Raw genomic sequence first — 60,948 nt, forward strand, 5'->3', positions numbered from 1 at the left:
CTTCATTATTTGGATTCAATCATCATCAAGTAACATTGGAGGCCATAAATTCCAGCTAGAAAACAACCTTTTTTTCACATAATGTTTTTTTTTAATGGAGCAAAGAAATCAAATATCTGGGAGGGGGAAAGAAAGTGAAAGAATCAAGTGATAAATTCAGAACAGAAAAAGCAACTTTATTATGACTTGCACAGAATTTATGCACGTCCTACAGAAGATTCAAGTACAGCAAGGTGCCATAGCCTAGTTGGAGCACACATTTCCTCAGTCATAATACATGTTCAGAGAAGTTGCAATGGAAAGCTGTAATTGAATAGCTTGAAACACCAACATTAATTACATCTTGAATACTACAGTTGTATAAATCTCAAGCACATTATTGAAAGTACAATTGCATTTTACCTGCTGTGGAGAGATGCTTTGGAATTTCATAGCTGCTTTTTCCTGATATTAATGAGCTCTGGGTGGTGCCTTAAGCCAGCGCAGTGCGCACATGTTTAGATACACAGCCACAAGCACACCTTCACACTAAGTAATGTTCACAGCACTGCTGACATACAGTTTTCACCATAAGAAAACTCTCAACATTGCCAGAAGGAACAGACAAACTGAGGCGCTGTCGGACTCACAGAGTAGAATCCTGATAAAAGCATGAAGCACAAGCAGAAAAAGTAACTTTGCTGAGAAGGTGCTGCAACTGCTAAACACCCCACAGTAGCAAGTCTAACTGGAAACACAGTCATAACATGTGTGTAAAGACAGAGAAGAGTTAGAGAAGTATATACTTGACAGTAAGTACAAATATGTTTTTCTTGGGACACATTTTTTTAAAATCAGCAATGAAGGAGTATTGAAAGTGATTAAAACCACCTTAATTCTACATTAGCACATGGTGTTAGTATGTGTGTAATGTATGTGCACTGCTACTGTGTTGTTTGGGGTTTTTTGATGAAGGGAGATTATTCTGCCATTCCATAATAAAAAACATTAAACAATAGAGATGAACATGCATTGGAGAATGCATCTCCATACTTTGGAGAACTGTAAAGAAATTTATTCTGAGTTGTCCAATAATACAGAGTACCTGAGCCAAATATTTTTTATAGACAGAAATGCAATGGTTCTGAACAAGAACTAAAACCTATATATTTATAGTGTCTCATAAGCCTAACAAACACATCTCCCAAAAAAGATATCTGGTGACTCTTCATTCAGAATAACCATTAGATAGTCAGTAAATGATCTTGCATTATTTGTATATGATGTTGCCACTTTCATGTAAAGAAAACTGAACAACTTTTATGGATATAACCTTATATCCTTCTGTCCACTCCTCCCCCTGAAATGTATAGAATTAAGATCTGGTGTTCTAGTTCCACAAATAAGCACAGCACATTCAATATGTCCACAGTTATACTGACATTTGTTTCTAAATCATTTAATTAAAAGTCATTATTGAGAACAAAGGATTCATTAACAAGCTGTACATCTGAACAACTGATGGAGTTGTTGTGTTATGAATATCATTTTAATCCAAATTAGAAAACTGCACAGATGTGCTGCTGCAAAATATTGACATACTGCAGCTCCCCTGGAATGTGATTAACATTTATATTAAACCAAAAAGTACATTAAAATCTGGATTCACTAATAAATTTAGGATTGGAATAATTCTTTTTAATGCTGAAATACAGCATATTATTATTTAACCTCCACTTGGGATTATTTGCCCTATTAATATGCCTTAATACAACATGGTAAACTTTGCATTGACAGATTTTTTATTCCAAAATTTTGTTACGATGTCTTTGATCATCAGAACTGCCATTAAGCATAACAAAATGTGCAGTATTTACAATAGATCAGAAGTTTTTCATTGTCTCTGGTTTGTTCTTAATAAAACCTGTGATTTCAATACTTTTTCCCCAAGAATTTGAAAAGACAGTTTTTCATTATCTCTGCTGCAGAGGCATGTAAATTTGTGCACAAAAATAGGATTTTGATATTGGGAAGAAAAGATTTTTCTTTAGAATATGTTCTTTCCCCCTATATAATTGCATGAAAATGATCTACAAACCAGAGACATCAGCTCAGACTTAGGCACAGATTTAACAAAATAGCTTTCAAGAGATGTGTTAGATGTAAGTATTTGGAATCTTTTCCCACAAGAAAAACCCAACAGCCTATTAACAATGCCATAAAGTTATGTAAATAGTTACTTAGATTTTAATTTGTGACCTGTAAAGTGATGAACTATTAAATTTGTGAATTCAATCACAAAACCTGATTATGACTATAATCCCAAACTAGCCATTTGTCATTAGTGAAGGGACAATGAAAAAATATCTACTTTTCCCATGGATATCACTCTCTCAATCACCCACATTATCATTGTTCCTCACTTTTTAAGTGGAGATTTTGCAGCAAAAAAAGTTTCTAGATTATTTCCCAACTATACTGAACAGCACTTTATAGAGACAGGTTCTGTCTCTTCATGTCCTTTGCCTCATCACAAATTTTAATGTAAAAATATGATGCACAACCAAGATGTTCATATTTACACAATTACAAAAGAAAGATATAATCAGTTAACAGATTTCCATATATTCAGCTATTTAGTATATTAAAAGTTTACTTTTGTTTGCATTTGGTTGTTTATTGCATTCTCAGTAAAACTTTTGCCCTCTTGTGTTTTAGTAAATATGTCTGTGTTCAGGAGAACACAGATGGAGAGCGTGTCATTTATGTTTGTTTGGTTGTTCCCTGACAAACCACGTTTTTATTGTAGCCAAATAAAAGAATATGAAGGAAACAAACAGGAAGGTAGGAAACAAAACGCACCCTGAAAACTTAACAGTCATTCCATTTAGTTTAAAGAACAAGATAGAATGTTGTATTTCTTGATGACACTAGTTCAATGTAATTACTTTAAAGTTATCAAAAGCCAATATTCTAGGTTTATTCAAATGGAATTTTATCTTAATATTTACATGCTGCAAAATAGTTATAGACAGCTTATGCATAATAAAATCCCATTAAGTTTATAATGATGCCTGCCATAAAAACATTTGCGAATAAACTTTTTTATAACTATGAATAACTATCTTATACAATATTTCCTGTTCTCCATAAGGCATTTACAATTCTGTGTTTATAATCATTCAAGAAAAGCAGAAGCAGAAAGATAAAGTTTATCTTGCTTGTTTTTTCACTCAGAAGTCTTAATATTTTACTTACACTACATATTTTGGATAGGAACATACTGTAAATAATTACACAATCAATTCTGTGATAATATTTTGCACACAAAGGCATTGCAGCGAGAGGTTTTTCTTTTCTGAGAGAAAACAATTCGTATTAGCAGTGCACACACGGGTTTACCTTAGATCTTAGGTGCGAATTTGTATGTTAGAAATATGATGCAAAATCAAATGCAGAGCTAAAATATCATTGGATTTTTACCAATACAGAACAATTCTTAAACTCTCTTTCCAAAGTGTGCATGAAATACACACTCAAGAGAGTGAACATTTATATTACATGTATTTTACAGATCACCATTCAGGATAAAATACTGCAGTGAAAGTATTGATTTTCTTTTCTCTTTGGAAGCTATGTCATCTCACTGAAAGGTATCCTCAGTGAACACTACATTAAACTTAAGATGTGCTCCTTAATAAAAGCAAACCTTCATGCACACAATATTAAGGAAATACACTATGCAAATATTTCATAATATCTATGTCTAAACAACTGTCAGTCACTTTAACAGCTCTACTCAATGTACAAAATTACAAGAAGAAAATCTGATTAAAGATCTAAACATGAATCAAAAGATGATACTAAACAGAGTAACACCCAGCAAAATAGCAGTTTAACAAAACAGCTTTTTATCACCTACATTCTACTGTTCTTTTAAAGTTACGCCAGCAGTTCAATAAGTAACAAACAAAGAATAATTCTTCTTCCCTGTACTCAGAAACTACAGAAACAATCACAAGTAATAAGCATAATTTAAATTAAATACTCCCTTCAGGTTTGATACCCTCACTGAAAGCACGTATCAACATCCACCTTTGGAAAGATAACGAAGTCCTCGCAAAGCAGTGTAGGAAGGCAGTTATAATCAGAAACCTCCCTTCTGTCCAGGCACTGGGATGTGCTCTCCACTGGCGCTCCCCAGACCCACTGCCCAAGAATAAAGTGCCTATTGTCCCAGCACTGTACTAATTGTAAAAACGCAGCGCATGCAGTAAGCATTATAATTATCCCGAAAAACAAGCAAAGGCAATCAATGAAGGAATGAAAGGATAAAAATACGCCACCAGACAAAGCAACCCAAGAATGAAATTAATATTCATAATGGAATGCAAGCTGGCCGAATGTCCCTTTCATGGCATGGTTATTGCATACAAGAGACTATTGTCCACAAGTGAAAAAATCCATATGTGGAGAAAATTTCATGTAGTTCTGCTGAGGAGAAAAGCTTTTCATTCCCAAAATAGTTTCTCCTAGTCCCACTGTTTTGATTAAGTAAAGTTTTGGGCTCCTTTGCCTGGTAATATTAAAAAAAGTTGTCTCTCAGGATCCACCCTTCTCTGAGCTCAGTAAGGTTTGCTTTTTTTCCAGCTCTCCGCTTTCATTTGCAGCTGTATAAATATGAACAAAAAAGCCAGGCTCATCCAAACAAAGAAAAAATGGACTGAATATGCATATCCTCATTAACTAAATTTAATTATGACAAGCAGCATATTAATCAGTAGTTGCTCCAGTTACTGCATTCATTGGAAGGGAGGAGGACTCCAAATTAAAGAGAAGCGTGGGGGACAATCGCATAGTGATTAGGAGGCTGCTCACAACATGATACAATGCACTTTCTAAATAATTATTCAGAGGAAACAGAATAAAGAGGCAGATTGCTCTATTTTTAAGACCAACTCAAGAACAATTAGCCAAGAGCATGATGACAAGGCTGCTTTCTTTTTACCGTGACTGCTTCCAGCTCCACGTTCTCATACCAAGTAGCTTGACAAACTGAAAAATTTGCATTTCACAGGGTGCAAGGGTGGCAAGGAATAAAAACAAAAGGAAAAAGGAAAAAAGAAGAAAAGGAGGAGAGAGAGCTGAGCAGGAGGAGAAATAAAACGGAGAAAGTAAAAGAAAAATCCCGTGCTGTACTTGCTGCTGTTTTAATGAGAAGGCCCATGCCCTTACAGCAGCAGAGAAATCCTATCTGTCTCATTGTGATGTTAGGAGCTCTGAAGAGTCACTGAGCTGGAGCCGCAAACTGTGCGCTCTGAACTTTGCAGCACGTGCATTGCAACAGTGAAGGAGGAGTTCAGAAAAGGAAAAAAAAAATGCTTCCAGGGAGAGGAAAAAAAGTTATCACACCAACTTACCATCCACCAGGTCCTGGCTGACATGTCATAGCAAAGCTGCCATTTTATGGAGCTGTCCGATGCTTTTCCTGCCATTACGCTGTCAGCAACCTTCATCAGATGCAGCTCAATGGAAGATAAGACACCTAATCAAGAAAACATCAGCAGTGGCTTGCTGGGCTACATGTAGGCCAATCCTTATCACACTGCATCATGGGAAAAGCTCCTTTATTAGCAAGAACTCCAACCTCACTGATATGAAGACAAGGATCAGGTCTTTTCTTTTTCTTTTTTTTTTTTTTTTTTTTTGTCAGAAGGGATTGGTGAAACCAGCCAGCGTTCTTTGTGTATCATGTGTACACCAGTTTAGTATCTTACAAGTGGGCGGCTAGCTGCATTGCTGGGCTGCACAGACCGAAGTTTATTTGCATTCTTCTCAGTTGTATATTGTTTGACATGATCCATGGTCGGCTCCGAGTGCAAGAGAGGCGGGGGAAGAAATTATTCTGAATTAGTATCTTCCCCAAGAAGGACAGACAGGTTCAGCATCGCGGTGGGGCCCTGGCCCAGAGGTCAGAGCACACGTGTGTGCACACGTGGATCTGGGCGCTCGCACACGCGTGCACGGGCGCGCGCCCCGGGAACACACAGGTAGCAGCTGCAGCTGGGGCAGCCGGGCTGCCAAAGGCTACAAACTCTGCAACTGGACATATGGAAACAGTTTAACTCTTTGCAATCAGCTTTAGCGAGAAATAGGAAGACTGTAAGTCCTCAGCAGTTAGAATTTAAGTGATGCAGACTTTTCCTCCTCCCTTTCCCATGGAGGTTCTTGATTTCCTCTGCTCTGGATGATCTAGCTGGGAAGGGGGGAACAAGTGGGAAGGGAACTATTTTAATCACGGCTCCCTTCTGCCCCACAGCTTCAGGTCATTTACCTCTTCTAAGTACTCTCACCCTCCAGGGTGAGAAGGCGTTCTTCCTTCAAAGTTTTCCTTGCAGGGCTTTTTCCCTAATGGAAAATCTGTCATTCCCTGAAGGAAGGACTAGCCTAGAAGAACAAATTTTTCTGACTTTGTTTTAAGGTGCAGAAAAGAAAAAGTACTTACATAAGCACACAGAGGAAATCCATAAACCCTGGCTTACATTTAAAAGCTATATAAAGAAGAACCAGGATTTGCCAGTCCTGGATGAAGTGATCAGCATAGGTTTTACTGGAGTATTGCAGATTCTGTACGTACCTTAGCAATAAATCCCTCTTTAGCAAAAACCATATCAAAGCAATCACCTTCTCCACATCTCCAAAATTTTATCCTTAAAATTAACACTTCAGCATAGCAACAATAACTACAGCAATAACAACAAAGCAACAGCAACAATTATTATTATTATTATTATTATTATTATTATTATTATTATTATTATTATTATTATTATTATTATTTTCTCTATTTTATTATTATTTCCACAAGATCAACTCCTGAGTTAAGGGCCCATTTGCTGAGGTCCTGAAACACTGACAGCATCTAATGAAATGACCCCCTGAGCCAGTCCAGAATGCTGAAAACAGAACAGCTCTGTAGAAGCACCCAGTACATCAAAAGATAAGAGCCATTTTCCCTTCTCCCTGTGTGCTATTGAGGTTGGCTTGCAGCCTCAGTTTCTCAGTTGTTTTAAATACACTGATGAGGCCAGCATCAAAGAAGTCAGACCAAAATTAATGGGGATTTTGGCCATCCCTATCCCCCAAATCAGCACAGTTCTCTTTCTAGAAGAGTTTCTGTATAATAGATGAGGATGTTTCCTTTTTAATTTCATTTAGGTCACAGTGATCAATTTGGACATGAGAAAATTTTTGAATACTGTAAAGTCTGCCTATGATCATATGCTATGGGATGGCTCAGCGCACTTAGAGGGCACAGGAGGATTAACTCCAGCTCTGTACCCTACATCCTGTTCAAACAGCCTGGCTTTGTGATAAACATTATAAGGTATGGAGAGCACCAGCAACAGAGTTTTATCCAGTTTTTGGCAAGCAGTGCACAGGCAGATGTCCTGAGGCTGAATCTTTCATGTGGCCTTCACTAACACGCTCATCATGTTGGGCCTACAGCAGTCAACTGTGGGTGTGAGATAAACCCTGGACATCACCCCTAATTTCCTAACAAGCATATTTGCCAGCTCAAGGGAAAAACGGGACTGATGTTGAAGAGGGAGATTCTCTGCAGTTTCCCATCCACCAAAGTCTGGCCACAGGTGAAGAGACCAATTGCTTCAGCCACTAATCTGCCTTACTAGGGCAATTCACAAATCCCCAGCAGCCCTGTGACGGCTGGGAGTGTGAGCCCACACTTTAGGTAATCATGAGCCAGTTCACTGTGCTTAAAAGAGGATAAAAGTTTTATCACACTGTAGCTAGCTGAGAGGTCTCAAGCTGCTCTCAGATGTCCAGCCTACAGCAGATCCAATCTTGCAGCAACATCTTTTACTAAGTCAGTCAACAGTGGAGATGCTCCATCCTAGAAAGCTCCTGAAGTTGCAGGAAGACTATGCATCTCCTATAGCCACAAGCAGCACATGAATATTTGCTTTTGTACATCCAGGAAAGACAGAGTTAATGATAAGCCTCCCTTCTGCTGCGGCATGTTGCCTTCTGGCATTAGCTGCAGGCAGAATGGGGATTTCTGGCACCCAGGAAAACAATGCCTGCAGTGCTTCCCCCACACACGCTGCTCCCATGCCTCCTCCTGCCTGCTGGGAGGTCTGCCTTTCTCCCAGCCATGTCTGTTTTGCAGGTGGAACTTTTTAAGATCTGTAATATGTGGAGAGACCACATCTCCTATGCAGCTTGAAGATACAGTCATAACCAACATAGGTGTATGCTATTGGACAAAATTTTTCAGATGACCTCTTTTTCCTTTCAGAAAAAGACAGATTTCTGAAGAAAGTATACAGTGCAATATGCTTGTTACATAATAGCAATGAATTTCAAGGTAATTCAGGCTTACATATTGATATAAGTCTGGAGTTTTTTAAAGTGGAATAATTTGAATTTTCTAGTGAGCTGGATTATTCAAATTAATTTTTCAAGTGAATTTAACATTAATTTCTTTTGGCTAAGCTTTTTTAAAATCTTTTCAAAAGAAAGAAGACATATATGAAAATATAAAATTTGGCAGAACTAAAATCTGTTTCTAATTTAAAATAAATTAAATGCAAGCAAGTTCACCCACTTCTAATATCTGCCTTCCATTAGGAAATAATTGCCAATCTAGCTTTTCCCCAAAGGTTTAGGTTTTTGTAAGGTTTGTTTTCTCTAGGCTTACTCAGCTTTTGATTCTATTCCAGGGAACAGTTCCATTTCATACCCAGAAGGAACCTTTAGGAATGTTTAATTTATTTCCATAAGGTTCCAACACCTACTAATAGGCTCAGAGTAAGAATTCACACTCTGGAGGATAGGCAGTGCTGGGACAGAGACACAAATTTGTATTGTAGATTTAAGTAATTGTAGAAAACAAACTCATCCACCCTTACACATACTCGTTGGTGATGGGCTGAAGCTGGGAGATCAGTCCCAGCTATTTACAATGACAGATTTTACAAGTTTTAGATAGGTGTTGGAAAGCCTCTTTGGCATTCCCTTCTTTGGTCAGGGGTACATACAGCCCTGCCTCAGAGCTTCTTGGGAATCCAAAAGGACTGCTGATCTCTAGAACCCAGGGAGACTTCCCCACCATCCTCCTCAGCATGTACCTTTCCTGTTTCTCCTGCTGTTTTCTGGTAAATATTTTAATTCATCATTATTGGCAGCTGCGAAACCCGTTGAAATAAACTCACACAGAAACATTCTTAATGGCATTAGGTCTTTTCATTTCTACTAAGGGAGCAGGACGTGGCTGCAAAAGCCTGACAATCTGCTGCCTTTGACTGAGTTACGTACCCTGGAAAATATAAATTGGATTATTCCTGTATAATGTGGCAGTAATGGGGGTGGGGAGGTGGGGAATACCTGCTATTAACTTTGCTCAGCCTTTCCATTTTTCCTCATTTGACATTAGTGAAGAGACAAATAAAGCTTTTAAAAAATTAATTAAACCATGGCAGTATTTGCCCAAGAAATATCTTTGCTGACTTCCAGAGTGATGAAAAGCCGTCATTCCTATTGAGCTGTTTTCTGGGCATCTTAAAATCAGACACTTCCCTCTAAGCATTCTCTTTCTTGTGCGTAGAAATACCTCTTCTTTTGTGAAGCTCCAGAGTGCCCAAGACATGGCAGGATACTTCCAGGAACATGAAGAGCTCCACAGTTGAGTTATAAAGGTTCCTGGCAGAGGATCCAGGGGAGGCCGCAGCAGTTCCACTGAGAGTAAAAGTGAAGGCTGACAGGGAGGCCGTCTGAGAGCGTTCTTCCAACGCTCCTACTCTTTCTCCTGTCCCAAGTGCCCGCTAGTCTTCCAGGCTTAGCACAGCACCTTTTGGGACAGGCAGAAAACAGAGGATGGCAGGTACCCTCTGGGTGGACAAGCTGGCTTCCAAAAGGCTGGAGACTCAGTCCTGGTCCGATGACACTCAGGAACAAAAGCAATGCTGAAGTATTTTTTTCAAATAGCTTTTTGAAGTAATGTATCTGCAGTGCTGACTAGCAAGGCAAAGTGAAAGCCCTTGTTATATTCAAAAGCACACATCAGTCCAACTGAAAGGCAAATACGATTGTTTAACTTTAAAAAGGAATAATGATACAATTTCATTATGTCAAAAGAACTGATGCACCTTGTGTATATATGTATATATCCTTGTGGGTTATGGTACATTGCAAATTGGGCAGAAGACAGTCGGGTAGTCAATGATGGAGACAGGCCCAGAACTGGAATGTTAAATTGTACAAGAAAAATGTAACAAAATTATTCATTTGCATGATTTTCATCGAAATAATCAATGTGCAATAATGAATCCAATGAACAATAAATCAACATGCTAAACTTCTAGCATTCTTTTACATTTATTTCTTTTAAAAAGTTTTTAAAATACAGTATGTAATTTTTTTCATGTCTAAAAATACTTTTCCCAAAGGAAAACCATTATTCAAATGTGAAGGTGGAGTTACACCTGCCATAAAAAAAAACCCAAACGTTTGACATTTAAGAATTATGTGCCTCACACGAGCATTCTTTCTTCAGTAAGTACCTGTTTCATGAGGAGGGTAGCCTTTAATGTTCAGTACAGGATAATACTCCATCCATTGCATTTGTGGATTGGATTTCATCCCTATGAGCAATGTGAGAATCATACAAATCTGAATTGTATCCCCTGAGATGTAGTGCTAAGAAGCCCAGAAATAAATGGAGGTCATTATGCTGCCTGCTCACAATCTGCTTAGAAGAAAGGATGGATTCTTTTCCCATTCTCTTTGAAGAGAGGGGCATACTGATAGGCTTTATCAAATACAGTGCACTTTTGTAACTGGATATGAAGCAAGCACTTTGCTTACAGCCCATCTCCAGTTCAGAGGCTGCCAAAACAGCTCTATCAGCCAAGACCAAAACACTTACACGGTGTTCACTGTGAGCCAGTAAAAGCAGAGGGCTCTAGGGAAAGCAGTGCCCTTACCCCAGACTGCATTGCAAATCTGAGGGGGTGGCATAGGTATGAAAAAACCAAAGCGGATTGCTCCCCTTTCCTAGGACAGTGCAAGCAGTAAAGGTTTGGAGGGCAAACCCACCCCTTAAAGTGACTCCTTGCCATTTCACTGCCATGAAATGCTGGTCCTTCTGCACGACAGTGCCCAAAGACTGCAGTGCCACACTGTGCCCTCACAGCCCTGCTGAGTGCACTCAAGGTGGGCAGGAGTGGTGGGGATGCTGCTGGTGCTCAAAGCCAGCACCTGCCTCTGGAGCAAACATAGCACTCACACTATTGAGAAACCACATTTGCCATGTAGATACCAGTTCACAACTGCTGCTCTTCTGTCAGCTAGCTCTATCCCATTCTTCTCACATCTCACAATTTCTGATCAGTACTTCACATCTCCAGGCTAACTCAGTTATTACTGGAGATATTAAATGCATAAAAAAGTGTAGATGGATTTCCTTTATTTAATATGCCATGGAAATAAATTATTTCCAAACAAAAAGTAGATTGGCATATTTTCTGGGTGCAACACGTTCCTCCTCTATTTTAGTTCCATTTCACATTCATTTTCACAACTTTAGTTGCTCCCAATATATCTTTCTATATATTGGGAGCAAATATATAGAAAACTACAAAGGTATGCTTTAGCATTGATGTTAGTTTGGTGTGAGATGAGGCTAGCTCCAAATCATTTTCTGCCTTGTCTTCCCTTTTAACTCAGGTATTTCCTTTGCTTGTAACCCCTCAGAAGTGGCAACTTCTAATTTGATAGACTTGAAATCTTTGCTAGTGATTCTGCAGATCTGTATGGTTTGTATTGGGTTTGTGCAGCAGGGTTTTGGTAGCAGGAGGCTACAGGGGTGGGTTCTGTGAGAAGCTTCTGGAAGCTTCCCCCACGTCCAGCAGAGCCAATGTCAGCCAGCTCTGAGATGGACCCGCTGCTGAGCAAGGCTGAGCCCACCAGCAATGGCAGTAACACTTCTGTAATAGAGGTGAAAAAGAAGAAAAAAAGAAGGTACAGAAGGAAAAAATAGTTCTTGCACAGAAGTGATTGCAGCCACGCAAGAGAGAAACAGCCCTGCAGACTCCAAGGTCAGCACAGAAGGAGGCGAAGGAGGTGCTCCAAGCATGGGATGTGAGATTCCCCTGCAGCCATGGAGCAACTCTGTCCCTGCAGTTCATGGAGGCTCCATGTTGGAGCAGAGATCCACCTTCAGCCAACTGAGGATGCAGGAGCAGGCAGATGCCCAAAAGATGGCTGTGATTCCATGGAAAGCCCACTTTATCTATGGCTCTGTGGAGAGAGAAGCCCATACTAGAACAGGTTTGCTGACAGGACCTCTGGGACACATGCTGGAGAAACCTGTTCCTGAAAGACCGCACTCTGTGGAAAGTGACTAATGCTGGAGCAGTTTATGAAGAACTGCAGCTGAAAGGATGGACTGAGAGTGCAAAAGTTCATGGAGGACTGGACTGTCTCCTGTGGGAGGGATTCCACTCTGGGGAAGGACTCCTCTCCTTGAGCAGCAGCATAAGCAACATGTGATGAACTGACCACAACACACATTCCCTGCCTCCCTGCACTACTGATGGAGAGGAAGCAGAGAATCTGTAGTAAAATTGAGCCTGGGAAGGCTCAATTAAGGGAGGAGTGAGAGGAAGGTGTTTTTAGGATTTGTTTTACTTTTTACAAACCTGTTCTGATTTTGATTTGTAATGAGTTCAATTAATTTCTCAAAGCTGGATGTGTTTGCCCACGACAGTAATCAGTCAGTGATCTCTCCCTGTCCTTATTTCAACTAGCTTTTAATTATATTTTCTCTCCAGCTGAGGAGGGGAGAGACAGAGCAGCTTTGGTAGACATCTGGCATCCAGCCAGTGTCATCGCACAGCAGGGCTTCTGGAGCTACTTTGCCTAAAGCAAGCAGGTCTGACACTGAGTCCATAGTCACCACATATATTGAGTATTCTGCCTGCCTTCTATCAGCAGGTTAGGCATGAGGACTACTTACCTCAGTGAGGGTAAGGAGATGTGGGAGTTGATTTGTGACTGGCAATCATTGCTCCTTAGCTAGAGATTGTGCAGGTAACCTCTTGGTATTGCAAACCATACTTGGGATGGGAAGAATGTGATGGATAACTGGCTGAGGGACAGGGGTTTTCCCGTGTAGCTAAATACCAGCTCCAGGCCCTCACAGCAAACTCCCCCAGGGCAGAAGGACTTGGGCATGGCAGGTGTCTTGGTTTGAGTGCTGGTCAAACCAGAGATGACACAGCTGGGGCAGAAAATATGGTCTCCACCAGTTTTCTTTGATGAAACAAAACTGAGAAGGTGAAGTGCAAAGAAAGGTGAAGGCCCTGTTCCAGATAGTTTCTTCCAAGGATATTTATATTTAGATCCTTTATTTCATGTTGATGTTTTTGGCAAAATGATGTAAAAGGGGTTTGTTATTAGACACGAGGCACAGATAGTGAAGACTCCTTTGTTTGGGGGGCATCATGTGTATCTGCTGAGAATAATCCAATGGTATCTGTGTAGCTAACTGGCTTATCTCTGAGTAAAGCTTATGGTTATCTTCATTGACCTGGCTGCCCAGGTAGTGATGGTTAATGATTTCCCCATGATGAGCATTTTCATGATCTTTCACATCCTCATGCAGGTCACAGTCTGAAAGCCCATTCTGCTTGTAAAGAGAAAACTACAAAAGTATGGTTAAGCTTTATGCAGGGTGAGGCATTGTAGCGTAGCTGCAATTGATTCCACCTGAATGATTTTCAGCTGAAGTGAGAAAAGGGGGAGAACTGGTCAGGACTAAAAGAAAAGTTCTTACTTAAAATACCTAGGAACTCTACTTCCTATTAACTCCACTGGACCAGTCAATGTTTTTGACAGCATTTGTCAGCAAAATAAGACTTCCTTATATAATGTTGATAGTAATCATAATCCTCTCCTGAGGCTAAGCAAGAATTCTGACTTCACTCAGCACCAGACTGGGTCAGGCCCAGCACCAGACTGGGTCAGGCCCAGCACCATTCTGTGAAGAATGCTAATGCACTACCTGCATGAGTTCATATATGCAGGAAGGCAGGAAGCACAGGAGGTTTTTAAACAGTGTTCAGCTGCACACTCAACACTGTGAGAGTCTTTAGTGCCACAGTCAGTCACAGAGGCTGTGCTGTCCCACAGCTGAGCTTATGCCTCCCTTGCCATAAGGTCAATTTCTATTTGGTCCCCCAAGAGATCACCACTACGAGTCCCACACAGGCAATCCCTGCAGATGTAAGATGTTAATGTAAGACCTCTGATTTCTCTGCAAATCTTTTTTCTGCTGGAGCGTCTGTCCTGCTGTTAAAAGGCTTGCATCTGCCATGATCTTCTCTTCTACATTCTGCCCTGCTCAGTTGTGGAAGGTTGGTGCTGTTCCAGCAAACAGCACTTCAGGCTATTCCTCAGTTTGCAGCCCATGGAGGGCAAGCCAGATGTGTGAAGGGTCTATGCAGATATATTTTGCCTCAAGTTTTGGTGCCAGATCATTGGAGCTCACACAGGTATCTGTCTGATGCCAGAGGGGAGGATCAAGTTTTCCCAACAAAAGCACTAGCTTTTTAACTGAGTAGTTATCAGTATCCCTGTGACTACAGGTATGTGATTTAGCTACCTATCCATATATGTGGATAGTTATCAATGCCTGCTACTGTGACTATTGCTATTGTGCACAATGCTATTGTGACTTCATACAAGTTTTGACGTGCCCTGTTATTTAGGTGTTTTCTTTCATATTCATGTGCTTCTGAATCTTCCTTTTGTCCAGTTTTACCATATAAAGGTTAGCACACTGTGGGCAGAGTATGAAGTAACTCAACAAACTGACAAATCCTCTGCTGCCCCATTAGACACCACAAACCTGCAGGGAAGAGCAAACATGAGTAATTAGAAGTGCACAGGGAGCTCAGTGGTGCAGCACTATAAGAGGCCAGCCCCATTTCTTTCAGTGCATCATCCTTCTTTACCCCAATGAAGCACAGAAGAGCAAGCTACAACAGAGAAGAACAAACTGTATATAAATAGAAAGAAGTATAACATTTAACTCAGTTCACATCTGGGAAAATTACTACCTGTCTGAAAACTGCTCCAGGGTCTCAGCAGGGTCTGTTTTTTAAAGCTTGCTTCTGAAAGGACTTTATATAATAATGTAGTTCAATTCATCTGAGCAGCTTAAAATTCTAAGGACATATTAAACAAATTGAATTAATCATTCTAACCACCTAGCCAGCTCCTCTGGGTGATAATAACTGAAACATATTTAGTTAATGATAAAGATTTCTACCTGCAAATGTCCCTGGGGCTTTGTAAAATAACTGCACAAAACATATGGATTGAGATAACATTCTGCAAAGAGCTCACTAAACCTGGAGTTGCTGTCCTACTCACAAACTAATTACACATTGCATATCTGCTGTTCATTTTACACGATAAATAAATACAGCTCAACATCCATGGCATTGGTTTTGTACACAACCACAGACGTAATACAATACAGACCTTCACATTCAAAGAATTTAGGCATTATAACTAAAAGTGCATTTAAGGTACGTTTGCCAAAACCCTTACTAGACCTAGTAATCCTCATCAGTATTCTCCTAGATGGAGACATAGCACCTTTCTCTCGAACCCCTTTTAAGCAAAACATTAATGTTATTTACTGCCTGTCTTTCATGAGAAAACAAACTGCTCTTTCACTCATTCATGTGTCCTTTCTCCCAAAATTTGATAAACAGAAACAATGTGCTTAAAAAAGTTTAATCTTTTATCAGAATCAGCTGCAAATAACTGTCAGAAAATTTGCCATTGTTGACTTTCTCAAACAAAAGAGATGTAATTGAGATAATCGTTTCAACTAAATGCTGCTCTGTATCATCTGTGTTTATTAATTCAACATCTATTTGTAAGAATAATGGTTTCATTCAGACTTCTCCAAAACTGGAAAATTGTTCCTATGAATCATACATGCTCACTGATTTTAACTGTGACAGATAAATTTTTTCTTTTTTCTAAGCAGATAAAGTAAGATATGTAGGGAGTGGCACATCTTAAGTATAACATTAACCTCTGGCTTTTCAACTGCTTTTGAATTAATTTTTCAGAAAACAGCACTTGTATTTTAATGAGAATACTCTCCGAGGTACATAGCTATCAATTTGGCTGGCTAGTACGTTCAGAATCATTTTGTTGCTTGAAAAAGACATGCAGGTTAGAAATCTGATCAATTGCACGTGACTATAGCTAAACTTCAACAGTTCCATCAGTGCTCCATCTTCCAAGTATCTGCAGTTTTGACACAGTTGAAATGTCTAGTTTTTGAAAAGTAAGATCTCTAGGCAATTTTCAGGAAGGGTGCACTGTATGTCCCAGCCAGATGCACCCATTCATACCTCAGCTATTCCACAGGAAAACTCCAAGGAATTGTGCTTAACAGAACAAGAGCAGCTGAACTGATGGCAGCAGAAAGGATGAAAAGATCAAGTCAGACTTTTTTTTTCACTGCCATTACTTGAAAATTAATATAAACTTAGCAACAAAAATTTTATCACCTACCCACAGGGAGATGCTACTCTGAGATATGGAGGATTGTGCTACATCTCTCTGTTCATCTGCAAAAACAAGCAAGAAGATAAAGGGTCACAGACCCACATTGCTACTCACAGACTCCTTTGCAGCCTCCTCTGCGCCTGGTGTGCTGGGGCTGCAGTGCTGTTACTTCTGCTATCTTAAAACAACATTAGGTTAAAAATACATGCTTTATTCACCAAACAAGGCTCCCAACTCTCCAGTATGCAGCAAAAAAGAATTAAATAGAAGAACACACTTGGACCAGCAGAAAAGCCATTGCAGCTCCTTTCCTAGTTCATCCCTGTTGCTGTGGCTTTTCACTAACCAGGGATATGAAAGTAGTACCTGTTGCATTTGACTCTGTAGCAATATTTTTTCAGATTTAAGAGGCATCATTTAACTAGTCTAAAGAAAACACTTCTTAGCTTTTTTGTTCTGGGAGTATTGAGGTAGAACACGGAAAATAAATTCTGATTTTTAAGTCCCAGATTAAAAAACCTTGACATAAAGCTGAACAGTTCATGATGCTGAAGATGTACTACTGGTGAATGAAGAGACTTACAATAAAAATTTTCAGTCCTGGCTCTTAGTGAAAAATAACCAGAATTAGTCTTCACCCATACACATTCTGCATTTATGCTTTTGTAGGAATATGCCCTGAATATGTAACTATGTAGAAAATAGCCAAATTAAATTCAGAAAGGTATTTTCTGAAGTACAAGTACTTACTATAAAAAGGCATACATATAAAGCTTTAATATTTGAAAGCAAAATAAATTTATCTCAGGTGATTTCCCATGACATGCACACCTGTTATTTTTAAATTTAATCCAAATTTGAAGTAGAAAACTAAACACAGTTTCTTATGTGATCTCTCTTCTTGGTGTATCCAAGAAGTTCATGGGAATGAGCTGAAAAACACATATGCTTCAAATTCCAGTCACCTATGCACTGCTAGGATGTTAGGGGGCCAAATCCCTTCCTTGTGTGACGTGTGGGATATGGCTGTTTCTTCTGAAGTGCACTATTCAGATTTCTCTGACATGGGCAGTACACCTTCAGCACTGCAGCTCTGCACAACTCCCTAGCTGGAAACCTAGGTGTCTTTGCTAGGAGAACCACAGGTCATGCCGATGACTGAAGGCAGATATTCTGAGCCCCAGACTTGCAGTCTAACCCAGTGAGTTAGCATCCATCAGCTATCAAAACAAATTATCACATTCCACCTCTAAAGGGCTCAAATTTCTGCACTGTCCACACTCACATATCTTATACATACCAAAAAAGAGGAGCCCATTATGGCAGCCAACAGACTGGATTTTTGGGGGTTTGGGCCTCAGCTACAGGAAAGTCCAAGCTTCATGGAATAAAAATGAGGTCAGGAAGCATATCCTAAACAGCAAAATCATGCTGTATTTGGAAATAAATTATTACTTGGGCTTGAAAGAGTTGCTACATTTCAGCAGCACCCATCCAGTTTATTTTATGTTTATCTCTGTGCAACTGAAATACAGCTTTTTGGCTTACTCCACACAAAGCCTTTGCTCCACACGTCTGTTGTCACACTAATCTTTCAGCAAAGTGAAGGTTTTTGAGATGGGAAGTGTAATGAGAGAATTATTGTGAAACTAGAAGACACACAAAAAATGTGCTATAACTGATACAATTATGGCCAGGTTTTTTTCAGCTTAGCTTAGCTTCTTTTTATTCAGACTAACACATCTTCCATCCTTCCTCAAGCCTATTTATTCAGCTTGAAGTACACAAGGTCAAATTTTCCCTCCTACTGCACTTCCACATCAGTATTATTTTGGCTCATATGAGTAATAAATCAGACTACAGGACTGTTTGCATGTATTTGTTCATCTGTACTACCTGGTCGCCTCTTAAATTTATAGACTCGAAAATACTGTTTCATTCAGTTTATAAATTCACAAAACACATCAAGAAATACCTTCAGGAGCAACACATCAAGAAGTACTTTCAGGAGCCTTAGGCACTAAAAATACTGGAGTGTACATTTTAAAATTACTTTTATGGGCAACTTGGAATAGATCTCAGCTTCCACACATTGAAAAGCTGGCATGCACTCATACAAGCCAGGAAAGATTGCTATGGAAGTGATTTTTATTTCTGTTATTAGCTGAATCCGGTTCTTGGTTTGAAACAGAAGATGCAAGGCCTGTACCACAAACCATCACCAAGTAGTTTGTGCCTCCTGATTCATGAAGTGACACAGTCCAGCTATGCTAATCATTTCCTTGCAGACATAACCACTGGGTTTTTCCCTTGGGTTTACTAGTGTTGCAGAGATCTTCCCAGGTGTCTAAAATCTTCCCTGTACTTCTAAAGCTGAGACCACTGCACCACACACAGCAGCTTTTGTTTGATTGCTCTCTAAATTTGTTTCCTGGGGCAACTGCTGCATTTCTTTTTACTTCTTTAATGCCAGTATCTCATTTGAAATAGACCAAAGTGTGTGAAAATTTTCTGCATCAAAATCTGACATAAATTCCCATGTACACAAAACAGAAGAGCTGCTGATTCAGATTCATTTGACTCTACCAAAAACTGCTCCAAGGATGAACAAGCTAATGCATTGTAAAAAAAAAAAAAATAATGCAAGCCGAAGATTATAAACCCCAAACTCTATTTCTGTAATTTGAAAAATGGCAATTTATATAAATTTTAATTGATACCGACATCAGAGGTTCCTACTCTGGCTGTAACTATAGGCAAGAAAATTAACCAGTGCTGTAACTAGTATTGTGTACCAACATTAGTTGATAGACTATTCCTAACAGAGAAAGATTTTAATGTTTCCACCAACATTCAGCTCTTCTCTTTAAAGCAAACAACAAAGCTCAGATAGTAAGTACCTCACTAACTATTCAGTGATTTTTCACAGTTCAGTTTTTCAGAAGAGTCATTTGGGATTGTAGCTTTTTCACTTGTTACAATAAAAAATATACAGCAGTGGGAGTAATTTATAACCTAATTAGAAAAATCTACAAACATCTGAAAAATATTACTAAACAATTTACACAATTTTAAATCAATGTAAATGAAATTCAGTGAAGAGAGAAAAAAATTATTTTTTTATTTAAAAATAAGATTTCATAAAAATACAGGACAAAAAAATTCTCAGTAGGAATGAAAAAAATAAATCATAATTTTAATCCATCTTAAGAAATCTCACAGAAACATTACATGAATCAAATTAACAAAGATAAATTTAAAAAATACAATGCTTATAGCTGAACATACTCATGCATTTTCAGATTTGATTAAAAGAATACCACAGTAAGCTTTCCTGTTCTGATATTATCCAGTCATTCACTTCGTATATTACCATTCAGGCATAATCAGTGTTAGACCTCATAATTTTCAACTCCAGGAGAAACTTCATTCAGCTTTATTTGAAAACAGTCAAGATCAAACTAAGAACAAATGAATAAAACTCAATCACATGCCCATGTTTCAGCTACAAAATTCAGAATGCTAGTTTACAAAAATCAGTACTCTTTTTCCTGTTAAAGAGACAGAGTGATAATTTTCTGTCTGCAAACCACTGTGATATACAGATATGAGTCCAGGGAATGTGCATGGAAATCCCCAGAAGTGCACAGAAATTAGAAGTTAAATTTCGTATTTTCTAACTTGAAAACCTCTGTACACCATTGACACTTAGATGGCCCTTGTTGCTACAAGAGGTTTTAAACACTCTGCCATAGCCTGGCCAAGACAAAAGATGTCACTGGATAATTTCAGCAGAACTGAAATCCTAGGCCTTATGTAGTCCACAGATACAAGTATTTCAATGCCTCCTAAGGGCAAATACTCAGCCAGTGAGAAAGTAGTACAAAAATCTTTTGAGGAACGTTTTCTGAAGTATCCAGTCATGTAGTAAATTACCTAAGTATGGATGGTGTATTTAGAAGTACCTGTTCTTCCCAAAGGCAGTGCCGACCAGCATTCAGCACCACACTGTTGCTTTTGAGATCCTAATACTTCAACTAATTTAGAATTAGATTCAACTTCTTAGTGGGAGAAAATCACCTCCCTCAGCCTCTTGGCTGCACTTCTTATGATGCAGCTCAGGGAACAGGTGGTTTGCTGTGCTGAAAGCACACATTACCAAGTCATGTTGAGCTTCTCATCAACCAAACATGGTAACGTGAACAATTAAATATCCTGGATTCTGAATGCAAACAACAATGTGATCTGTCAAGATCTGCTGGTTTGGGATGAGGTAATTTTCTTCAGGGACCTAATGCAGGGCTGTGTTTTGGATTTGCGCTGGGAAGAGTGTTGATAGCACAGGAATGCTTTCCTTACAGCTGAGCGAGAAGGAAACACGGTGGCATGGCCTTTTTGCTCCTTACAAGGAGGCCGGGGGTGCACAGGGAGGTGGGAGGGGACGCAGGTGCGACAGCTGACCCCAGCTGACTCCAGGGACATCCCACAGCACATGGTGTGACACCCAGCAAACAAGCTCGGGGAAGGAGGAACACATGAATGTTTGGAGTGATGGTGCTTGTCTTCCCCAGTCACTGTCACGTGTGGTGCAGCCCTGCCTGATTTCCTACAGCTGGCTGAACACCTGCCTGACCATGGGAAACAACAAATTAATTCTTTATTTTGCTTTACTTGCCTGTACAGCTTTTGGTTTAGCTATGAAACCTAGAGATTGTCTTTATCTTGACCCAAGAGTTTCACATTTTTACTCTTTCAATTCTGCCCCTCATCCTGCTGGGGGGAAATGACTGAGTGGCTCGGTGGTGCTTAACTGCTGACTGGTGTTAAACCAGGACACATGACATTCCACTTGGTGTTTTATTAACCCTGCATTTATAAACCAATTAGTCAAAATAATTCTCACGAATATCTGAAGGACAGCTCAGAACATATTTTAAAAGTTAAATATATTAATAAAGACAGATGCATAGAAAATCTATTCTTAAAACTCCATGTATGTGAAAATTCAAGACTCACAACTCCTGCTCAAGAGTGAAAATTATTGTGTACCTGAACTACTAGACCAGCTGTGTGATGGAATCTCTCCTTCAAAGCAACAGATCAGAGGACAGATTCACAGATATTATTTAATAAAATATCTTTTATTTTAGACATCAGCATTTTTCAAATGAAATCTCAAATCTCTGATTATGAGAAGACAGCAAGTTAACAATTTTCAGTCCTACCAGAAGTTATCCCACACTGTAAATAAACCAGCTACTTGCAAATTTTTTCAGGGAGGAGTTCATTGGTTCTTTAAGTTCTCTTTGTGCCTTTCAGGAAATCAAATATTGCCAAGTCAGAAGATAAGATTCACTTTTCTTAATAAAGTACATGTTGTTCGGATATTATACTAGGATGAAATTTAGTAAGACCGTCTTTAAGATTTTTTTTAATGCATAAAAATGACAAACACTAATCAACCTTGAAATTGCAGTTTTTACTAAAAGAAAGAATTCTAAGGAAGACTTTCTTTCCCTATGGAGAGAAAGAAAGCGATGGTTCAAAGGATTCAAGAATTTCAAGGTCTGAAGGATTTTAAATTGGTTGATAAAGTCTGATTTTTCCTGACAGAACAACTCATTCTGAGAATTAGTTTCAGAAACATTATTAGGAGAAACTAATAACATGATAGGGTCCTTCAGCTGAACTAAGAAAAAAATTATTACTTTTACCATTTTAGATGCCTCTCATTCAAAGAATAAAATTTAGTACCTCCTAAAATGTCAAGACTCTCCAAATTCTCCCCTTTGTCCCCCAAACACTTAGAAAAAGAAAAGGGCCAAAAATGAGCAGTCTTAATCATGTTGCAAATTGATGCCTATCAATTATGATATTATCAATTATTACGAATATTATCAGTTATGATGAGTAGGAGACTGAGAAAAAGTAGATTTCAAAGGAAATCAAACAACATGGGAACATTTGAGAACATGAAATTGTGAAATTAGCATTTTCATTTGAGAAACAGGCAAGATTTTTACAGACATCACTTGCTGGAAAGTATAACTGATACTCCATCCTGAAACAGTAATACTGGGAAGCAGAACACACAATTATATGCCCCATGATAAATATACCAAAAAATAGTTAAATTCCTGGTTCTCTTTCTGAATAAGGTTCAGAACTGTGCAAACTGCTCTGATAACTGAACAGCATTAAAAATTTCAAACTATGCTTTGCTCATGAAACATTTAAATATTGGCACAGAAAATGAAATATTATTTCCCTGTATATTCCAGAGACTAAAATAGTGGGGGGAAGGAAAAGAAAATAATAGAGCCATTACTTCATTATGTATATCCAGATTCCTTTCAATTTCAAGCACTGCTTCAGTCTTTTAATCCATTTCCTCAAGCTTCTTTTTGTTTAAATATTGCTGCCAATATGTCAATACCACTTGAAAGAAAGCCTAACCTCACTACAACTGGCATGAGGAAAATAGAAAGGAAAATAGCTGAACATTAGGCTTAAATTTCAATTAAGGAAACATTGCATCTATTTTTAATAGGACAGGAAAAGTAAAGTTGGATCAAATGTTAGACATTTACAAAAGTTTTAAGTTCAAGTGATTTTTAAGATGCACTTCTTGGAACTTTCAGTGGATTATCAAAATCTGTTAATTCAATAAAGTGACACCTAAGATTGGCACTAATTGTACTAAGACTTTAAGAGAGTTGATCTAAAATTTTTTTGCGAACACCAGTCATGAAAATTCTTACTCTTCTTTTTTGAAATAACTGTTCACAAATAAACTATTACTTTCTGCACAATCTACACGTATAAAATCCTGATTTTGTGTCTTTTACTGTGTCCTGCTGCATGGCTGTTATTTAAGGGGGATCCTAGTCCTGTTAGACTACTCAAAAAACATAGTAAGCAGCATAGCTGGAAACACCGAGTTGTGAATTTCTCCTAGAAATCCATAGTAGTTTTCACAATCATGAAGTTAATATTTGTATAGATACAGAGAGCTAAAGCAGGTACATAACTTTTTCAGAGACAGGAAGACCGAGCTGGTACTTTGGAAATAATTATCATTTTACCAGATCTGAAAGACGCTTTCTTTGGTTAACTACTTCCACACTTATACACTATCAACATTAACACAGTATTCTATTAAATGTGTTTATATACTTCAATGTTCGTGTTAATAGCAAATCTATAAATATGTATAAATATTAATTAATTTTATTTTAAAAATACAAACACTTAGACCAATTCCAGCTAATCAAGACTAAAGAAAAGTAAATATAAAATTTTAAACTTTTATTGACAATATACTCTTCTTTATGACACATTATGCTAACTAACTACATCTATATTTTTTAAAAGTAATCATTATAATATTTGCACCATGCAACTTCTTTGTTCATTATTGCTGATTCAAATCCTTGGGATTTAGGGAAAACATGCATAGTATCTGCATAGTTTACCCTGAAATATTTAATCCCTCTCATTGACATAAAGACATGAACACTTTTCACTAACATCATATCTAGGCCAGAAGGTAACTGTAAGCTGTTCTCTATGTAAACACACACATTTGTGTGCCTCTACAAAACCTCTCTGAGAAAGGCTTAGGAAGTACTCTGCTTCAGCTTTCAATGTTACCTTTTATAGTGCAGTGCTGCAGGATTACTTTTGCATATCATAACTAACTCATGGAATCATGGAATTTTAAACATATGCAGCAGAAAAAAAGACATTATTATTATCCAGACTGACCTACTGATAAAAACTCTAAAAAAATTTCAAGGCAGAATAAGACACTTAGTGAGAAAGCTAACCACCAATGTAAACTTCAGTGCTTTCGACACAAAAATTAAAACAGAAGGAGAAAGAAAAGGAAAAAAAAAGGAAGAAAAAGAAAGAGCCAGTATCAAACTGGATGAAGACTACATTCCCATTGTTTGCTTTTGGTATTAACCTCAAAGACAAAAGGAATCTCTTCGGAAAGCTAGTTTGAAAGAAAATAAGCCTGAAGTTGATTGTTTAACTTGCCTTAATTTCAGAATAAAATCAAGACCATAACTAAAATAATGCCCGGGCCACACGGTGATGCCTATGACTGGATTTTAATTGACTTGAAGACTGTCACAGTCCTATTATCATAAAACCTGTAATGCACTTCCAGCATGGAGGACCCATCTGTGCCCACCATCCATCTGTTTAGTCATGATTGGCAAAGTGGTAGGGAACTCGCAGTGGTTGCCGCTGCCTGAAAGGAATAAACCACAGGATCTTCCAGTGAGTGCCAAAAACTTCTGAGAAGGTCTGCTGCCATGGCTTCTGGGGCCTCGATCTACAGAAGACAGCATTATTAGTGAAAGACAGCATGCCCACAGCGCACTTCAGTCAGCTACAACAATGCAGGCTGGCTGGGAATCCAATACTGGACTCTGATGAAATGTGTCCAAGCATCACAAACACAACTTTTATTTCATTACGACGCGCAGCTGAGACTTAACTTTGGAGAATAGAAATTATCTGTGTCATCAATCAAACAAAGGCAACTTTTGAAGCACAGGAGACCTCAATATGAATGAAATGTATGTCAAAACACTGCATGCAGAAAGTATCTTTTGATCTGTACTTCTGAAAAGAAAATATAGTTCCACTGGCTTTGAGTAGGGAAAGAAAGGGAACAACATGCAGCTATTTTGTGTACAACCACTATTAAAAAGATTAGTGAGGTGCTGCTACAGATAGGAAGTACAGCGCACAGTACCATGCAAAATCATCTTAACAAAGAGCTACTCCCTTAGAATTTCAGCAATGTAGGAATTTTACAGAACTTACATGTCTTCACAACAGTTAGACATTTTTTCTATACTTGTAGTGTCCTGTTAAAGAGAAAAAATAACACAATGAAAAAGTATTTATTTACATTCCAAACTTTTAAAATGTCATTATGATAGCAAGTAACCATACTAGGGAATTAATTATTAATGTACGCTGTTTTGACTTTAGTTCATTAGGATGCATATTACGCATATGCCATATTAGTTTTAAATAAATGTGAGATTATACATATAAATTTTAACTCAGTCTGTCTGTTAAATTATTTTTATAGGCATGATATGAAACTATACTGTGTAGTTTGACTACAATACCAAAGAAGGCCAACTAAAACTTTCAGCATTATTACAGCAAAAATTAATTCAGATATTAGAATTAATGCACAGGACATTTATGAGCAATGTGTATAAGGCCCACTCTTGCCATACTTTCCACAAGCACTCATTCCAGGCTTGGAGTATCCCACTGAGATAACCACAAAGCTAGTAAAATGCAGCCATTAACAGATGTAGTATTTTGAAAAGCAGGAGCTAGTCAGAAGTTTTAAAATCATTAGCTTCGTGAGTATTATAACACAAACAGCACAACTGAAAATATATCATGAGTTTCTACAGTTCCTATCATTAAATACAAATATAAAAATTGTTCTCTTAAAATATAAAAGCTAATAATGTGCAGAGTGAAGGCAATCCTGCAGATAAGAGCAACTTAAATTCATACTTTAATTATAGAATGTCATGGTAAGTAACAGATCAGTTTTAGCTTAGATCACCCTGAAACAAAACTTTTTAAATTACCAATGGTGGTTTTTTTCACTTTTCACTACAGATTTCACCAAAAGGCTTCCTTTGTGAGTATCATGTAGGGAGTTTCAATATAAATTCATAGTTCATTACACCCTGAAATCACTTGCGAAGTTCAAAACACAATCAACTGAAATATTCTTCATTCTTTCAACTCCTTTTCATTGGTAGTTTGGTATTTCCCTTTACTTTTCACTGATTCAGGCATGCACATAATGTACCTGTCAAATTACAGTAGAATTTGAATAAGACCAAGAGCTAATCTCAATTGCCTCAACCACATACAGACAGAAAAGGACTGTGGTTTAATTAGGCTGCTACTTCATTGTCATCTGAAACACTCCCTAGCACTAAAAACCACACTGTGCTCCTTGATTGTTCCTGCATGCAATTCAGTGCAGGCATTGCTGGGACTCCACCCCTACCTTTCAGTTAGGGGAAGTTTTAAGGGGGAAGGGCGGAATGTGAGTGGGAAATAACATAGAGGAAGCTGATTTCCTGCTCCACCAGACACGGCTGGCCCCAACTCCCTTGCCAACTTTTTGTATTCTGCTTCCCAGCTCTGAAGTGTTTTGGAACAGGATCCCTTACCACACACTAAACAGCAAAAAATCTTAATTCTGTCCACAACCTATCCAGCTGATACAGCAAAGGAGAGAAGTTCATTTTTCTCATGTCAATTCACCAGGATGCACAAGTCCTTGCCCAGAAGTTTGTGTTGAGAAGCCATGCCCAGTCAAGGTTACATAAACCACAATGGCCCCATTTTTACGTGGGTTTTAACATCCACTCAGCAGTGAGGGAGGAAAGGACTGGAGGAGAAAACTGTAAACACTGTTTGTTGTTTTGATTCCCACAGATAAACAGCTGCTCCTCTCACATTATAGGCCTGTCTTCCCTCTCCTGCCAGTAGCGTGGCATTACACAAGTCCTTCTCCTTGTTAGGGCAGGACCCAACTTCACAGCCAAGGAATACTCTACTTTCTTGGACTGGCTTTTTACTCAGCCTTTGTCAGAGAAAACATCATCTTTCCCTACCACAAAAATTCAGACATGGCTTTTTGAATAAAAAGGACTAAGTAAACAAGAGATTACTTCCATGGCATTTCAGCAAAGTGGTAATACCATTTTCATGAGATGCTATAGTTCCTTTTGTAACTGCAAAAATATCTCAGTTCTAGGAATTATTCTCTGGTCCACTCAAAGCTGTTTATCAAATAGTACAAAATAATATTAGCATATTTGAAAGCAATAATGGCAAATGGTCTTTTGTAAAACATTAACATGCTATTCCAGACTCTAAATGGACATGTAGCTATGGAATATTTATTCTACCATTTCAAAAGAGGGGCCTTTAAACCAGCTCTGGGTGCAGAAGTAACATCAGCAAATATCTTAAACATGGCTTTCTGCTGTGTTTCTGCAGATTGCTCATTCATTAATACACTTGTACCACTCCCTAAAATACAGGTTTTGAGATTTTTTGGGGGAAAATCACAGATTGAAACCTGGAGATTGTATTTCGTTTTACATGTTGTTATGGCATGTTGTCATGACCCTGAGAACCTCTCAAGACGTGAGAGGTTCTCAGGGTCTGCTCCCCTCCAAACTGTAAATTAACTAAGTTAAAGAACCAAAGCAGGAACTAACTTCCTTCCTTTCCTCCCTTCCCTTTGCTCCCTTTCCTCCTTCCCTTCCCTTCTTTCATTGCCTGCCTGTTTCCTTCCTCCCTCCCCTTACCTTAAAATGGCAACATACACTTCAGATTACTTTTGCTTTACAGCAAAGAAACTGGGGTTGAGCAGCGAGTCCTTTGCTTCTTGGATAATTTTTCAACATGAAAAAATATTTAGAGCCACATTTTAAAAGGTTCAAACTAGCAAAGAAACATTGCTTTGAAGCTTATCTGCTTAACAAGTACTAGTGACTGAACTTAAGAAACAAAATACCTTCCCTGCACCCTCATACTTTCCCTCTCCCCACACTGCTGCCAAACAGGCTCATCTGAAATCTGCTTTCATTTGAGAGTGAACCAGTTTACCTTTTCACATGAAAGTGAAACTTCACAGCACCCCAGGAAAGTCAGTAGCCCCTCTGAAGACAGGAGATGACGGAAAAGGAGAGTACCACAGTTGAGTTTTGACCTGTTATTTAAGGCTTCTTTCTCAGACATGAATTTTTTTCTTTTGCAGACAAAGGACCAGAATAATCACCATTCTTCTGAATGAAAAGGTGGTCTGCTCATTAAAACATCTCATAAATGTCTTCCAATCAGAGTATCATCTCTCTTATGCATTTGATGTGTACCAAGGTTTTGCAGCAACATCAGAATTACTGTGTTCAGCCTAAGAGGCTTTGGCTGTCTGCATCTACTATCAGCTTGGATTACTATTAATACAAATAGAACTGTGCTAAGATTTTTTTTCTAGACTCAAAGCTAATGCTAATGTTAAAACCTTTTTTGAGTGCTGGCACTCAGCCAAAAGTTTAAAATAACTTGGTATGAGCAAACATCACATATCTATGCAGTCCTAGTAATCTCTAAAAATTTCTGGAAATTTGAAATTGAATACAAGATGAAATTGACAAATACAACTGATTAATTTGACAGGATGGATCACCTAGATTCCCAAAGGCATCATCCAGAATGGAAATAAAAACTGCTCCTGCACCTGTTTATTCAGAGACACATACCCAATGACAAGCATCTTAAAGCAGCTACAGGAAAAAAAATCACACCTTAGTGAGACAGGAAAAAGAACTTAAGAGGAAATAAACACAGGAATAGGAAAAGGGCAAAGTTTTCAGATTCTTCTGAAGAGAGAAAAAAATAGTTTTTTTCACTCTGAGGATATACTACAGATCCATAAGAGCAGTTTTCTTACTCTAAATTAAGTAAGCTACTGCCACAACTAAAACTGATGTAAAAGGAAGGAGAAGAATGGAGAGAAAGGGATGTACGTAAAAGCACTGACAGAGTTCTGCAAACCAACCTCAGATTCACTCACAAATGAATGCATCCAAATTAGCTCCAAAGAGAACTGCACCTTTCACATCTATGCTTCTATTTAGCATAACCAACTGCCAAAAAAAAATATAAATTAGAAAGATCACATGCACCAGTTAACCAACTGTCCTATAGGATGGGTTTTATCATGAACTAACACATCATGAAAAAAGCACACGCAAAGGATATTTTTCCCTTATTGATTCACATTTTCCAAAGTATAAACTGTAATTTGTAACTTACAGGACTAACTCCAAAGCATGTAGCTACAATCCCTGGTTCAGTTTTTCTTTTGTGTTTGCTTAAAGAGACATGCAATCATTACAGCTCTATTAAACACTTGCAGTAGTAGAATATAAGCATTATGCCATACTTTTATTATTTTCAAATGTTCACTGTAGGTGAATCAGCAGAAAAGTATGATGAAGCATAAAGAAAACAAAACTTGCAAGCCTTCCTGGATTTGCAGCCTTTGCTTTTATCTAAAAGTTCAAGACAACACATCCTTTATATAAAGGGGTTTTTTTATCTTCTGTCTAACATCCTTTCATGGTGTGCATGTAATTGATAGATGAGCAACTCAAGAATAGAAAATACTAAACATAGAAAGAATACATCGAATTTGATAAATTTTTCTTTTGGCATTAAATACATATTGGGTTTACTTCTGGCCAGTATTCTTTCCTTAATCTAGACTTTTCATATAAGATAGTTAATTTTATCAATTAAAACTATGTTCAGTCTGAAAACTATTAGTTCTATTTAAAGGTTAAACCCTTATATCAGACTCATGTACTAAATGAAAAAAAGGCTACACTCTATTACTTCTAAGGGAATAGTTCTAGACTCTTCTATGTTCTGATTAATTTAGTTAAATAGATTTATAATTTTTTTATTGGCTATTAGATACTGACTCAATGACAAGAAACCATCTAAAATGGAGGCACCATAAAATCTCTTAACTTCAGGCTGTTGCAAATCCACAGCATGTTTGGTGCAGATAGCTGCATAACAAGAGACAGGACAAAACATATTCTATTTATTGATCCCTACAAATACCATATGATAAAAATAGAAGGGAAAAATATTTTAGAAATAGCTGTTGATCATCTTCACACAGAAGTAATTTTAATAGTCTGATGTCTAAATCTGACAAGCAACATGTAAACAAAATGTACTCAGCCCCTGGAACACTCAAATATTTTTATAGTTACTTATCTTCAAGTAGTTAAAGGTACTACCTTTACTATTAGGAAAATATATTAGTTAAAGGACTTCTTCTTTAAGTGATAAACTAGGGATAATTCTGACATATCTGATGATATTCTGTACTCCTTGCACAATTTAAAATCCGATTACATTTTCTAACTTGCACTTTTTCCTTAAAGTAATGTAAATTATTAATTTAAAAAAAGTTCATGTTTACATAAGACCATACAGTGAGCTAATTTAAAGTGATGTGATCTTTTTCTCCCTAGAATGTCTTACACTTCTATTTATTCCTACATTTTAAATAGCTCATAAAAAACAGGTTTTTAAAAAATAAACTAGTAAATAGATAAATACCACATTTTATTTTTATGTAAATATGTCTTTAAAGATGTCAGAGTACATTTAATAAAAATGCTAAACAAAGTGCAAACCCATTTGAGAGAAATAAGGTAAAGGTGCAAAAGAATTTACACAGTTAACAAACTCATATTCGAAGACCAGGACATTACTAATTCCTGACAATTTAATTTATAGAACTTCATGCAGTCTTCTAATAGGAGATCTAGCTATAGGTGGATTAAAGGTAAAGACAGGAAAAGGGGAAGAGATAAGAATAACAAGGAAGACAGATAATGTTAATATTAGTTTATTTTCTGTTAGTAATTTCCAGTTACTCTTTCGGGGTTATAATTTATGTATGCTTTGCTTTCCCTTGTAATTATTTTGCTCTATATTGTAGCCACATAAAGAATGCAATTGCCTGGAAACCCTAATTTCCCCTACCAATCCTAATTTTTAATATGCTAAACTTAATTATGAGGATTAATAGTTCCTTGATTACACTTCTGCCATGTTTGAAAAAACAGGAAAGCCTTTAGTATTCACTAATCAAAATAGTATTTAATAGATTATCTGATTAAAGATATGACTGCAAATATTTTTAATTACAAGATACTTATTATTAAAGACAAAAAGCATTTCAGCAGAACTAGATCATTTGTCACTCTGCATATTAAATGAGCATTGGATCAATACTATACAATACACAAATACAGAAAGAATTAAAAAGCTTTGATTTTATTAACAGAATAACTGCAGCAACATTTTCATTATTTTGAAACACAATCTTTGTAAAAAAGATTGGAAAACTACCTGGTAAAATACACTTCCTAATTTAAGGTGAAAACGAGAATCACTGCAACAATAAAAAGCAAGTATCAACATTTTTAAAAGCTTCTAAGGGGAAAAATGTATGTGATAGGTACCATACTGCACACCAGGCAGGCTGTTAAACACTATTTTCCCTTCTATCCTTCCTACAGAAAATAAAGGGAAATTTCTCTTTTCCACATCCAGAAAGTACTGATGGAACAGGATACTGGCATATCACTGGACACCATTCAAACAGTTAATTAACAGGAAACCCTGGTAGCATTAATTAAATTAATAAAGACACTGTCCACTTAGTTTATGATAATGCATCCACTACCTTGCACAAAGGCCACATGGTATCTATTAAATTTATAAAGGCCTATCCATTAAATAGTTCTGCCCCAGAGAAACAAGTTAATTACCAAATAATTTCAATGAAAAGTTTTCCTCTGCAATACTAGCATAAATCACATTAAAACATATTTAATGGAAGAATTAAGAAAATTTCTTTTCTTCCATAGAAATAGTTTGTTACAACATATGGAAAAATGAAAACACTGTTTAGTGTTTGAGATAAAAACAATCAAAGGTAATCCTTTAAAATTAGGGTTCAGATTAGTCTCTGCAAGGGATGCTGTTTAACTGAAACATCTGGTAGTGTTATGTTGAGAGACAGGCCTTTTTTAACTTTGGAAATGAGATTAGTAGATCAGTTATTTGTAAGTGTCCAAGTAATTTCTAATTATTTTATCTGGGTCACAGATAATCCGCTTTTACAGGGCTCCCACAATGACATCAGAGGATCACTGTTGAACTGATTATCCTGTTACCTTCCACCATCCATGGGAAGACCGGATTTTCCTTTTGTACAGAGAAAGAGAAAGAAGTGGCTGATTGCTTCAGACAGGTGGCAGCCAACAAAATAAAGAATACCACAGTTCTTGAGAGGAAGAAAATCTCATCTATGCAAAAGGTACCAGCTTTTAAAAAGCAGTCAACAAATGGAATACTTCTTAGCAGCGTCTGGTGCAATTTAAAATCTCACTAGATAGGAACAAATATCAAAATAATCAGAAAAGCCATTGTTTAAAAAACAGTATGCCATGTCATTTTTTACATATTTTGTAGTAATGCCTTGTAGATCATACATAATCAATAGAAGAATCCTGCAGTATAAACAGAAAAACTGGGCTTATCATCATTTAACTCTTAACATGAAAGACACAGAGAAAAAATTTCTTAAAACCATAACGGAATATGAGTGAGAGAAATGCAAAAGCCAGGGCTAATCTTCTATTAATATACACACGAGCATCCCGGGCATTCCACCTTTTTTAAAAAGACTGAATCAAAGCACTCTTTTTAAAAGAGCTCTATACCTTCAACAACCATACATCAGAAACAATCTGGAGTAGATAAAACACACTTTTTTCCCTTGGCGAATTAATGCCTTTTCCTATGAATAAATAGGCATGTTATGGGGGCTTTCGAGATAAAAAAACATTGGTTACATATAAAAATAAGAGAAAAATCCTTGAAAACACATGTCAAGAAAATATGTTTTGAGAAAGCAAGCAAGTTTCTGGGTACTATTTGATTTAGCTTCCCAATAAATTGCATTATTTCATGTAACAACATAAAAAAAGCAAATGGAAATAAAAATTAGTAACACAAATACATCCTTCTAACACTTTCTTCTAGCTTAAGTGCAAAATACTTAGATAAAATTTTAGTGCAAAATTTAGATAAACTTTGGTTTTGCCACTTTAATACAATGTCATTAATACGTGCAAGCAACTGTTGCACAAGACAGATTGTCTTGTATTTTTTTTTCCCCAGAAGATTTTAAAACTTTATTATTATATTAGTAAAACTTTATTATATATTAGTAAAAATTATCACTTTAAAACAAATTGACAATTTACCTATAAATCATACTTCTATGATTTACGACAAAGCACCAATAAAAACCCATACCTCTACCTTCATGGAGCTTTAAGTGTCTATACTGCAGCTATTTTGTTACCTGTACTGATTCAGGCCAAAGACTAATCCGAAGTACAAGCAGCTAAAGGAGGCCCTGAAGTAAAGAGTAACAATAATCTTTAAAATTGTTACTTTCTATAGGAGAGTAAAAGAGTTGCACCCTTGTAAGGCGCAACTCACACTTTCTGGTATGTTTTTCTGTTTTACTTAAAAAGTTTGCTTCTACTTTTCAAACAATGCCATTTAAAAATCAGGATGTCTGAGAATGTAAGAACACAGGCTCCAGTTAAGGAATATAACATTCTAAATTGCTCTACAAGAAATGAGAGGAAACAGAGGAGTGGTAAAGGAAGTAACAAGCACTAGAGACAGGCAGGCCTTCAACATAAATGCATAATCATTTTGGAAATTACCTTTGACGGTGTTTTAATTCATGGGTGAAACCAATTTTTTCCATCCAGTTCTGTAAAAACTTGAATAATTTTAAGTAAAAATACTAATTGTTGATGAGATTTTAAGAGGAGTATCTTCTTAAGAATCCTAGAGTTTCTAAACTAGGATTTTAAATTTCTCCCTATTTCAGAGGCTTATGAATTAGAGAGAACCTAGATACCTCTATTTCAAAATTATCCAAATAAAACTTCCCCAACAGTAATGTAAAGTACATGCTAGACGAAGTATCAAAGTTCAGGATGATAACAAAATTAGAGGCAAATAAAGCTCAGAGAAAGCAACTGGGGAAGGAAGACGAAAAGAGCCATGTGCCCCTTCTGACAGAAGTGTGTTTCACATATGCTAGTTTCCAGGGAGAAAGCACTAATCCTGTATGCAGAGGCCACCTCAGCTGCTCTCCTCTTCATCAGAACAATTCATGTCAAAAGTTCCTCTAAGGACAGTTTTTGCCAACCAGCTGTTCTCTTCTCATTGTAGGAAGTCACCTCCTTTGCTCTTTGGCTTCTTGGACCTCCAAATGAGTTATGAATAGCCTTGTGCTAATGATACCCTAACAGTGATACCACAATCACAGTGGTGGCAAATGTACTCAGAGAAATTACTGCATGGTAGGTTTCTTAGTCTATTAATCACCTTATCAAGCACTACAGCCTCAGGAACATTCTCCCTGTAAGAGACAAATTTTAGTACACAGCTTACAAAGTTTTCATTCTTACCAGAGAGCACATTTTTTCCAAGCATCTTGAAATAGATATTACCAATATCAACAGATATTGACTTCATTTCTGGAAATTTATGTAATGATGGTCAAGCAAGTTTACCTTCTGGAAAAGCAGGCAGTCTTGTTACAAAAGAGTTAAAGTTTGATTAATCTTAGATTTGTATTTTTTTCCAAAAATTTTTGCAGCACTTGTAATGTTAAACACCAATGAACCTGCTGGACTCGTTCATCCGCAGTTTGCACCCACCAAAGTTTAGATCACAGAGCTACAACACTTACTGTCTCTACTATTTAAAACCAGTTTTTTTTTCCAGGAGTTGCGGAATTAATCTTGGTACATGTTAAACTGCAAAAAGGAGGCACAAGAGCATGAACTACAAAAATGTGTATTACCTGCTCTCCCATACAAGCACAAGAATTGCTTTGCCTGTATCAGAAGGTCCATGTTCTTGTCCCTTGCACACATCTCTAGGCAGCTTTAGCAATCACTAAAATTAATGCTTTCAAGAATAGCCATGGAGCAATTCATATGACGTGAACGCTTTAACTGCATATCCATGCCTTCAAGCACCTTAAGTTTGTTTCAAGGTGCTTTTCTTCATATTACACTTTCATGATTGGGTTCTGCTATCAAGTTTTAATCTATACCTTATAGTAAGTTAATTTCATCACAAATTCCACATTTAATATACAGCTCATTTCAGTTCTTACACTACTTGTAGACTAATCACAACTGCACCAAACGGACTTGCTTTGTTTGTTTGAAGTCTGACTAATTGTTGCCAAGCAGAGTTCCTCAAAACAACTGTATTACTTATTCTTCCTAATTCTGTATTTGCAAAGAAAGGAATGAAAAGGGAGAAGACAATTGTGCTGCTGGTATGAAATGCTCTGAGTGGGGGATGGACTACATTACCTACATTCTTCAATGAGTCAATGCAACAGCATCCACATAGTGTGAATGAATTAATATTGGAGACACATTAGTAATGGATTTCTACTTCCCCAGCAATCCCACCAAGCCTAAAAACTTGTCCATGTGACAATAGCCCTTCTGCTTTTGGGGCAACAGGTAGGGTGCAATAAGAGGCCCTAATGAAGATCTGTACTTTTTACCATCTGCCTCTCATAGACCATCCACATCCACAATTACTGTAGCATGGTTATTTCACAAAGCTCAGCAAAGACAACAGAAAAAACTATCCAGACATACTGCACCTCAACAGTTATGATTTCAGCAGAAAAACTGGAGGTAAAAATGCTATACCCCACACCTGGTCCAGTGTAGCTGCCAACTCTGTAAGTGAATAGGATGTACTTCATGGTATGTACAACAGACAGAGAAAAAAAGACTTTACAGCAGTTTATAGAGTGCAGCGGCGACAGAGGCCTGAAAGTGTTAAGGCTCAGGACAGCAAAGTTACAACTGGGCATTCATGCCTGTTACAGTGGCAGTGCACTTAATATCCTGTGTCAGAACAGAAACAGCCCAGGTTTCAGGTATATCTGACAGAAACACGTTCAGTCTGAGAGGTCATATTTCCCATCCAGTAATAGTACCTGAATGGGTGCTGATGGTCACTGCTAAAATTTAGTCCAGCTTCTGGCAGCACACAGAACAAAATTATGAACTTAGGGTCTGGTTTTCTTGTTTTCCTCTGTATCCTATCTGTGGTTTAGTGCAGTCTGATCAGATGAGTTTTTTGATCCTTTTCATATATATATCCACTTAACAGAAACTAAAACAATATCCATATTTCAGTACCTAACAATTAGGCTCACTAAGTATTTGTCTCTGTCTCACCTGTTACTGGTGAGCAGAATTAACCACATCAGCTAGACAGCCACCTTAGAGGTGGTATAGGAAAACATCCCAGCCCTAAATAATGCAGACATAAAGGCAACATTTAAACAGGGAAGAGAAAACCTGTCAGCAAGACCCCGGAACAGAAATCAGGCACACAGTAAAGGTGCACAAAGGTGAATCTGTTGAGCTGGGGGTTGAGAGCATGTGTAAAACACATTATGGTAGAGTAGCTGGGGAACAGTAATAATAATAGACAGTAATAATGGTAATAATAATAGACAGTGTAACTACCATGACAGAAAAAGCAAAAGGCAGTAAATATGTAAAAGTAATACAGTAAAACCAAAAAGCAGTATTATTGCTTTATCTAACATAATTTAAAACTACACTGTAGGCTTTTTTCCTTTATTCAATACAAAAGAATTACACCATACAGTTGGGAAGTTTTCCATTATGGATCTACAAAAGTTAATGCTATGCAAACCTTCATAAGTAACATTCCAAAGTAAAATCTCAGGCAGATCTCCAACAGTTGTAGCCGAAAATATGCTGCCATCTTGTACATTACTGCCTTTAAAAAAAGTTCAGCAGGCCATATCAGACTCTTTCAATATGTATATGTAACTAATGTAACTAAGGTACTCTCTCTGTTGTGTTGAACAATATTTTAAATATTTGTATGGATTCTCAAGACAACTTCAAAAATTTGCTGACAGCTATTAACTTCTAATGTACAGAACAGGATGTTATGCCAAAAAAGGCTGTTTTTTGCAAGTATTTATTACATTATCAAATTCACTTAACTGAAAAATTTTTCCATGCAGAGGGTATTTTTTTCTGTATATCTAAATGCAGAATACCCACCTGGACTGTAAACAGCACAATTACATTACACAGTTTAGCAAATAAAGAGATGAACATAAGCATATTTATCAAAATACTTAACAAAGATGCTGTCTGTTCTCAAAATTTGATTTATCAGTTAGCCTCACTGTCACATAAATTTTGACCAGGCTACACAAGAGTTTAAAATAAAAACAAGAATCAACTACATATCTTGTACACTGTGCAATTCCAGGACAAGGTATAAGTCCATTTTACTAATACAAATCACGAAACTGACTGAAGTGATATTATTAGACACTTCTACTTTGACTAATTGTACTGAAAATAAAACTAACATATACTTCTCAAATTAGATACTTACAGTGAAAATACCCATTAGCTGAGTGTAAAAGAGTCGACTTATTCCACCTAATATTATTAGACCCATGAAGGCAGATATTCTTAGGAGAGCAAGTTCATGTCTAAATACAAACACATCCTAGAACAAGACAAAAAGAAGAGAGAGACTTTAATTTAGTTACAAATTAATTAAAGTCTTTGAACCAAGCGGAAATAAGCTGTAAGAGGTGCTCTCAAAGCCTTAAAGCTGAAGGCAAATATTGGATTCTGAGCTACATCGCACATCATTGGTCTATTTATGTTTTAAAAGCAGAAACCAGTCATATTTTCTTTATACATGTTAACAGTTGGGGGTTTATGTTGCCAGACTGTTAAAAAAACTCTTTCAAGTAGTAAAGGTTTTGGAAATAGATCAAGCTCAAACGGATTATTTCTGAATCTTCCATCTCAAACTGTGCCAAACTACTACAAACAAGCCATATAATACAGGAAAACTACTCCTGTTAAATGGTCTGGTTTATTATAACTCGGCTACCAGGCACAGCTCATTTCATTTTTACATCACCTCTTCTGAAAGAAAACAAACATTCCAAGATTGACATTTGAAGATTGTACCCATAAAGTCCAAGTACCCCCTACCAGATGGTTCTTACTGTGGTGCTATCTATTATCCAATATAAACTTATCTCCAATTTTTAAATTTTGGCCTGAGTTGGATTGCTGCGACTTTGGATAAGGATGAACAGTACAGATGCTTCAGGGCACACAGAAATATGGATGTATCCAATCAGCTGCATTGGAAAGTCTATTCTCAACCAGCAGAAAATATAAAAAGTATTACAGAATGTTATGTAATATCTTCAAAGGATAGAGCATCTTATTTTTATCACAGAAGAACATTTTTACGTGGCATTAGGTGTACTGTGATTTCAGACCCCATTCTCTTACTTTTAAGTTATATTTATGTTCTCAGAGCTGTTGTTCGAATACACACATCGGTTTTTTACAGAAGTTAGATCATGGCAGGAAAGTATTAAACCTTTTCAAGTGAACTTTATATTACAACCAGAATATAGAAGAGAACTGAACGAAAAAATGAAACAAAACAAAAAAAACCCCTAACCAACCAAAAACCCCCCCCCCCCCCCCCCGTTTATGTTCAACCACTAGAACTTGAGGAAGAGGGATACTGGGTTTTCATTATACAGAGAATAGTTAATGTTTAGCAAAAAGAAAAAATAGAAAAAAATCTATGTTTAGCAAAAAGAAAAAAATCTATTTTTTCATTTAAGTAATTTCCATGAAGATTCAAAATATAGACCCAGGAAAAAAGTTTAAACTGCCTACTAAAGCTGTGAAGAAAGTCAGTATTTAATGAACAGGCAGAAAGCACTAGTTAAGCAGCAAAAACAAAAAACAATCCCCAACAGTAATTTCTGAACTATGGTAATGGTTCATGCCCTCTCCCCTCACTTGTTTATACTGGCCTTTCTTGCTGCTGTAGAAAATAGACTAATTTCCATTTCTTTTAATGCTTCTTACTCATTGAATGAGTTAATTCAAAGATAAATCAACTCAAAATAAAAGCAGTCACACTGTTCTTTATTTCTCTTTCCATTAGCTAATGAAAGCTTTAAAGAAAAGCAAGGTAAGACACAACTTCTACTAGTTGTACTTCTTCATTATTTTTCAAAGAAGATGCAGAGTGGGCTTAGCAACAACATCTGCCAGCTCCCTCAGCACTGTGTGTGCAACCCATCTGGCCCATGGATTTGTGGTTTTGTCTGCCTAGCCAATCTCTAAACAAACCTGCAGTGGCCAAGGGCAAGTATTCTTTTCTCCAACCTTCCTCTCTTGCCTCCAGGGTCTGGGATTCCTGAAGGATGGCCACAGCAGTGAAGTCTGAGGCAAAGCAGTAATCCACTTTGCCCTCTTTGTGTCTTCTGTCACCAGGTTACCCATCTAAATTCAGCAGCATCTCCACATTGGTGGGGATCTTTCTAATCCTTGTTTTGTTGCTGATATACTTGTAGATGCTTTTCTTGTGGTCCTTGATACCCCTCAACAGACTTCATTCCAATGGGCCTTGCCTTTCCTTGTTGTATCCCTGCATTCCCTTCCATACTCCTATAATCCCCCCATAGGCCCTCTCTCTTCTTCCACATCCCTAGCAAATTAATTCCTAAGCAATTATGAACTGGAAATCAATACTGGGCACTCAAATCTCTACAGACAGAACAACATTTTTCTACAGAAAACCAAAGTATATGCAGTAACTGAGCTTTTTGGTAATCAGACTTTAATAATAGAATGATTTACACAATTCTACATGGGAACAGAAATATTTACCTCCATGAAAACAGAAGAAAAGACCATTTAAAAAAGTAATAATAATAATAATAATAATAATAATAATAATAATAATAATAATAATAATAATAATAATAATAATAACGTACTCAGGATGCTGCAGCTTTGCATGAAAGCTCAATGCAAGTTGGTTTTATTATCCCTTTTTAAAACTTAGACAGTAACTCTTTTTCAGATGAGAAAGCCAATCAAAACTATAACTAATCAAAACTAGTCAATAATCAACCAATCCCTCTTTCAATGTGTTTTGAACAGATCCTCTTGTTCAACAGTATTCACCAATATCAGTGCAGTGTGAGTACTGACTTAGTGTGATTTTGGAGTTTGCGGTGCAGGCTACTTCTGCTAACAGAAAGAACTGTACAGACTGAGCCATCAAGCATACACACAGATAGCTGACATCACCAGTGCATGAACATTCAACTATCATAGCACAACAGGGTTTTGCTCCACAGCAGCTTTTTTCCACATTGCGCCAGGCTGGCTGTCATATATGGCCTTGGCAAAGATGCTAAAAGCATATTCTTAACAACATGAGAGCTTTCCTTCACATAGCCTCTTTCTAATCTTCTTTATGTCAGCTCCACAACCTAAGAGGTCTGCCAAAACTTCATGTTCACACGGGTTGCTGCCACTGCTTTTCTACTTCTACACCACACCACACAGCACTCCCCATTGGCTGCTGCCTGTTCCAAAGGTTTCTAAATTCCATTTAGCTGCTACTTCTATCCATCCAGTAAAACCGCAAGGATTCTTAGTTACCCATAAAAATGCACAGAAATGTGAACAATAAGAACTTGTCACAAAACATGTGTAGGTTTATAGGATTATGTTGAAAAATGGACACAAACCACAAGACCTGGTATCTTTATCTCAACAGACAATACCAAAACATTCTACAGAAAATCTCTGGGACAGATAAATAAGGGACTTCCTCAACCCCACAGCAGAAAACATGCCTCATCTTCATTTGTGAGCATCAACCACTAGAGATGACCCCTAGAATCAATGCTACCACTGACTAGAACAACAGCTACCATGGCTTTATGCTATCATACAGGAGAGAGGTCAAAAACCTAGATTGTAGTCCATCACTTCCAAATTCAACTCTCTTTGTCCCCTACCAACAATAACAACAAAAAAACCCCTTAAAACATATAACAAGTCCCTGCTATGTGCATTACTGTTACTGTTTTCAAGGATTTATAGTTCCTTTAAAGCAGCATACTGTCCTAAGGACAGAGCTTTTGGCAGGAAACACAGGACTATCGTATCTGTTCCAGAAGAGATCATCTTCATAATTTTTCATTTACAATGGAAGATTAATTTATTCAATCTTTATTCTTTACTGAAATATGACACACACAGAGATTAATATACAAGAAAATACATAAAAGCCCTCTTTTTCTTTGTGAACAATATTTTGTGTAACACATGATAACCTGGTTGTCTGTGGAGTGGTAAATGAAGTCAGTCTATCAACTTGGGTATCACAAAAATAGTGTATAATACAAAAGAAAGCCAGGCTTTCCAGAAAGCAAACTAAAAAATATAGACTGCAGGTTTTGTAGAAAGAAAGAGGAAGGATTTAATTCAATATTCATGTACTGTTCTTACAACTATAGTGAAGGACAGCAGGGTTGGGTTGGTTTTGCAGAATGCTGAGAAGAAAAATTTTGTTGTTTTTCATTTTTAAAAAGAGAAAAAGTTTCCTTTAGACTCTCTTTACAGTATAAATGGACTTTGGATGATACATATTTCCAGATTTTCATTAATATTAGTCAATGCATAATATTAATATTACTGTAAAAAATCCTTTTCCAAAGCAAAGACAATGATTTGTAATTGCAGAAACAGGAACAAAAAATTAAATCAGAGCAAAGGGGCCCAGGTTTTTATATGTTAAGAGGTTTGGCTATGACAATTATTGTAGCAAAATTTCTAGCAAACAGAATGTATCAGCAGAATTCCTTTTGCTTAAAATATTAAAAGCCTTCTATAAATAAGGTAAAGTATACTGCCAAAAGCATTTACTTTTGCAATTTGACCAGCTGTATCTAGAATCTGTGCCAGCACAGCCATGGAGAGAGCAACTATGTAGTGGTAAGTCTAGTATTTATTCTTCTCATCTCACTATTCAGAAGACCGACTACTTCCTAAAATATACAGACTTCCTGACATTTTTTTCATGAAGATGTAAGAATATTCCTGTGTTAACCTCTGCAAATCACCAATGCCTGCAGAAGAACTAATATGCTGATTTTATTCGAACAATATATTTTGTCTTGAGCTATCACCCCACATAATCAATTTAACTATCATCTCCTTTATTTCTAGCAGTAATTGCACTCCTCCTACTGGACAAACAGAGGTAACAACCATAACCTAAATTTCTGGCAGTGTATGTTACAAGAACTAAGACTACTATGAAGCAATTTTCTGCAGTAAGAGGTGAAGCTGAAAGATTGCATCTCTACAGAAACAGCTTCCTCCATTACCTTTAGAGCTTTCACCCTTACTCAGAATAGTTAATTTAAAATTTTTGGGGTTTTCTTTCTTGACCCTTTAAAAAAAAAATCCACAAATTCGAATTAGGAAAGAGCTACTAACATGCTGGCCAAATTTGCATAATGCCTTAATCAGTACTGTAATAAAATTATCATTTCACAACAACACTAAAAGCAATTTTAATTCTACAACTTCTGTGTTTTGTACTACTTTATATCTGAAGAATAAAAATGTAGATGAAGGCACACTGCCAAAAAATTCACAAGTATTTTAATGAGCAAGAATAAGCTTATTCCAGATGGCTTTTTGGAAAAAAAAATCATCCAGTTCTTTGAATCTATTCTAAACACTAGCCCCTGCAAATTCAGAAAATGTAAGCTCCCAGTTACAGCCAAAATCTCAACAAAGAACTGTGCTTTTGTGAAAGGCTGAAGGTACGGCGCTCTCTGGAATGCTGTGGTATCTCAGCTTTAATAGATACAAAGGAGATAAAAAGAATCTTGCAGAATGCTTGCCTAAAAGCCTAACTACTACTAAGCCTATCTTTTCACCAGTCCTGTTCCTTTGGTGTCAAAAAGACATAGTTCTGACTAATTATTCCATGGCACAAATCTATACAGCATCACATCCTCAGCAGCACTTAAAAAAAAAACTGCCTCATGGAGCTCTGGTGTTGTTTTCCAGGCAGATATGTTGACTAAGCATGACAACTATTTCAGTTTTCTCTACTTCGCTGTGTGCTCTCCTATTCTACAGCTGAAAAACTGAGAAAGCTAAATACTATTTAGTGTTACACTATACTTAACAAAGGTCTTAACAGCCCAGACGTGCTGTGTCTACTGTTTTTCTATATTGTATAAACATATTTTTCCTCTCTGGGGCACAGAATACTGTATACTATAGCACAGATCCACTTTGTAAAAGGAAGAGTGCCATTTGAAGTGTTCACATATGGAAAGTAACAAAACAGAGCAAAGTAAGCAATTTCTTCCACAGCTCTCTGTAAACTTAGGCAGCCAAATACAAGAACCTGAGCCCCTCTTCAGGGAAACACATTACAATGAGTTAAAATAATTGTTGCATATGTGTTCTGCCTTCTAACCTGTCACCTGTCAAAGGAGCAGGAGCATTAAAATTAGGCCTCTCTCCAAACAACTTCAAATACCGGCAAGTACAAGTTGTATACATATTCACACTTGTTTTTTGAACTGTCATTATTAATAATTATTTATCATCACCTCCTTAGGTATTGTAAAGTATCTGAAGTAAACATGATTTCCATTTCCCTCTCTTGCACAGACCACCCTCAATCAAGTAATTTGGTTACTTTTCACACTACTTTTAAAAAGCAAGGCTAACAGACAGAACTTTGGCATGTTACCTAACACAGTGTAATTACAGGAAACAATGCATTCAGGGAATATTCACAATAAAAAGGAAATACCCTACCATGATGTTATACTATTAGAGGCCAACAAGTCTGTTTCAGTGCCTATGGAAAGGTGCTCTGAGCAGACAGCAAATTATTTTCTGTTCCATAGTTCTAAAATCCCTTTAATGATTTAAATGGAAGTATTGATATAGATGGAAAAAATAATTAAATTCATTTAGAATACAATTTCTTTCAAGAACGAGTTACAAAAATCCTCAACTTTGGAACGTTCTACATAATAAAAACTTGGTATTTATGTATTTGAATAAAGCACTTTTATCAGTTTTGGATTAACCAAGTAATACAGTCTTCCTACACTTTCAGCTCTCCTTTACCACATCATCTTCACATACACTTTTATGGGAACATCACACCCAGTTCAGACTGACACAGGAACAAGTAAGAAGCTTGGAAGACTATGTCGCATCTTTTTCCAGAAGCAGAATTTTTCACAAAGTGAAATTCTCATGTAACATAGAATACACAATCATATGACAAACTTTAGTTGTTCAAAAAAATGGAAATTTTTTTTTTGTGCCTTACCCACAGTGAAGGGTCAGGTTCCAGTAGCCTGGAAAGATGAGTATGACATCGCCAGCAGAGAGCATGCTGGGATGTCACATCGACACAGAATTTAAAAATCTTCTGCACTTCAGTATTTGGAAAAAATCTCACCAAAATTTAGAGTGTAATATCTGAGATAATCTTATTCTCGTATGACATTTGGAACATTACCTAATTTTGAAAATGTTCTAAACTTGTTTTCTAGGTTTTTCTCTTTCGTGTACTTGTATTTGTTATAGTCCACTACAAATACAAAGTTCATTTCAGATTTAAGCTTGAAGTTCTTATAGTTCTTCATAAGCAAGATAGTATAACAGTTTTCTTATAAAGAAAGAACTGTCAAGCACTGAGCAAATTTCAAGCAACCATCTTCAATATTCTGAATACTACAGATAATAGGCATAAATGAGCACCAGATAGCAGCTCTACAATGTAAGTTTCACAGGGGAAGGAAGTCCTTGATTTTTTACTCTACTCCAGTTGGTTAGACCACAGGAAACAAACCAAACTTGATTCTCCCTTAACCCACACAACCTTTTCAAAGCAACAGAAAATACTACTACAAAACCAATGTATATTTTTCCCCTAGCAGAATGATCACGTGTTCTTCTTCTTAAAAAAGCAGTATCAGCCATTTAAAACATGATATTAGGATAGCTATATATTCTGCATAAATCTACTTTGGAAAAAGTAAAAGGAAAATTTAATACATCTAAAGTAGTTACCTTAACTCTTTCCAGTACTGATAATCACTTCCAAAGAAAGCTAATTGGTTCTTCCCTCCTTTCCTATATTCCTAAGAGAACTAATGTTGTGCTTTTAACACAAAGAACTCATATGCCCTTTCATAAAAATATTTTGTTACTTACTGTAAATCAGTTTGCTTACTTAATAACATACAGCTAGTTGAACTCTCTTCACTAAGAGTGAAACTGAGCTACCAAAAATGTGCAGTAACAAAAAGCCAACACAAACTACATTGCAACACTACTTGTTCCCTTCAGAGAGAAAACAGGTTCTTACCCAGTTTTCTTTTTTCAGAGGCAAAAAGTAGTAGTAATGGCAGAAGTCAAGTATCAGTGTATAGGAACTAAGGATCTGGGTGTAAAAACAGAGCTGCAAAAACAGCCAGTGATTGTCTTCACCAACACAATTATTAATCCTGTAGAGAAACAAAGCATGCATATATAAAAACAGAAATACAAATACCAAAGTTATGATACTGTGAATAGAAAACTTTATGATTTCTTAAGGAGAAAACTACTGGATCCCTTGCACCACAACTTAAAGCATAGATTGCACTACTGAAATCACTGCTTAGAACAGGAGACACAGTTCTCTGTATTTTTATATAGCAAAGATACTGCTGCAACTTGAAGTAAAAATCTAGTAATAAAATTATTTTTTGAAAGTCAGTGAAATTTCACAGTAATATGTCTTATCTTCTGCTACTCAATACATTCACAGGTTGTAAATTACAAGAGTGCAAAAACACAAACAAATGTTTTAAAATAAATGCGATCACAGGCTAACCCAGTAACAAAGAAATATGACTTAAAAATGAACCAAAGGCACAGAAGACAATAGAGGCATCCATACTCAGAAACTCCTGCATATTCCAACATGAAAAGTGTAAAGGAAACACAAGGATTCTATCTGTATTAAGTACAAGATCAAAAGTTACATGGATGAAAATTCATATGAGCATTGGCACAGACAACAAGCTAAACCAGAGTGACAAAAGCACTATACTAGTAGTATTCTCTGAAGTAGAAAAACTTGACAAAAAAAGGTAGTTTGAAAAATGGCTAAACCAATGTAAGAGAATCCTGGCGTCATTTCTGTACTCTGCAGTTTGTCTTGTAAAAATTATAACTCAGAACTTCTTTCAAAAATGTTTATTTTCACTTACTCTGATTTTTACTGGTAGGTATAGGAAAGTTCAAATGTATTACTTCCTTGCTTTATATGCCTAAATGATTAAGCACTACGGGGAAAAACACAGGAAAAATGAGCAGCAGTCAAGACCACAAATTTCAGAATGATTCACTAAAACAGTAGATAATTAGAAGAAATGTCCTGATTTTACCATGGACAGTGGTGATCCATCCTCCTCACACAATGTCCACAGCGACTGCAATGGTGTGAACGCTTTGGTCTCATCATATTGCACTTGTTACATAACTCCCAATGCTCTCGCTCTAGGTGAAAATGTAAAGACACATTAGAGAGATTTAAACTCAGTTAATCAATGCGTACTCATAATAAATCTGTATGTTTGTAACTCTAATTAAAAAAACAAATCTTACTAGGATCTGAGAAGGATAAGCACCACATAAAAACCTTTTTCCCACTGTGACCTTAATTAAACTGGAAGATATTACTGCTACTCTATGCCAGTTTCCATCTCCAAAATGCCCTCTCTTTCTATAAATTTCTACAAAGTAATTATTACAGAACAAACCTGTTACTCAGACAAGGAAGACTAACTCAATTATTTCCTTACATTTCTACTGTGAAAAAAATTATCTGCTAGACACAATCAGGATACAATCTCACTGCTGTTCCAGTACCCCCTGAGGAAATACTGCTTCTGCTAGCTAACTAAAAGATGACACACAGTGAATGCTTCAGGAGCATCTTCCATCTCAAAGCATTTTAATAACATGCATATCACCACATGCAATTTTACATATAAGACATGCAAAGAAAGAGATCGAGATTAGGGTTGTATATACAAATATATACTATTTTTAAATTACTGATGTGAGATTCTTTAAAAGCTAATATGGAGAGATACTGAGTAGCTGAAGCTACCAGGAGTACGATTGCTCAGCTTGGCTATTATTTATCTCAAATGCACCATCCAAATTAGAGGAATTCTTTGAAAAGCAGAATTCAAATTATATGTTCAAAAATTTCATCTTCACATGGGAAACAATAAGATTAACACTGAAATACTTCCAGTCACAAAAGCATATATTTTCTGTCTTTAAGGAAAACAGGTGGATGACAGAAATACTTTGACTGTTCAAATTGTTTCTACCTAAACAATCTTTTTTGAGGCACAAAAATTTCTCATATCTCAGGGACAGAGGGAAAAAAAGGGAAAAAAAGCTTCATATTTACAGTAGGACATTCTGAAATTTTATACTGTAAAACACTGTCCCAATGTAAACAAAATAAAGTTATATTTAGCACTTCTGAGACACCTCCAGGCAGCTCTAATCTGGTCTTTCTTGCTTGCAAAATAACAGTTGGACACTGGAAGTAAAGAAACCCAATATCTGAGATCATTAACCAAGTAATAATGACAGATGGAAACTGATTTACAATCTGTTTGCATAAATCCAGTGTCACAAAGGTGTCACTCACTAATAGGGTAGATACAAGAAGAGTTCAGAAACACCCCAACTCATTTTTAACACAATTTACACTGTGTAAAAATGTATCCTCCTGTCAGCCTAGCGCACACCAGACAATTGAAGCACTACCTCCAAAAGTACAATACCCTGATATATCAGGCGCCAAATCAAAATATCAAAGTCATGACCTAGCCTAAACATTTCACCTTCGGAAGGACTTATTAAGTATGACTGCTGTATGGACTGAATGGAGCATCCAAAGTTTGGGGATCTATGCAAAGAGACACCTTACATTAGAAAAAGCTCTTTGTGTACAAAGGGAATTTTCACTGCTCCTGGTACTTTGATAGTAAATGAAAACTCCATTATAAATGTAACTGTCTGTAACTAGCGAGGATCTCCATTCTCCAGCTCAGGTTGCAAAATCCATATTGCTCCCACTGCAGCAAAACTGCTGACTCCAGAACCCAAGTCTGAAACACCTGATGTTTTACTGGATCAAAGGATCAGCTGCCAGAAGCAGAAAGAACACTAGGATGAGATTTTTTGCAATTAGTGGTGACACATCTGAATCCCAGGGAGATACACTCCTTTCTACAATAAACTGTCTACTTCATGCACATCATATCATCAGCACTAAGGCTAAAAAGATCATGTCTCCAAACACATCACCCTAGATTTTCAGTAACATCAGGAAAAGAGAACAGAATTTTATTCTGGGCATTCACCATGTCTGAAGACAAGACTGAAGCATTCAGCCTCACTGGATGGGACACATTTTCTTCATTCATGAAGTGTTATCTGTTAATGTGACAAAGCTCATGCCGTTTAACAGCCCTACTCCATTCTAAACTCCTAAGTAAAAGCTCTATGCATTAGATAGTAGCTCCCAACAGTTCATAAAAATACTGTACTTTTCTGTGGAGAATCATTAAGGTTTTAAATTTCCTCCAACTTCTGGAGCACTGGATACCATACAGGAATTGTGGGATAAATTTGCGAGGACAGAAAGTTTAAGTCACTACTTTATACAAATGCAGTGTAACTAGCACCATGGTTTAGGTTTTTTAACAGCCCATACAATCATAAGACTCTGGAAAAAAAACCAGCAAAAAATACACAGGTAAAAACCAGCATAGGACTACCTTGCCAACACCATTTTCAACATCATATAAATTTACTAAGACCAAAGATATAGAATTAAAATAGCTAGCTATCTATAAACATTTTTCATTAAATATTATTAAGTTAGTAGTATACGCATAATGTTTGAATGTCTAGAATGCAAAAAAAAAATCTGCCCGTGGAAAAATTTTCTAGCAGAAGGTCCTACATAACTGAAGAATGGTAGAATTTCTGGTAGAATACAAGTTTAAGAAAAAGAAGTTTTGAAACTACACAAGGAAAAGTGCTAGAAATTTACAACTTTAAAACAGTGACATAGTAACTTTATTCAGCAAGGAGATCATGGTTTCCAGTAAGTCTCACAAACACAAATTTATTCCTAATTATTTTGAGGCTATTAAAATAACTTTCATTCAATTATACAGAATCAAGTTAATGTACCTGTAATTGGTATTTCTGGATTTTCAGGTAGTTTTCCTGGATCTGCTACTGAGGCTCTAAATAATGAAGCTATACAAAACAATGAGCAGAAGTAATAACCTAAAAAAATAAATAAGCATTTGTTAGACTTTTTCATACATGCAAAGTACACTGTATCAAAAAATACAGATGCTCCAGAATTGAGCTGGAAAACACTCAGCCTCCTCATTCAATTCCCGATATATTTTTGATATTAAGTACACAACATTAGGAACTCCCCAGTAAATAGAGTGAAAAAAGCAGTAAACAGTTCTGATAGCACCAGCAGGTGCTACTTTGACCATACTACTGTTTTTCAGAAATTCCTCCATCATCTTACCACACAAACACCAATCATATCACACCTCAAAGCCTCCATATGGAAGATATACCCAACAGTGCATCTTCACCTTCAAGTTTCTTCCAGCCATAATTCAAGACTTTTCCCCAGCAAACCTATGAGCCAAACCTGTATGAGCTAACCCACACAGGGACATATGACAAAATTAACAAAATTTAGCTTGTTGCCAGTCATCACTACTATTGCACCAAATTCTGACAGGCACTCACAGATGTGAACCTGAAATCCTGTCAACAAGTTCTAAGTACAGGACCTGAAAGCTACATTCAGCCTTTTCACCAGTTTCCACAAAAACAAGTTCTACAACAGCACCCCCAAAATAAAGTGCTGCAGCTTCTCAGAACACAAAAACATAACACACATCCACTACATTTACCCTTTATCTTACCTTTTGTCTTTACTTTCACCCTAATTTTTATTTTCTGATAGGATTTTTTTTAATGTACATTAAGTAGAAGCATTATTTTAGTAGTAGAAAAAAGTTAAAATTACTTACACAAAACTGCCACAACTGAAATATTTCCCTCTTCATAATGAGGAAAAAGGATGACCTTTGGGATGAAGATTGTATTGTATAGCCAGACAAAGATAATTAGGCCCATGCAGCACCAACCCTGAGGGTCAACCACAAAGTGAATCCGTAGCCCCATTGAACGTAAACAGATAATAAATTGTCACGACCCAAGACAATAATCCTAGAGATAAATAAAAAATATTTTTTTTTAAAAAGAGTAAATTAAGTAGTATAGTGCAACCTATACAGTTCATACATTCAAATTTGTACATTCAAGTAAGAAAGAAAAAAACCTATCAACTGTTGATTTAAGGAATTACATAAAAACTTAAAAAACATTTCACATACATTTTTTGAGCACCATGCAAAACATTTTATGAATTCATTAATTACATATATTGGCCAAGAAGCAACATTTATCACCAAGATGCAAGTAAAACCACTACCTGGGAAAACTATTAAGCAATAGGTAAAACAGCAACTGTCAGTCAGGTGGCAGCAGCAAAGAAAACTCTTCCATCTAAGTAAAAAGGTTGTAAAGCAAGTAAAAAATATAGGGAATTATTTATGTTCCACAAAGATTCACCCCACCTATCTATTGCAGTCTCCCCTGTATTTCATGGTTGTTTTCTTAAAGATTTTATGCTACAATAGTCAAAAGTATCACTAAGAATTCAGGGTTTCCTCGCTTAAAAAACTGTTAATGTCCTTCGTGACATTAACAGCAAACCAAAGGAGAAAGGAGTAATTACCCTGACATCTTTCACACAGATTATTAAAAATATCACACAATAGAACATTTTCTATTAATCACATTTAAAACATCAAGGTTTCCATCTTTACACTTTAGTGGGCTGATTTCCTTTTGGTCTTAGACTGCAGAAACCTCACCAAGTCCTACAATGTGAACTTCTGAACTTCATAAACCAATCTCAATAACACAGCACTAAGTCCTAACCACTATCCAGCACAACTATGACGGAAGGGATTATTACTGTTATTTTTTGTCAGACTACTTTCATACACATATTTTATTACTGCAATGCACATATAATCCCAATCTACTCTCTTACCCGTTAGTTTGCCCAGTTTCTGGGCTTCAGGAATCTTGTTCCATTTCTGATGGTTTCTTTCCATTCCTTTCAGCTCCTACTTGTTCCACTAAAATTTTGTTTATCAAACATCTCTGTTTCCAAGGGTTTTGCTTACTTATTTCACTTTTGACTGTCCTCAAATGCATTCAAAATTTACTTAATACTATTCACAAAAATCACTGTCTTCCTTTCTTCTTCTTTTAGATGTCTAATCAAAATCAGGCTCAAACAAGCTGCCATTTTTCCACACTTCTCCTTTGTGTTATTTACAATCACCCTTTGCTTGTTATTTTCTAATGTAACAGTGTTCCCATTCAAGTATCATACAGATCCCCACCAAGTTCTTGCAGCCACAGAAACCCCCACCACAAGAGGAGAAGCAAATAGAGTCTCAGCTTGTCAAGCCAGACATGTCAAGCCTCTGAGCTCCAGCACCAGGAGGACAGCTCCTGTTCTGCCTGCAGCTCTGATCTACAGAGCAGGTTCTGAGCCCTGGCAGCACACATGGACAGCAAGCTCTCTCCAAGAAATCCTCTGAGCCATCTGTGCCTGAGTCCTGCAGCAGCATCCATACTGGGTATGAGGAACAGCACGGGGTAAGGAACAGCAATGGGTCCCTGCTTCTGGGACAAAGACACCCCTGCTGGCCCAACGTGTCACCTGGCAAAGTATGCTGCTTGCCAGGAGCACGGGTCCTGGATACCACAGACTGACTGCTACAGAGGCTGGTAGCAGTCTGGCCCTCAGTCTATTACCCTTAGCTGCTCTTCCATTCAGGCACCATGGACACAGCCAGGGAAGACCAGGAGTTTACCAAGCATGACTACACAGTTAATAGGATGTTGGCCAAAGTCTAGTGGACAAGTGGTATCTCATTCATGCTGCTGATGAAGGGGAAGAACTTGAGGAGAAGCAGACAGATCCTGCAAATGAGCAAGTGATTGTGCAGCATTTACATCCATAGAACCTCCTATAAGGCTCAAACACTGAGGGTGAAGGGGAACAAGACCCACCTGAAATTACATGGGTGAGAGCATCTTTGCCAAGAGGCTGGTTAATCAGCTTGGCGAATGCTTAAACAAAGAAAGATTATAGAGGAAGTTGGTGGTCACATTTCACAAGCAAAGGATGCAGGATGATGGGGAAAACAGAGATCTTATAACCAACCAAACCATGGCGAAGTGGGACTGCACCAAGTGTGCATGCACAACTGACACAGGAACACCACTTAGGTGCAGTAGGATAGAATTGGGAAAACCAAGGTCCTCCTAGAGCTGAATCTGGTGAGAGATATGAAATTCCGAGAGAGATTTGTACAGGTTCATGAGCAGCATAACGAAGGCTAGAGAGGAAATGCCAGCCTGCTGCCAAAAGTATCAAAATCATACAAAAATGTCAAAGCACCTTGTTTATTTTGCTCTTTCATGGTTAAGACCTGCCTTCTGGAATTCCAGGTCCCTGAGACCCATGGGAAAGTGTAGAAAACAAAACACTTACTCTGAGTGAGGGAGGATCAGATTAACAAATTTGTAAGTGAACTGGACCTGTCACTTCCATGTGACCTGCTGAGGTGCCAATCTGAGCGCTGAGAGAGCTGGTTTTGTCATTGTGAAGTCATTCTCAACTAAGTTTGGAAGTTTTATGCTGATGGGTAACATTCCAGAAGACTCAAGGAAACAAGTGTCAATGAAAATCCTGTTTTCAAGGACAAGAAGGAGGAGCCAGGCAACTAAAGGCCTACTAGCCTCACTCTGGTCCCTGGGAAGGTGAAGGAAACAATCCTGGAAACTACTTTCAAACGCATGAAGGACAAGAAGGGGACTGGGAGTAACTACCATGAATTTACAAAGGGAAAATCATGCAGACTAACAGAAATATAGATGCCAAAAACCCAAATGCAGCTAGAAACACTGCTGACCACTGAGGAATCCATCTGTTTTCCATCTTACTAGAGCAGCAGAGATTCCATGACTTCACAGCACTTCCTCAGAATAACAGCACAACAAACAAAACAGAGATATAATTAATGAAATACTTGCTCCTGAGTGACCTACTTGTACCATGTGTGAGCAATAAGCAGTGAGAGGGATTCAGGAGAAAACAGTAAGAATGCCTATCAAGAAAATACATCCCAAATTTTTATCTCTAAGTAACTTACTTTTGCCTGCATGACCATATTCACTTTTATAATTAGAAAACCAAAACAAACCTCAGCCATGCTCAATACCATACCTTGGATGGCAAAATCCAGAATTAAGCAAGAACTACACAAATGCAGACGTCACTCTCAAGACAGGGTGATTTTTCATCTGTCTTCTCTATCTCCTGAAAGTGTGATATGCAAACAACCATTATCATTTGTTTGAAAGGCAGCATGTAACAGGTTACTTTCTATTTTGGTTTACAAACCCCACTTTACTGAGTAGAGCTGTCTCCAAACAAACACGTTAATTCTAACTAGAATTTCTCAAATCTCAGTTCTAGGCCATTTCAAAAGTCTAATATTTTTTAAAAAGAGAAATGTCTGTGTAAAACAGCAGTACCGCCAATCTGTTTCAGTTAAACACATTTGTTTCCTGTTTCCTATAATCGTAAATTAAGTTTTATCTCTTTCATTATACTTCAGCAGCAATAGCAAATAAATGATGTCAATATATTGACTTACTCTGGCAAAGTGATTTTTTCCCCTCTTTCCCTTGGTTTATGTACCATACATAAATATATAAAGTGTGAGGAATAAAGAAAAAGTAAGAGCTTCAAAATCTCATAACGAGGAAGGAAGTACTAGATTAAAATTTAAATCACAAACAAAGTGAATGTATTACTCTTTCAAATACAGTGCCAAAAGAAAGAGATGACTGATCTCATATAATTTTGTTCTTCAAAATTCATAATTTCTGATCAGAAAAACTACAATATGCAAAGAAAAAGCTCTATGAGAAGGTTAACAACAAATAAATGGAGAGAAACAATTAAGTGATTTATATCTGCATACATTCAGGATTCACACAAGCAATGAAATTCTCCAAGCAAAGTAATTTTCCAATTAAATAGTTTAGGAGAAAATACAGAGCAGTAATGTTAGAGCTTTTGTGGTTTTCTTCCCTTGTGCCCTAACTTATAGCTATTTCTTCTAAATAAATAACTCAAATACAAATAATTTGAAAGCCAACAGGAGCTGTGCCTATGAAAACTTCAGCTGCACTAAAACATGACTGAGTCTTCCCTACATTATGGGGAATTTTCTTGCCTTTCCAAAAAAAAATACCTTTATTACAGGATGCGTGGGCAGCATTTTTCCCTAACCCTTTTCTTTCTGCGCAGTTCCATCAATGATATCATAAACTCAGTATTTTGTTCACTACAATCACCTGCAATATGACTCTTCATGTGACATCCACAGAATACTAAGACCACAGAATGAGTAAGGAAGGTAAAAAGTCAAGAAATGAGAAAGTTTTGTGCTAACCAGAAATGTTAAGGTAAAATATAAATTGCTTTAATAGACTCATTTGAATGCAACCTTAGAAAAATAAAAAGTATACCATTTTGCATCAAGAATGTCCCAAAACATTTGGGTGTATTTCATAAATACACCCAATAAGAGCAGTACTCAATTTCTCAGCCTAAGAAGCACAACAGTCAGCTCTGGGGACATCCTGTTTCTCGTGCATTCATGGGTGTTGCACTGATACACAACTAGAAACTGTGCCTCACTGTAGCCCTGCTTCTTAAGAAAAGTATGACTTCCGAAATTTGACTTGCAGAAGTCAAGGACTTCTTTTAAGGACTTTTTTCACAAGTCTTTAAACAAGTACAGAACAACACAGATCAGTAACATTGTATTGCTTGCCATGAAAGACAATTTTAAGACTCCACACAAACTGAACAATACTATGCACCATAATACATATTTTGAGAGTGGAAGAAAGAAGAAACATCACTTTCTAAAAAGGCTGTATCCTAAGCAAGTCAGAAAAAAGAACAGAGAGTAGAAACACAAGAGAGCCCACTTCTCATAATATTTGTGATAACTAGGGCAAGACAACAACAATCAACAGACCTCCCTAATTTCTGGATCCCGCTGCATTTTCACACCAGTGACCTTCCTGAAATCTAAATAATTACTGCCAAAGATTAGTGACACTAAAACAAAAAATACACTTTAATGGGAATAAACAAGGTGGACTTGAACCAATCAACTGAATTTATTTTACAAACCAGATTTTAAGGATGTCACGTGTCAGAATAGAACTGCCATTAAGCTTCTTGCAACACTTACGTTTAACAAAACAGAATAGGTATCTGAATGACCAGGTAACATAAGCAACAGCATATTTGTGCTATGACAAACCCCCACACACCTGGCATTTCTCGTGTTTATAGAATGGATGGTTGCAGCAGAGACCTTGGCACAAAGCAGCTGCTAGGTGGCTGTTGACAGGTTTGTTGAGGTAGGCAAGACATTCCCACCCAGTTACTTCTCATTGACAGGATCTAGCAAAGCATACCTGTAAACAACTACTTCATCTATAAAAAATGTCACTTGGGCTTGGACAGGGATGTGGCTTGACATTCACATACGCACACCTAACCCTCTTTATCACAAGCCCATCAAATCTATCTTCACCCACTGCTGACCAAACAGCCACTTGTAGACAGATAATGCACGTTACTATAAGACCATTACTGTTTGGATCATCAGTCTGAGGCGAAGACCTGCTGTATCATCTCACTTAACTGCGAGAGCCGGGAAATGAAAGTGCGAAACCCAGGGACGCCAAGGCCATTGCATTTCCTTGCGCCGCGCCGCGCCGCTGAACACACAGCTAATCAAACCTCGTGCCTCTCCTACTACCACCTCAGTATCACCGAACACCCTCCTCCTGCTTTACAGGGCAACCAGCACCCTGGACCTGCATAAAAGCGACGGCATCATTTCCTCACTTCACAGCTGGGGAGATACCCGGCAGTTCTGCCCAGGGCTTCCCTACCCAACTCCCTGCACAGACAACAGCAACGCTGGAGGGGAGGTGCAGCGATGGAGGAAGCCCAGGAGCAGGAGGTGCAGGATGGAGGAAGCAGGAGCATGCCCGCCGTGGCGGGGCCGTGCCCGAGGGGCTGCCGGTGCCGCCGCCCCGCCCCTCCCTCCCTCCCGCCCGGCCCGGCCCGGCCCGCCCCGCCCCGCCCGCGGCGCCGCTCCCGGGCCAGCGGGGGTCGCGCGCGCCGCCCCCCGCCCGGGCACGCGGCGGAACCAACCGTGGGCTTCCGCCGCTCCAGCCGCGCGTGCGCGCTCCGAGCGCCCCGGCGGGCGGGACCGCGCCCCTCAGGGAGGGAGCGGCGCCGGCAGAGCCGCCCTTCGAACCCGCCCGAGCCGAACCGGCTGCCCCCCTCACGGCCGCGGGGCGTGGGCGTCTGGTCTCCTGTGCGAGGGGCGGGCGCACGGCCGGCACGGTAGGGGTCTGTGTGCTGAGTGTGTGCAGCGCTGGAGGAGCCGCTCTGGAGGGGTGGTCTGCCCTGCCCGGTGGGAAACCCGACCAGCCGCATTTCCCCAAGGCTGGAGCTCGCTGTCACTTGCTCGTTCCCGAGCAAAGACTTCAGTCAGCAGGAGCCTTTTCCGTTTTTCAGTTTTGCAGCGTCCCTTTGCAATCCCTGTGAAAAGTGAGCCCTGCAGACAAGGCCTCTTCCTCAGTCTCCAGGCTGCTCCTGGGAGAATCTGGCAGCTGCCCCAGCTAGGCCTCATAGCTTGAAGCCAATAGTATGAAATAACACTAGCTTCATTAAGAGAGACTTGCATTACCTTGTATAGCGCATAACCATGGTTTCACGGGGTAAGTGAAAGGCCCCAGCCCACTGCAAGGAGGAGGGCACCCCCACCTTGCAGATAAGGACCTCTTATATTCTGTCTCGTCTCTCAGAGTCATAAAGCCACCCATGAAGAAGAAAAATGCCTCTGGACTATGAAGATAACATCAGAATCCCAGTAGTTTCAACACCTCTAGCAAAACCCTGCTGTTATCTGGCATTGGTGGTTGTAGCAAGACCAACTCCCGGGACACCTAAATCAAGAAAGAGTCTGCTGGATGGTGACACCGCAAATTTATTGCTGTTTTCCAGAATAGCGGCATGAATGTGGGTTATGTGGTGCGTGGTCAAATCATGTTGTGTATAAATGCATGAAAGTGATAAGAACCATTTGTTAAACACAACCATTTGTTAAACACAACTTCTTCATGCTCATGAAGGAAGAACTACTCTTGTAATTCTGTGCTTTGCATCCTTGCCTCTCCCCTCAATCAGCTCAGACCAGTTGGAACATTTTATGACATTCAGGTCGCCTGCTGTGCTGTGCCCCTTGCTCACATAGAACCCTTACCTGTCCGCAGAAGCCGTCAACATTTTAAAAAGATAATTCAGACCTGCAAGGGATTACCTTTGGGTAAGAGCCACCGACAGCTTGTAACATACAAAATTTTCAGCGTTCCCAGCTGGGAATCATGCCTCGAGCACCCATTGCTGATGAACATATATGATCTTTTGGCTATCTAAAGGTACCCCATCTGTCTGAATGGCATAGTTCCCACTGTAAATTGATGGGCTCTTACCCTGGAGCAGTTTTCCTTCACAATGATGGATGAAATAGATGAAGAGTAATGTTGTGAAGACTACCAATGCTGAAAACTCACTTTTATTACTGATCAGATTCTTCCTAAAACTTAATCATAACACGATTATTCCGGGGGGAAAAAAAAAAATAAAACCCAACAACAACAAGACAAATAAAAATTAAAAAAATATTACACAGGGCAATTGTTAACATTTCAATCTAAAATTGCTCTATTTGTAGCAGAAACTGGAGGTTGTCTGGAAGAAGGAAGAAGCATGTTCCAGGTTCAGAGAAGATCAGGTCAGAAAAAATCAAATCTTTCAGAACAATCTGTATATGTCAGTAGGAGCAGGTAACACTGAAAATAATAGACTTATTAATTGGACCGTTAATATGTCTGTTACAAAGGGGAAAAGAAAAACTGAAGTTGTTCTTTTATAAATATTTAAAAATAACAAAAAACAGCCTCTGGCTCTATTCCATGATAAATTTCATATATATATATTTATGTCTATATATAAAAGACCTAATAAGCTGTGAAAATTTTTCACTGAAGAATTCATTTCAATGGGGAAAAAAACCCGAAACAAAACAATCAAGAAATTTAAAGAAAACCATGTTCTTGGGAAGTAAAATGGAAATATAAGAAAAGAATAATAATGTGATTTCATACGGAATGAAAAAGAATCAGTCAGTAATATTGTCTTCCATTTGAATACCAAGCATTTGCATTTCTGCTGTGGTACACTGATAATGGCCAGTCTTTAGACCTGTAGTCCTGCCAGGCAGGTTATATTTTTTTCTATTCAGGAATGGGATGTAAACCTAGGTTATGGAACAAGGGCAGTGGTCTTTTCTTTTAGTCATAGCACAGCATTCCCCTTTTGTTAATTTTTTTTTTTTTTTTTTTTTTTTTTGAGAAAGCACTTCGCAGGAGGAAAAGCAGGCAGTTGTGTGCTGGACTTCCCAACTGAAAGGTCTTGACCTGGAGATATTATCTGACTCTTTTGCCAGGTTATCAAATCTAGATAGATAGATAATGAGTCTTTGTGATTAACTATATTCTGTGTGGGAAAACATACCTATGGGAGTCCTAGCTTTGCATAATATGGATTTAAATAAAATCAAATATAGATGCATTACAGAAAGATCATTAGAAGTCTGCAAAATTATTCACCTTCTTCAATGCTGAATATTGCACAATGGCATAGAATTCCTCTTGGATTTTCTGATGTCTGTGTTGTGTTGTTGTTGCTGTTTATAAATTACCACAGGAGCCACCAGCTGTCGTCCTATAAATTTTATTGGCACTCTGTAAATATTAAATCAGCCTGCTAAAATCAAGCCATGTGCAGTAACAGCTGAGGCTCTGTTATGGGGAACACATGCAAGAAAGAGGTGTGCACTGTGACTCCCACGATTCTTACAGATTACAAGCCCCTTGCCATCTTGAGGCTGTTATCCAGGATTCATTTTTAGCCCAACTGTGCCCCTTGACCACATGCAGGAAGGACATTTTTTGTGCACAGATACATACTGAGCTGAGAAGTCAGCCTTCTCAGCAGTCCTCAGTTTCCTGGGTCCTTCACAAATTTGTTGCTACCACATTTCTGCAGCAGCACTGCACTGCTCACTTGTAAACCTTGGTAACATACATAGAATACAGTTGTAAACTCTAAAATGGGAGCAGAATTCTTGAAGTCATGAAGATCTACATCATGTAGAAAAAAGTCTGTGTCAGAGAAACAGCATGCTGAAACAAAACCTGTTGTGGCCCACATATCACTATGTGACATATTGAGGATGAGGCTGTTGATGTTAAAGGAAAATGTGTCTCAGGCTCCATTTTCTCTTTTACTTAATAGCCAGAAAAATCAAAGACAAGGTATATTTTCTAATCTGCCTGCCTCAATTGTAGACATGGTGAAATCTCCTGATCCTGCAGCCCAGATAGATTAAGGGAGCGCTAAGGTAGACAGGCACTCTGATTTAGGGGGTTAATTTTAATCTTCGGTGGTGTAGGAGTTCTGCTCAGATAGTGTCCATCTGCAGATGTCCTAGTATTAGTTCTTCTAATGACTCTCTTCCTCCAAGAGTTGCTGTCTAAGCACCAGGCAGGGCAACAGACTGCTTGAATGTTCCACATCTCCTCAGTGAGGTGAGTTTGAAAAAGCTTCAGCAGATACTGCCTTGTTCAGAAGGCAGCTTAGGTACATGCCAGCTCAGTTTGAACACTGACTGTGGGCTGCAGCCACCAGCAGAATGTCAGATTAAATGACTGGTGTAAAAGCAGTAGTTAAACAAGGAAAAATGAAAATGCCTCAGAAAAACCCTTAGAGAAGCATTGGGCTTGTCCTTTTTTATTTCTTATTGCTGTAATTATCATAATTATTTTTATAATTGTTATTATTATTGTTATTATCATTGCCATTATCATTGTTAAATCAGTAGTAGTAGTAGTAGTAGTAGTAGTATTTAGCTTCTGGTTAAATTTTAATTTTCAAGTGAAAATACAGTTTGCTGATGCCATGGAGCCTGAGGTGCTCTAAACAGGACAATTTTGTTCTCAATAAGGATAGTTAACCTTTTTTCAATATTCTTGCATTGGGGCCAGCTACAGAGTCTTTTCATCCCCATTCTTTCTCACTTGAGCAGAAGGATTGTGCACAGCTGTCAGGGAATGATTTCAGGTGAGCTGAAGTTGGTGGTTACATAACAGATATTCAAGGAGTTAGGTTTAGGACAACCAAAAATGCAAAATATTTATAATTCATTACCAGTGTTTC

General features: G+C 37.7%; 1 protein-coding gene across 3 annotated transcripts; it reads right to left on the reverse strand.

Annotated features, from left to right (window-relative positions):
• Positions 1 to 21,718: 21,718 nt before the first annotated feature.
• ZDHHC21 (zinc finger DHHC-type palmitoyltransferase 21) lies at positions 21,719 to 56,837 on the reverse strand. Of its 3 annotated transcripts, XR_010031127.1 has the most exons (10): positions 56,815 to 56,837; positions 53,788 to 53,880; positions 50,444 to 50,642; positions 49,569 to 49,667; positions 46,727 to 46,838; positions 45,661 to 45,799; positions 37,786 to 37,902; positions 29,234 to 29,321; positions 25,438 to 25,481; positions 24,850 to 24,940 (listed from the first exon to the last, which is right to left on the reverse strand). XR_010031127.1 is itself a non-coding variant. In XM_063180122.1 (9 exons), the coding sequence occupies exons 3-9, from the start codon at positions 50,595 to 50,597 to the stop codon at positions 24,808 to 24,810; spliced, it is 798 nt and encodes a 265-aa protein (XP_063036192.1). In that variant the 5' UTR covers positions 50,598 to 50,642; positions 53,788 to 53,880; positions 56,815 to 56,837; the 3' UTR covers positions 21,719 to 24,807. The 3 variants fall into 3 exon arrangements, 2 of the variants coding, with proteins under 2 accessions (XP_063036192.1, XP_063036193.1); XM_063180122.1 differs by lacking the exon at positions 29,234 to 29,321 and having other exon boundaries at positions 21,719 to 24,940; XM_063180123.1 differs by lacking the exons at positions 29,234 to 29,321; positions 56,815 to 56,837 and adding an exon at positions 55,920 to 56,592 and having other exon boundaries at positions 21,719 to 24,940.
• Between the last annotated feature and the right edge of the window lie 4,111 nt (positions 56,838 to 60,948).

Source organism: Melospiza melodia, chromosome Z (assembly GCF_035770615.1).
Source record: "Melospiza melodia melodia isolate bMelMel2 chromosome Z, bMelMel2.pri, whole genome shotgun sequence".
In the NCBI taxonomy this organism is placed as follows: domain Eukaryota; kingdom Metazoa; phylum Chordata; class Aves; order Passeriformes; family Passerellidae; genus Melospiza; species Melospiza melodia.

Coding starts and splice junctions, on each gene's coding strand:
- ZDHHC21 (XM_063180122.1), bottom strand. CDS start 50,597: ATGGGGCTACGGATTCACTTTGTGGTTGACCCTCAGGGTTGGTGCTGC. Junction 49,668..50,443: donor TTCAGTTGTGGCAGTTTTGT/GTAAGTAATTTT, acceptor TTATTTTTTTAG/GTTATTACTTCTGCTCATTG. Junction 24,941..25,437: donor TCTAACTGTTGTGAAGACAT/GTAAGTTCTGTA, acceptor TGTCTTCTGTAG/ATCGAGGCCCCAGAAGCCAT.